This window comes from Nicotiana sylvestris, chromosome 5 (assembly GCF_000393655.2).
Source record: "Nicotiana sylvestris chromosome 5, ASM39365v2, whole genome shotgun sequence".
Lineage (NCBI taxonomy): Eukaryota > Viridiplantae > Streptophyta > Magnoliopsida > Solanales > Solanaceae > Nicotiana > Nicotiana sylvestris.
This window is the reverse complement of record NC_091061.1, coordinates 49,100,270-49,172,358: the sequence shown is the minus strand read 5'-3', so window position 1 is coordinate 49,172,358 and position 72,089 is coordinate 49,100,270. Positions and strand designations below refer to the sequence as shown.

Genomic DNA, 72,089 nt, shown 5'->3' with positions numbered 1-72,089 from the left:
GCACAAATTATCTTTTCCTTTTCCATTTCTGCAGCCCAGACAAACTAAAAAGGATAGACTCTCTTTCTTTTTGGAATAAAACAAACTGTATTAAAAGTAAAATATTTTTTTCAAAATTTTGTCAGAGTTTCGACGCTATTGGGACACCGTTATTTTCTTTTAAACAGAAGATTAGCCCTACACACTAAAAAATAATTCCCTTTTTTTTTAATTTTTTTTTTCAAATATTCAAAACCGGTCATCATGCAAGTCCAAAGCAAATCAATGCACAAGCAGTGAGTAGGATGCATCAGGATGGTCTTTTCTGTTTCAGGTTGCTATCCCTAAACGGACCCAACCCCTGTGTTGAGTCCCCTAAGTCAAAAATGCACATGATGCAGATAAGCGTTCCTACTAGGGATACGGCATGTGGCTTTATTATACTAGGTTCAGAACCTGGGTGCTTGTTCTAGACCTGGCTTACCCGAGCGGACAGCTCGAGCCGAGGGGGGCAGCGTACCGAGAATACAGAAGCTTCACCGGCTTAGCAACTTGTCTGAACCTCGTTCTAAATTGGGATTTGACACTATACAGAAAAGAAGTTGTACGAAGTACACCCTTCTTCATGATTCAGAAGACTCAGAGAGGAGATGGGTTTCGGCACAGTTTATATACAATTCACGTAATATCAAAGCGGTAAAAAGGCAACCAATTAGCACATTGAGCCAAAAACATGTACCAAAATCAGATAATACCAAATATAACAATTTATATAAGCTCGAATTTCTAACCCTGAACCAGTGGTTCTGGGCTATTTATCCCCAGTGGAGTCGCCAGAGCTGTCACACCTCCTTTTTCCGCCCCCGCGAGGGGGCGTAGGAGTTTTTCCAATTAAAGGACGATCGAAAGGGGATTTGTTTATTTATTTCAGAGTCGCCACTTGGGAGATTTTGGGTGTCCCAAGTCACCAATTTAATCCCGAATCGAGGAAAAGAATGACTCCATATTTCAGTCTGCGTATCAGAAAATCCGGATAAGGAATTCTGTTAACCCGGTAGAAGGTGTTAGGCATTCCCGAGTTCCGTGGTTCTAGCACGGTCGCTCAACTGTCATATTCGGCTTGATTATCTGATTTTATGCAAATATGAACTTATGTGCAAATTTTAACTTTTTACCGCTTTAATTATTATTATTATTTTTTTAAAAAGAATGTGAACATCGTTTAAAAACATGTCTTTGGATTGCATCACATGAAATGCACCCACAATCCGGAACACATTTTTATTCAATGTTTTGGGATTTGGATTTGGGTCGCATGAAATGCGCACCCGAGTCTAAGAAGGTAAGATTAATTAAATCGCGCCTAATGAGTCTAACGCGTTATTATTTTGGGAAGGCCGTGAAATTCGCTAAAACGGCTCATCCCGAAGACTAAGTAATTAAAGCAATACATTTTGTGAGGGCCCCGCAATCTGCGCGTTTTATCTGGCGAGGCTCGTCTCATTTTTATTTTTTACAAGGATATCCTAATCCGACTACATTTTTTCTATTAAATCCGTCTCTAGAATAAAACAATCGGGAAGTCCTTTTAATTACCTGCTCACAAAATGTGATAACCAGTTGGTTATATCGGAAAAAGTAGACATGCATACGGGCAATCTTGCTCGTCGATGGGCATACGTACGAGGTTCAGTTAATTATTCCACACATGCTTAACATTTAAAGGTGAAAAGACGGAAGCTGACCCTATCTAACTTAAGTGATACCGCTACATGTTTCAGGCGACGTTTATCCAATAACATGAACTACGCGATTTTTATCTTTTTGCGATAATCCAAACTGCCTAGTATGCCTTTGAAATATACATTATCTACTGATGAACTAGGGTGAAACAAACGTGATTACTGCATTGACATTTTTTAACCGACCCTATGTGAAACCATTGTTGGCCGAACATCACTACTACTCCGCTAGTTTCTTTCTGATTAACATACAACGACAAATTACCGGGACAAACTCTTATGGACTGAAAACTGTTTCATTACACAGTTTGAAAGCCAAACTTTACATGTCAAGCATACAAAAATGTTCTAAACCACAAACAGCAAAAAAAAATAATAAAAATAACTATGCTAAGTTCAGACTGCAACTCTTCTTATACTCTTATTCATGCTCCAAATTCATCATTACACCAGTGAAATTAGAATGTGTACCTGGATGTTGGACAATAAGAATGAGAAGAAGAATAATATCAGCAGCAGGCAACCAGACAGCAGTAATACATCAGTAACACGGCAGCAATAAACAGCAACAGCAGTTCCACAACAATGATAAACCCCCAGGTGGTCGAGCACCAACCAATAATCCCAGAACAGAGTAGTAAACCAGCAGAAGAAAACCAGAATATTCAATGCAACAGTAACAGAGATGAATCCTGATTTCAACAGTAAAGTAAAGCAAAGTTTTCTTCTTTCAATCTCTATCTGGTTTCTTAGGATTAGAAAACCCAGCCTATGTTCTCAAAAACTAAACTGACCTCTCAAAGTTGGAAGGTCAGCCCAATAATTTAACTTTCTACTTAAACCCTGATTTTTAACCTTAATTTTTGATTTCTTCTCATTGGTCTCTGAGGATCAGAAACTTCAGCCCTTCCCTTAGCCAAAATAGCTCTATTTATAACCTGAAAGAGACCACCTAAAGTCTGCCTAGAACTGCGCAGCCCCCAGGTCTGCCCATACCCTTCACTTCCCATGCCTAAATGCATTTTCTTGAAGTAAACTAATTTGCTCCCCATGCTTGTCCTATTGCTCTAATCAAGAGTTATGGGTTTATTAAAGTATTCATTTTGGACCCCCATGCTCTTATGTTTTGTCCCCCCTTATCATTAAAATAAGTTTATCAAAGTGACCCCTGGGCAGTCCCAACTCTACAGCCTGTTGACATGTTACCAAATTTACCCTTGAACCTTGCATATTACTGTATTACCCTGACTATTAAGAGTCAGTATAAAGCCCTTCTAAATTCAACTAATCATTGACTATTAGCTAATCAGCTCAAACCTATCACTGGTTCTTTGTTAGTTTTCTACAGCTACATCCAATTCCCTGCCTAAGTTCAACCAATGATTCAACTCCAATCAAACAAGGGTGTCAATCAGAATGGTATGAGTTGGTTGGTCATATTGGGAGCCAACCCTGACCAGCTCACAGCCAGACAACGCAAAAGACTGAGAACAGGAGGTCTAATGAACAGGTTATACAAACTAAACTTGAAATAGTGATGAATCAAACAGTTTTCCATAAAAATCCTGATTATGCTGCCTGAACGAGCAGCCTGATTTACAGACAAAACTGAACATATTTCAAAGTTTCATTATATGCTAACATACAGGTCAGATGAGCTATTTCTTAGCAAGCATACATGGAGGGTGTTAACAGACTACTGTCATGTTTTCATCTAATTTCAAACAGATTAATTGACGACACTTATTTAGACGACCATACAAGCTATGACATACAACAAACAATCAATAAAATACACCAAACACACTAAACGTTGTTTCAGGGTTCACAGAATTGAAGCAAAAAATCGGAAACAAACCAATCTAAACATGAAAGACAGATAGAATCTATAGTACTACAAAAGAAGAGGGGAAACTTTACCTCATGGATTCGAAAATCAGAACTGACTTAGGCTCGAACTCGAAATCGACCATTTTGGGGTCGAATGGACTTTAATCGAAGTGTTCTCAACTGAGAACACCTCGGTTAAAGTCCATTAGACCCCCATCTTTTGTTGATTTGGACAAACCCCCACAAATCCGAGTTCTAGGGTTCTTGGGGTCAAATTGGGGATTCGTTCAGTTCTGTTCAGATTCGGACGGAACCAATGGTGTTTAGGGTGTGAGGGAGGTTAGGAGGTGTTGTGATATGAATTTGGGGTGGACTGGGACAGGTTTCCATTTGGCTCGAATCTTTGAATGATTATTCGAGAAGATAGGAGATGATTCGAACCAAACGGTTACCAGATCCGGAAAAGGGGTGGTCAGATGGTCCTGTGGTGTTATTTTGGTTGTCATCAGGTGGTTGCAAGGTTTAAGGTGGGGGGAATCCTAAGGCGTCTAGGGTTTGTGAGAGGGGGGGTCTGGGACGAAGATGAACAGTGGGCGGGGGGGGGGTCTGGTTTGGGGCGTGGGGTGATGGACTGGGCTTATATACGGGGTGGGTGATTTAATCCTGGCCGCTGGATCACCCAAGATCGATAGCCAGGATTAGGGGAGTTTGATCAATTCGGCGTAGTTTGGTTTTAGTTAAGGGGTCGGTTCTAGTCCGGGCATTGGGTCGGGTTCATGGGACGGGTAAGGGGGACGAGATCCTGGCCGTTGGATTGAGTTGATCCATCGGCTCCGATTAAACGTAGCTAAATGATGTCGTTTGGAGCGTCAGGAAGCTTGAACAAATTGGACCGGGTATGGGGTTGCTTTGGGCCTGGATTTGGGTCCACCTAGGGTGGCCCAATCCCGATTTTCCTTCTATTTTCAACCATTTTCCATCTCTTCTTTTAATTATCAAAATTAAACAACATCCCAATAAAATTATATAAAATTACATATATATTATCTAACACATACATAAATCACACAATGAAGAAATACACATGCATATTTTTGTGGTTTTCTTTTAACCAAATTGTGGTTAATTAATTACTAATGTACCATTAATTCCTAAATGCAGACAACATATATTTTTTGTATTTTTCAATTAATTACAACAAAGTAAACATTTACGGGCAAAACACAAATATTTATCAAAAATGTCACGCAAATCCTAACAATTGTACACCAAGATAATTTTGCTTTATTATTATTTTTTGTTTTGGAGTAATTTCCGTGAAGCAAAAATCACGTGCTCACAGCAGGTTGTGAAACCAAATCATTGCTCCCTTTGATAAAGTTTTCCGAATTTTTTTCAAGAAAACAGACTCGATTTTATTGGCTCTAAGTCATTTCCCGTTATTCCGCATGTGTACGAAGTGATGTATTCATTAGGATTAGTGGTCCCATTGTATTTAGGTATATCCGGAATACAAAACTTCTTAGGAATGGGATTCGGAGCCGCACTCTGAGGAAAAGGCTTTTGCACGAACTTTTTCGAATCCAAACCCTTTAAGATCGGGGGTGCCCTGGTATCTGATCAACTCGGGAGTTGTATCTTTCAACTTTTTTATCATTGTCTTCGATTTTCTTCTCTCCTGGCTCAATTATTTTGGTGAGCTCCTCGAGCATTTTCATAATCGCAGGATCAGTCCTTGATCCGTTACCATTAGACCTCTCACGCACTAGCTTAGTACGGCAAGTGATTTCTAGCTCAACCACACTCAGTGTTCTATGTTGACTTTGAAGCTGAGCAATAGAGGCCTGCTGAGCTTGTAGCATCTCAAATATTACTTGGAGACTAAATCCCCCGTCTCCTACGCCCTGTGTTGCTTGGCTACCAGATCGGCCTTCCCTGCGCACACTCCCTTTGAGGTCCACGCCTAAGTCCGCATTCAAAGCAATGTGCAAACTGACATCGACTAGATCAGTAACTAGTACTCCCCCAAGGTTAACCGATAGCACCTCGACTCCTAGAGCAATTACAATATCATTTTTCGCGTGAAACGCGAGACCATCATCACCATGTACAAGTGCGTTTTATGAGTTTGACATATTTTAACCTGAAAGCAAAAATTCTTGACAAGAAAAAGCGTGAAATAATGTGTGTTATCAGAATCAGCACTGAACAATCACTATTATCCTTAGCCCCATGGTGGGCGCCAAACCATTTACCCTAAAATTCGAGTAGCAATTAAACTTATTTTGTGGTTTTAAGGATATGCGATTTTATCCAATACCAATTAATAAATAAGGAATTACATATATAAATTAGAGAATGAAATAAGTCAAACTAGTATGCAAGTCGAATCTCGACCTCAAACTATGACAGTCCCAAGGTGGGATAGTAAGAATATCAAATTATAAGGCAACTTTGATTAACAGTAAGCAAGAAAATGATGAACGTTTATTTTTTTATCAGTGAGTAGTGTGTCACAAATGAACGGGATCCCCCTTTATATAATAGGGGAGTCCTAAATAAGGTACACTTCTAATTACAATAGGAAATCATATTTTACAGCTGTCTAACCACTAAAGATCAATCCATTCCAAAATTTACGCCTTGATCTCCGGCCCGTTGCGGGTATCACGCTCTTTCCGTTACTGAATCATAACACTATTATCTCGAAGCATACCTTCTTCCGACCTCGGTAAATGATACCGACCTCGACATTGGAAAGGAGCTTTGACCCGAAGCTCAGCGTCCTGGCCTTCCGACGTGGTATCACTTTTTCCATCGAAGAATGAAATCGGGTAGCCCCAATTCTCATCGTATACAATATGATCTGGCTATTAATATTTTATTATATTTTCAATTGTCAACTTTAAAAGCTTCACCAAACTCTAAAAATAAACCAAAAAAAAAAAGAATTGCTAAGGGTGTTGGAAAAATTAGTGATATCTCAAAAGGTACCGTCCATCTTGATTTGGAAAACTTTTTATCTTTGAAATATTATTTACATCTATTTATTATTTAGTAAATTATTTTTTATTTAATAGAGTCAAACTAGTCGTTGGAGCAACGCCTATATGAATATGGTCCTTGAGAGCTAAAGACACTTTTTGACACAACTTTGTGAATCATCTTCTTCCACCTATATGTTGGGTTTCTTTCTTGAATTTTCTGTTAGTTTTGTTCCCTGTTTAATAACTGGATGAACTTCTTTAATCATGGAGTATACACCTAATTTTATTCATTATTGTGTGGGAAAAATATTCTTAAGAACAGTATCCTTGTCACGCCTCAAACTAACTCCTATTCTCTGTAACCAATTTTTACAACAATCTTAAGAATATTTTCATGTTGTTACGAAGAATCACATTGCTAGTATTATTGTTGATGCTACTACACCTGTTGTATCAATTGTTTCTGTTGTTGTTCCATTGGCGTAGGAAGAAGACTAGCATTCTTTATGCATGAGGAGTCCATAGCTATACACCATTAATGAATTGTCGAGGTCATCTTTTCAATTTGACCTGGCGCAATAAAAATCCTTCACCCATCTATTCTTTTTTCAGAGAAAGTAAAGGTACGATCCTCGATTATGCATTTGAAAATATTGAGAAACCTGAGATCACGTGTTTAAATTTATTTGGACAAAATGACGAAAAGATAATTTAAATAGAAAAATTTTCTGTCATGTTTGACATATTTTCATTGGAAGTATTTTCATTTTCTTTGAAATTACATAAGAATATTTAATTTTCTTAACCTTTATCAAGACTCACATGCTTTCAGAAAAAATTGGCGAACCTATTCCTGATACATTTCCTATATAAATTGAGTTTAAATTGATTCCTCAATTTAAAAAATATGAGTTTTGAATTTGAAGTATAAAGATCTTTGTGTCTGACTGGTAAAGATGATGTTTTAAGCGTCAATAGCACACAAGAAGGGTGGGGGGTGATTTGTGTGGTACCCAATTTTCGATCTAGAAGAACCAGGTTCTTCTAGATGTTCTAACTACTAATCTTTGCGGAATTAAAAGTACATAAAATAAAGAACACAGAGATTTTTATGTGGAAAACACCTGGCTCAAAAGGTGAAAAAACCATGACCTACTACTTAGTAGGATTTTCCCCAACACTTCACTAAATCACTGAGCCAAAACAGCATTTACAAAACTCTTTGTAAACCTAAGGATTACCTCTAATCCCGTTGTAGCAACCAGCCTCTAACTGTTGTGACAACTTCAAGTTAGCCTATAACTTGAACTCTCAAAGTACCTAATACAATTGCTTTTATGAAAGCTAAAAAGGTACAACTTTGAACCACCTACTACAATTGAACTAGAATAAGAAAAAAATACAAGGGAACTGGTTCTTCTATCTCGTTCAAGTAGCTTCAGGAGTGCACACTCAAATCTCACATAAATTGCTTGCAAAATCGCCTTTCTCTTTTGCTTTCAATTTTGTTTAACTTCTGCGTTTGTGCAATGCCTGTAAAAGAGAACAATCACTGTTATTTAATGAGTTAGTAATTAGAGTTTGATTGAGACTCAATTGCTGATCTTCCATTGAAGTTGAGTCCTTGAACAACACAAACTCCAACACTATCTTTTATCCGGATTGTGTTTTCTTCACATAAAGAGACTTTCTCCCCTTATCCAATATGCAACCGTTTCGATCAGATCAGGAGATATTGTTGCTTGATCAGTGGGACTTATCTCTTTCACGTACATCTCACATGTATAGGTTGATCATGAATGTGCTTCACATGATGGACCTGGTCCATGACTGAGTTCATTTGTCATTCTTCAAAACTTCACCTGTTCTTGGGCCAGCAAATTCCCCCTTTTTGATGATGACAAACTCTGTGCTTTTTACTGATTAAAAGACCTGTAAGAACTCAGTTTAACCATCAACACTAAATTTAGAAAATTTACTTCTCATCAAGGACCATGTTAATTAGATTATAAATATCACTTATTCAGAATAATGTATAAAGCACAATATCTCTTTCCCCTTTTGGCATCATTGAAAAGTTGCATGCACGATGTGAATTCCAGATTTTAATAAGTACTCATGGCCGCTGGGGCAACTGCAAGTGAAAACATGGTGCGCTTATAAATAATCAACAAACATACTTAAACTATTAAGGTCAGAATCATCATAGAACAAGAAAAAACAAGTTTTGTCATTGATCATGATATGTTGCCATTAACAGTCCACAAAAAGAAAGAAAAACTTTCAAAACATGAGCAAAAACAGAAATATCCCTAATCCGGGTTACCGGGGTTCACTAGGGGTATTAGACAGGTTCAAAAGACAAGTGCTAGGAGACCTAAGGCTTGGAGGAACTAGAGGATTGACTCTGGAGAAGGTTCAGCATATTCCGAAGGATTCCATCACTCTTCTCCTTTTCATTTGCTAGCTCAGTCCTAAGGTCATCCCTCTCAGTTTCCAATTCAGCCACAAGAGTCTTGAGCCTAGCAATTTCAGCATCCTTAGTTCCATATTCCTGAACCAAAGTCCTAACCTTGCTGTTGATGGGTGTCTTCAGAGATGAACCATGTTCAACTGGGATGTCATTGACTGGATAGTCACAAGCTAAAAGAGTCTTAATGCCAAAATGTTCCTTGCTTGATGCCATTTCCCATTTCTTCAAAGGCACGTTCAACCTATCCAGAACAATGGTCCGTATGAAGCCATATGGAGTAGCATGAGCCTTGGATCCATTGATGACCCTGTCTAGCAATTTTACAATAAGAGCAGGCCAATTGACCTGATTTCCTCTCTCAAGGCACTCCATAAGAACTAGGTCCATGTAATTTGCAGTATGTCTTCTCTCTTGTCTAGGCAGTAGGCACTTGTTGATAAACTCAAACACAACCTTGTGCTCAGCCCTCATCTCACTTTTCTGCACATCCCTGGCTTCATTCACATCCTCTGAATCACAGAACCTCTTGGTGATCTCAAGAGCAGTAGGTAGGGAGTCCAGGCATGACCACCTTTGCCTAGTGCAGTCATCAAACCCTTCAGAGGGTATATCCAGAATTTCTCCCAGTTTTGCAACATCAAATTGCACTAGGACTCCCTTCATCAAGCTACTGACAACCCCATCCTTAATATCAGCATTAGCCATGAACTCAATTAGTTCATTTCTGGCTAGTCTACTATCTATCTGAAGGACCATGTCCTTCCAACCTTGAGCAGTTAAAGAGTCAACCAACCTCATCATCCCTGCTTCCACCAGGTCCTTCAACAATCTACCTTTCAAAATGTTTCTCTTGCCAAAGATGACAAACTTGTCCTGTTCCTTCTCAGATTCCTCTTCTTCTTCTTCTTCTTCTCCACTCCACTCTTCATCATCAGAAACTTTTGCTTGTTTAGCTTTCACTACAGATCTTGTCCTCTTGGCTAGTGAGGGTTCAAGAGACACAAGTATAGAAGAAGACTTCTTGTAAGAAGTCTTGGACTTTTTAGGTTTTGGTTTAGGAACCTCCACTGTTGTACCCCTTTCTTGATGGACCAGTTCCATCTCCTCTTCCTCTACAACCTCAGAGGATTCTGCAACTTTTCCATTTCCTTTCTCCATTTTCTTTTTCTTGCTTTCTTCTAGAGCCTTTTGTAAGTCAGCTTCACTTTGTTTTACCCTGCTTCTTGTGGCTCTTCCCTTAGGCATTGAAGAGGCAGTAGGTTTGGGGGATGAAGTTTTTATTTTCTTGGATGGCTTGGGAATATTTGGGGCTTTTGGTGTGGTAGCTTTGCATTTTTTGGGTCATAACTTGTCCCAATCTTTCTCAGTAGATCAGCTAGGGTATCTTCAGTAGATGAAATGGGTTCATCTCTCCTTTTGCTCAGATTAACCAACCCCTCAGCAGCCTCCCCAGACCCACTTCCCCCTGATTTCATGCCACTCTCTTCTAACATCTCTTGTGCAACCCCACATATAGCAAGAACTGCTCCCTTCCCATTTCTCCTCTCTTCACCACATGCACCCTCTCTCTCTTTTTGTTTTTTAGACTTCTTTTTACCTCCACTCCTACTCATATCAGCCAACTTAACATCCCTAATGGGTCCAACTAGAACAAACCTAGTTTCAAAGTTTTCAACAATAGATGTGTAGACATGTGATTTTTGACCCTCCCCAAGATTTTTTATATTTTAGCATGTAAATATTTAATTTAGGCCTAATATAGCTATTTAAACTAATTTTTACTCTTTTACTTTGTTTTATTACAAGAAAAATAAAAATTACAAAAATTGTTCCATTAATGTGTTGTACTCATTTTTAATCTTGAAAAATACCAAAAATAGTTTATTTTAATGATCAGCCTTATTTTAATAGTTATTTTATTTAAGTAGGACTAATTAATAAGTGAGGTAGTATTTTAGTCCCGTTCGCGGAGAAAGAATAAAATTTGGGCTTGAGCAACTCATCTTTAGGCCTAATTTTTGGACCTAGTACATAATTACCAAGCCCATAATTCCTAGGCCCATACCCCTAACCTAATCCCTACCCCTATATAATAGTACATACACCTAAAAAACACAATTAGTCGTTTCTACAAAAAAAAGACCTATTCACAAAACAAAAATCTGAGCGTCGTATAACTCCAAACAAGACCCCCCCATACGATCTTCATCTTTTTCAGCAAACAATTCTGAAGCAGCGCCATCTTAAACCAAGACTCCCTCCAACGTTTCTCTTCTTCTTCTTCAACCAAACAACACTGATCTCCGCCCGAACTCACCTCTGAATTTCAGCCCAACCACCATCCAAATACTATTGTTTTAGTCCAAAATCTAGCTCAAAAATAGCTGAAAATAACTTCAAAAATAGGTCGAGTTCATCTTCGTCGTTTTGGTTTAGTTCAAGTTTTCCAGTGAGCTTTGATTCGTCGAAAGTTGCTGTCCGATTCTCCGTTCAGTTGCACGTCGAGGATGCCTTCGCCAGCTTTGGTGATGTCGTTGATTGTGAGTTCCGCGCTATCTTGAGCCTATTTTTAATTTCAATTTTCTATACAATAAAAAGCAAGTTGGATGAAGAATATGTTTGCCGTTTTGTGAAGGATAGTATATTATCCTATTTGTATCTGTTAATTTTTGTAAAGGATGCTGACATTTTCCTGTTTATGTGTTCCTCTTGCTAACTAGGCTATTGCTTATCAGTTGATTTCTACATTCCAATGTCAACTTTGTGGGATTTTGGTCTTTCATTTTTATCTCCCATTTATTGCGTATGCTTGATAATAAAATTCTAGCTTCTTGTTGTCATTCATGATTTCAATTTGTTTAAGTTTAAGTCTAAACATGTTGCACATGGGTAGAAAAATAGGTGGGTCATGTGTTTTCTTGGAAATATAGAAGGTTTAGGCTTTTATGACAAATTTGGCCGGGGTTGATTTTAGATATGGATTTTTAAGATTAATAAACCATCGTGACTATGGGTACGGTTCCCGTGGCAGTATTATAAAATCCAAATTCGGGGAGCATTTCATTTGACCCGATTATAACAACTTCGAATAATAAAACCTTTTGAAATAATTTGAGGCATGCCAAATAAAACCCCCTAAGCCCATGGCCTTCACAAAACTAGCTAGCTTCTATAGAAAATTTGAGGTGCGCCATTTTCAGTAGATAACCCGTGGCCCTCATTTAATTAATTTTAACTCTTTAAAAATCGAGGTGTGCCATTAGTTGAATTTTCCATGGCCCTCGCAAAGTTGAAAGCGCGTAGTTGCTTTAGGCGCGCTATTTAAATTAATTTCCTTAAACTCGGGTGTGTATTTCATGTGACCCAAATCCAAATTTCAACAACGTTAAATAAAATGTGTCGTGGACCGCGGGTGCATTTCATGTGGCGTGGTTCAAGACGTGTTTTAGATAACGTTGAATCTTCCTTAAAAAAAATAATTCAAAGCGGTTTAATAAGTTAAAATATACCATAGGATAAAACATGTATTAAAATCAGATAATAGGCCAATTGTAATTGTTTGAGCGACTGTGCTAGAACCATGGAACTCGGGAATGCCTAACACCTTCTCCCGGGTTAATACAATTCCTTACCCAGATTTCTGTGTTCACGGACTATAATATAGAGTCAATCTTTTCCTCGATTTGGGATTTGAACCGGTGACTTGGGACACCATAAATTATCCCAAGTGGCAACTCTGAATTTTTACATAAAAATAATCCCGTTTCGATTGTCACTTTAAGTTGGAAAAAAATTCTATTATACCCTTCCGGAGGTGTAGTAAAAAAGGAGGTGTGACAGCTCTGGCGACTCTGCTGGGGATAAGAACCCAGAATCTCTGGTTCAGGGTTCAGAATTCGAGCTTAGAATAGCTATTATGATTGGCTTTTATTTGTTATATGACTTTTACATGTTTGAGCCTAATGTACTAAATGCCGCTTTTTTGCCGCTTTGATATTATTTGGACTGTATATAAATTGTTACAAAATCCTCTTCTCTCTGAGTCTTCTAAATAATCTGGGAAGTGTGCACTTCGTGTGACTTCTCTTCTGTTAGAGTCATATCCCAAATTTTAGAACGAGGTTTGTACAAGTTGCAAAGCCGGTGAAGCTTTTGTATTCCCGGTACGCTGCCTCCCCCTCGGCTCGATCTGTCCGCTCGGGTAAGCTAGGTCTAGAACAATACACCCAGATTTTTAAACTTAGTATAACACAGCCCCATGCCGGATCCTTAGTAGGAACGCTTGCTTGCATCACGTGCATTTGACTTTGGGGACCCAACACAGGGGTTGGGTCCGTCTAGGACAGGTGTACCCAAATTAAAAAGACCATCCTGATGCATCTTACGTGCTACTCACGCATCTTTTTGTTTCGACTTGCATGTTGACCAGCTTCTAGAATATGGAAAGAAAATAAAAAAAAAAGAGAGAAAAAAGAAAATTGAAAAAAAAAAGAAAATAAAAAAAAGAGGAGAAATAAGAAAAGAAGAAACAAAAAAAAAAGAGGTAGGCATTTAGAAAATTCTGAAAATCTACCAAAATTCTGGGGGAAAAAAGTCATTTCAAAACGAGCCAAAATTTTCAAGTGTCATGTTTTCCTGTTCTATCAAAACTGGGCGAACTACGTGGGTCTGATTCTCACCGGATGTGAGATACGTAGGCAAACCTCATCGGTTCCGGCCCATAATTTTCAAAAAAATTCAAAAATATTTTCCTTTACTTCCTCTCTAGAAAAGTCTTTTTTTAAAAAAAAAAATCCAAAAAATATTTTTATTTACTGCTTTCTTTAGAAAGTCTTTCTTTTAGACCCCAATGTTTTTAAAAAAAAACAAATACAAAAATATTTTCTTCTAATCTCTCTCAAAATCCAAAAATATTTGTTTGCAAATTCAATAAAAAAATTCTCTTTTCTTTTGTAGTATTTCTTTCATAAATTCAAAGTAAAATTCCAAAAAATATTTTCTTTCTTCTTTAGAAGTTTTTCTTTCGAAATTTTCAGAAAAAAAAAGAAAAGAAAAAAAGTTAAAATTCAAAAAAGTATTTTTTTTCTTTTCTTTAGAAGTCTTTCTTTTCAAAAATCCCTAAAAAAAAATCGAAATTCAAAAATATTTTCTTTCTTCTTTGTAAGTATTTCTTTCGAAAAAAAAACGAATTTCAAAATAAAAAAAGAGTTAGTTTTGATCTTCCCGAACTACGCAAGATCTGATTTATGTTCCCACATGATACGTAGGCAACCCACATCAGGTTCGATCATCATTAAAAAGAAAAAAATGATGAAGAAATGAAAAAATATTGATAATAATAAGGACCGACTGAGTCCATTCTAACATGTTTTGTTTTGAATTGTGAAGAAATTTGAGGTGGTCGGTTTGTGGTAAGCTGGAAACACAAGATCCAAGGAAAAATGATAACTGATATCGAAGCTGTTACAAGTGCTCAAGAGACTCGGGATCAGAGGGTTCAACAAGAGTTTACCGTGTTTGAGAAAAATAGAATAATGAAATAGAAAATGACCGAAATGTGTCAAGCATGGGCCAGTGGTCAAGGATAGCCTCGTCATGAGTCACAATTTGCTACACATCAAGAGCAGTACCACTCTCCTGAGTACCACTCGTACTCATTTGATCTTCCTGCAAACACTGAGAAGCCTGCCCGAAAGATGGTACAGAAAGAAATGACCCAAAGAGTTAAAAGCTTAGAACAGCGGTTGAAAAATATACAAGGGTTGGCAGGTCAAAAGAGTGTTTCCTTCAAAGATCTATGCATGTTCCCCGATATCCACTTGCCACCTGGTTTCAAGACTCCCAAATTTGAAAAATATGATGGACATGGAGACCCCATAGCCCACCTAAAAAGATATTGTAATCAACTTAGAGGTGCGGGAAGAAACGAAGAATTGCTGATGGCTTATTTTGGGGAAAGCCTTACGGGAGTAGCCTCTGAATGGTTTACAGATCAAGACACATCTCGCTGGTACGTCTGGAATGACATAGCACAGGCCTTTGTCAATCAGTTCCAATACAACATCAACATTGCCCCAGACCGCATTTCCCTTTCAAACCTGAAGAAGAAACCAAGTGAAAGTTTCAGGGAATATGCCATTAAATGGAGAGAGCAAGCAGCTCGAGTTAAGCTACCCATGGATGACCACGAGCTAATCACTGTATTGCTTCAAGCGCAAGAGCCAGATTACTTTCAAAACATTATGTCCGCAGTTGGCAAATCCTTCGCGGAAGCAATCAAAATGGGAGAAATGGTAGAGAGTGGACTTAAGACAGGCAAAATTATAAGTCAAGCAGTTTTTAAAACCGCAACTCAGGCTATCCGGGTTGAGTCTGATAATTTTAGCGACACAAATGAGAAGGTTGAAGAAATCATGATGACCTCAGGGTCGAGAAGAGGTCCTAGGAGAACATCTCGAAGGTATGATCAGCCTCCTCAAGTTTTCCATGACTCCCCTGAGCAGTATTATCCACCTCAGAACCCTCAATACCCTGTCGCTCCACCTCAGTATGTTGTCCAGCCACCAAAACACCCCAAAAGGCGAGCACGAGCATCACGAAATCTCCAACAGCCTCCACAAAATTTTCAGGTGCCCTATAACCCACATCCAAGCTAGAGGTATAAAAGGGAACAAAGGTTGAAAGATAATTTTACACCAATACAAGAGTCCTATGCAAGCTTATTTGAGAAGTTAAAGCATTATGACATGATTGCACCTATTCCTCCAAATCATGTGGACCCAAGTGCGAGAAGCTTTGACCCTTCTAAAAGGTGTGAATACCATTCCAATGCCCAGGGGCACAATGTTGAAAGCTATCGGGATTTGAAAAGAGAAATAGAAAGGATGATCTAGGAAAACCTGATTGTGATCCAAGGTAGTGACATCCAGAATATCGCGCAGAATCCTTTACCTGCACATCATGATACACACTTTGTGGGGATGATGCCTGGTGACATGGAGTATGAGAATCCTCTCGGGAACTTGCTAACTGAAGTTAATGATGTTGAAATTGGAGAAGGCTCTGCTGATTCTAATGAGCAAATTTGTGGCTAAATGTCGAGCCTAGCAATTGAAAAGTCATTCCCTCCTCACTAGGAAGGAATCTTGGTAGCTTGATTTGATGTTTTTTCTACTATCTGGGTTATTTCAGGGTTGTGATCCAGATTTTATTTGTTTTATTGAGTCAAACCCTTCTATCCCTCCATTCTATTTGTGTGAGTCTTATCTGTCTGTTCTGTTTCTATTTTCATTATTCGGGTTATTTCAGGGTTGTAACTCGTATTTTAGGTTGTTTGTTTAGTTGTAAAACCCTCTCATCCTTTACTCAATAAAATACAGTTTGCCCTTTTGTGTCATTCTGTTCCTAGTTCTTTTCTCACTAGTTCTAATGACATGACATGCATGCGGAAATTTTGGCCATATCTTAGGAAATGATTTAATATGGAATTCGATAACTAAAAAAAATACTTTTGGGGATGAATAAAGAGTTGGAATACTTTGGAACTAAGGTCGAGTAAAATTCACCTTCAAATCATTGTGAAGATCGGGTTTAAGGATATTTAATCAATTGAAGTTTGTTGAAAAGTTTGACATTAAGGGATGGAAAATGTCTTGTGACCACAACACACCAAGAAGACAGACATGTTCGTCAATACTGTGATTCCGAAAAGATACTATGCTTGGCGTTCTCGAGGTTGGGAGACCCTTTTTCTGCTATACAAACACTTTATACCCTTTGTTTCCCCTTTTGAACTTGTGTTATTTTCTTTGACCACCCTCTTTTGGAATCAAGTTTAGAGTCAAGAGTCAAAAAAAATGAAAAAAAGAAAAGAAAAGAAAAGTCCATGCCCCAAGAGTACAAACTGAGGCAGCTCTTTGAAAGTTCAAGTGAAAAAAAAGAGAAGAAAAGAACTGTCGAAGGTCCATGACCTAAAAAATAGAAGCTGGCGCAAACAAAAAAAAAGAAAGAAAAAAGAAAAGAAAAAAAAAGAGAAAAAAGAAAAAAAAAAAAAGAGAAACAGAAAGAAAGATGAAAATAAGTTTAGGTCAGAAGTTTGAACTACGTTCGACCTGATTCCTTAAAAAAGGATACGTAGGCAGCCTCATGGTTCGATCCAACCAAATAAGAATTTAAAAGGAAAAAAATTCAGAAAAATCCCCAATAGCTAAAACTGGGGCAAAGATTTTATTTCATTTTTAAAAGAGTCGATTCCAAAAGTTGTAAGTATACAACCCTTTTTACTTTGAGTCTATTTTGAGCCTTCATGTTGATACTTCTTTCCAACCCTATCCAAAACCTTCCAAATAAAGACCTCTCGATATGCCTTTAAGAATGCCAAGAGAAGCATGCAATGAACAACGGTTGTCACGTGACATAGAACGCTATCAAGTTGCTCACACAAGAAGGAAAAATAAAATAAAAAAAGAAAAATGAGAGAGTCTTACTAGTGAAAACCCTAACAGGCACTGTAAGGCGGCGGTAAGCAGAGATAAATAAATGAGAGGGACTTGTTGGTGAAAACCCCTCGGGGCACCACTAGTCGAAAGTAAGGGTGTTTAACGGGCTAACCGGGCCGGGCTGGGCCTCCATTTTTTGGACCCGTACGGGTTACGATCCGGGCTGGTTCCGGGTTGGTTCTTAACGGGTTTAACGAGTTTGGGTTCATCCGGGTAAAAACTGAACCGTACGGGTTACGGGTTGAGAGGGCCGGGCCGGGTTTAGTGTAATTTTTTTTTTTTTTGGAATTTTGTATAAATATTGTAATAAGTGCATTACAAAGTACTAACATAAAGAATACAAGGAGATGAGAAAAAATGCACTTATTGCAAGTGCTACTTTTATTTCTTAATTCAAATTTTAAAGTTTCAAACTTACAAATTTAAAGGTTTACATTTTTTTCAACAAGTAAAATAGTAAATTCAAAGGTTTTGCATTGCCTTAGTAAGTTCATCATAATCAATATGAACCGATTGACCTTCTTCTGGAGTGTTTAATTCGGATGGGTTACCATGTGTTAATATACCTCCAATTCCTCGTCTTCTGGGCTATCAACATCTTCACGTCCTTGATTTCTTTGTTCCGATCTAATCCAATCTCTGAAACATACTAAAACTTCCAAAGCATTGCTTCCCAATGAGTGGCGGGTGTCTCCAAGTTATTGTCTTGCTTGGCTAAATGCACTCTCCGATGCAACAGTAGAAATTTACATTCAGCACGTCCCGAGCCATAGCGAAAAGAACAGGAAATTGCTTTCCATTCTCATGCCACCATCCCAATGGTGAAAATTCCTTTGTGCGAGGCTCTTTTTGCTTCTGCAAGTAGAATTGAAGTTCATCAATATTCCTGCTACTGGTTGAGTGTTAGAAAATGTAGAAAAAATATTAAAACTATCAAGGCCTTCTTCATCATCCACAGTAGCAGAAGTGGTACAATGCATAGTTGGATTAACATTGCCTACATTAAGAGCAGCATCATCAATTACATTTGCATAATAATTATATAATTGTTGTAAATATTCATTTAGCTTGTTCATACAAGTATATAAATCTGGGGTTTCAGTTGGTCCAATCTCCATATAAGTATATAAAGCATTCATTAATTGGTGACAATCAGACATCTTAATAGAAGGATTTAAAACAGCACCAATTAAGTAAATCGGAGGAATTGGAAAGAAATATTTTTTGAATTTTTGCTTGCATTTTTTCAACAACATCCCTATATTTTTCTTTCTTCTTAAATTCAAAGAGTAGAAAAGAAATTTCAGCTATATGTACTAAAGCCATAGTAACAGTAGGGTAATATGCTCCAGAAAACTCAACAGTAGCTGTATAAAATTTATGTAAAAATTTAACAACATCATTAATGACCTCCCAAGTACCACTTGTTAGCATAAAGTTTGGATCAGTACAATGCGCATTAGCAACTTCAGTTATTGGGAATCTATATTTGTAGCAACATTTTAAAAATATATATGTATAATTCCATCTAGTAACAATTTCGTCTGGCATGAATCTGGGTTTAAGGTTATACTGGACACACTTATTCTTAAATTCCTTTATTCTAGATTGTCTATTATTTCCTTGAATAACACCAACTGCTCTTCTAACATGAGTAATCTCAGTCGAAAATAAATCAAGGCCACTTTTAACAATTAAATTATAAACATGACATGCACACCTAACATGAAAAATTTCCTCAAGAGGTGATTGCAAATGCAGTTTTAATATTGAAATTGCAGCATTATTGTTAGAAGCATTATCAAAAGACATACACAATACTTTTTGATTTAGATTATAAAATTCAACAACTTCACAAATAGTACTACTTATAAACGCAGCAGTATGACTCTGATCTTCATCATATCTAAAAGCGATAATACATTTTTGCATACAAGTAGTATCATCTATCCAATGACATGTATTGTCAAATAATCATTTCCATTAACAACATGGCCAATATCAGAAGTTAGAGAAACTCTACAAGGAAGGTGGCTAAACAAATAACGTATGTATGTTTGATATTGTCCATGAAGTCTAAAGATATCAGCTCTACAAGTACATCTAGGGATACCTTTAAATAAAGGATTGTAAATCCTTTGAATATACATAATAAGATATGATGAAGAAGCAAAAGAAAAAGGTAGACAACCCAAAGCAATTATTTTTGCTAACTCCTCACGATCCTTCATTTTATCATATTTCACTAGACCTCCAGTAGTAGGATTAAGAGTTGTTTGATTTCCATCACCATCAGCGCCCCGTTCTATGGGATGCTCAGTTCTCATATGTCTACTAAGCGTCCCAGTCCCCCTAAATTTCCTCCAGTCAAATGTTTAAAATTACCTTTACAAAGTTTGCATTTAACTATATCAGTACCTTCTATTATTTCAAAAAAATTCCAAACTTTACTTCTTTTTCTACGATTAGTAGTCGGAGCCACAGGTGGTCTACTTCTAGTGCCACGACCACCACCCCTTGTAGCAACCCCAACACTACCAACTCTAACACTAGTAGGTGTAGCTGGTATCTCATCTTCCATTCCTATTTCATTATCTTCTATTCCAAAATCTTCTTGTAATTGTTCATAATCTATATCTAAATTATCATTATGCGATGATTCGGAAACATGTGTAAATGATAATGGGTTATTACTATTACCACCAGATGCTGAAGGACTATCTCTTTTTTTATTTTCCCTACTAGTAACTCTTTTACACGCTCTTTTAGCAGCATTAAACATATTTTAAAAATTAAAGTATAAGCTAAAATTAAATATGCAATTAAAATAGTAAATAAGAGAAAGAGTTGGAGGGAGTGCATCGAATTCGCCAATAAATTGAGCACTTGAATAGGCAATTCCGATGTTACCACGAACAAACGTCAAGCAAGTATTTTAAATTTGAACTTCAATTGTTCAAAGTTCAAACTTCAAATTCCGAATGACAAAACACGATAAATTAAATTCAAGAAAAGAGAGCCAAATAAAATTAGATTGGAGACTTGAAGTCTTGAAAATTGGAGAATGAGAGAAATTGAGATTGAGAAATGAGAGTTGAGTGAAGAAATAAAGAAGAGGGGGGGGGGGGTATTTATAGTTTTAGAGAAAGTTAATTTTGTAAATTGAAAAAGGGTTAAATTTTTAAAAATAAAAGGCTATTTTTGCAAACCTGTCGTTGGCCAACGGACCAATTTCCAGGTCTGACCATTGCCAACGGTCAATGGGCCCCACATAATTTGAAAAATATTAAAACAAACAAAAAAAAAATTGGTCGTTGTATCGGGCCGGTCCAGGCCGGTTAACCCGTCAAGGGTTACTGTTCACTGGACCGGGTTCAACTGGTCCGGTTACCCATTTTAAAAAATCTACACGGACCAACCCCCTCTACCCCACCTACCCAGCCCAGCCCAGCCTCCTCTAACCGGTCTGGGCCGGTTCCGGGTTAAACCGGTCTGGGCCGGTCCAGAACCGGGATGACCCGGCCCGTTTAACACCTTTAGTCGAAAGTGAGTCATGAAGCTAATGCAAAGAATTGTCACGGATAGGCCCGACTTCAAAGATCATAAGAATGGTAAAAGGGAAGATTGGATTAGTTGGATAGATCAGGCCGTTGAGTCCAAAATGCATGTCATGATCATTAATTCTAGTTATTGAAAAAAAAATTGTTCCTTCTATCCTTTCGACAGGGGCATTTCTTGTTAATATTTATTTCTTTGCGTCATTGTGTCCTTTACCCTAAGTTAGTCCTTCTCAAAACAAGCAAGAAAAGATTTCAAAATCTACTACAAGCTTTTCAGTTGTACAAAGTAAATTTGGCCAGCGAACTCAGTTGTTAATGTCAACATGCCTCGAGGATTCATACAAAGGCTCCCCCAAAAGGTTCTTGTCATCCTTCTTGGCACAAACAAAGATAACTTGTGATTCTCTCTGACAGACAAATTGCTCAAAGCAGGAAGTCATTCAAGATATCAGAAAAGGTCATCTAAGAAAAGATCTCCAGTCGAGATAATGCTGATTGAGCCAGAAATACAAATGGTACTGGTGTGAAACAATCAGAGTTGGTGCAGAACAAAAGTCTTTTGAGATCGACTCAAGCTGACTGAGTAGAAGCCAAGCTGTCCAAGACTCAAGGCCACAAACCGACCACCATTTTCAAAACTGACTAATTTTTCTTTGTGTGAAACAGGGACAAAGCTGTGCAAAGAAATTGGTTCAAAAAAAAGAAGAAAAACAAAGAAAAAAAATAGAAGGGAAAATAAAAAAGAAAAAGAAAAAAAAAGAAAGGAAGAGAAGAGCCGACAAAGGGAAGTTTCTCAAATCTTTGCCTTTATTTGTCTTGCTATTGTGCATAAAATCTTGCCATTGATCTTCACATTTTTTCCTCCTAGGATAAAAAGTCCTAGTCTGATGGATCTTCTACCAATAAAATCTAAGTCTGGTGAATTTTTCTCCTAAGATAGAAGACCTAGTCAGATGAACTTTCTCCTAGGATAGAAATCTTAGTCTGATAATTTTTTTCTCCTAAGATAGAAGACCTAGTCCGATGAACTTTCTCCTAGGATCAAAATCTTAGTCTGATGAATTTTTCTCCTAAGATAAAGGACCTAGTCTGATAAATTTTCTCCTAGGATCAAAATCTTAGTCTGATGAATCTTTCTCTTAAGATAGAGGACCTAGTCTGATGAATTTTCTCCTAGGATCAAAATCTTAGTCTGATAAATCTTTCTCCTAAGATAGAGGACCTAGTCTGATGAACTTTCTCCTAGGAAAGAAATCTTAATCTGATGAATCTTTCTCCTAAGATACCAAAAAAAAACAAAGAAAAAAAAAGAGAAAAAAGGATATAGTCTGATGAACTTTCTTCTAGGATCAAAAGCTTAGTCTGATGAATTTTTCTCCTAAGATAGAAAACCTAGTCTAATGAATTTTCTCCTAGGATAAACGTTTTAGTCGGATGAATCTTTCTCCTAAGATACCAAAAACAAAAGAAAAAAAAAAGAGAAAAAGGACCTAGTCTAATGAATTTTCTCATAGGATTAACGTCTTAGTCTGATGAATCTTTCTCCTGAGATAGAAAACCTAGTCTGATGATTTTTCTCCTAGGATATTTTGAAAAAAAGAAGAAGTCCGAATTTGAAAAAAAAGGCCTTTTTTTTAGTTTTCTTAAGATTATCAATGTTAGTTTTCCTGAAATCAGGGGGGGCCGCCTAGAAAATAGGGTAAATTTTTACTTTAGTCAAGCTTTGTTTATAGTTTTTCTAGTCTATGCTTTAATTTACTCTCATCATTGCATCAATAGTACAAGTGGTTTACAATTTTGCTAACAACTCACAAATCTTCCTAGTGCAAACTGGGGCAGAAAAAATTTCTTTTGTTTTGTCTGTTTTGTTGTAATCAGGCGCCCGCCTGGAGAACAAGGGAAGACAACTCAAGTTTCAAGGGAAAGCAGTTTCGAAGGAAGACAACTCAAGTTTCAAGGGAAAGCAGTTTCGAAGGAAGACAACTCGAGTTTCAAGGGAAAGCAGTTTCGAAGGAAGACAGTTCAAGTTTCAAGGGAAAATGGTTCAAGGTGCAAGGGAGACAGTGTCAAGTAACAAGAGAAGACGGTTCAAGTTCAGCAATCAGGCACCCGCCTGGAAAATAAGAGAATTCAATTCAGAATGCAATTCAGGTCAGCAACAAAAGAAGCTCGCGTCAAGAATGCGAGTCAGTAGTCCAAGATGATCAACATAAGTTAGTCACAATCCAGAATAAAGAGAAAAAAACAAAAAGAAAGACAAGAAGTGAATCCAAATGCAGAAGTTAATGAAAGATGTGAGCTACTCAAGACAGGTCTGAGGTCACAAGCTCTGCATGTCCCATCTTGGTTTGAAAAGCTGAAGAAGATTGAACCAACATATGCGGCTAACAAGCATCAAGATTCAGATCAGAGTCCGTATGAAGAACCAACCAAAACTCAAAATCAAGCTTCAGAAGACTCATAGATAGGAATCTTGTAACTCGTAGCTGATAGGCTTAGTTAGTCTTTTTCATTTTTCATTTTTGATATAATAACGGGACCACGGACCGGAGCCTCAGACGGAACCTCGATCGGCTCTCCACCTCGGTATACTCCATCATCTCACTCACCTCTGAACTGCACGTGGCCTAATTCCTTTATAGCCAAGGATATGTAGGCAGCTCAGATACCAGGGCTCGGTCACATTCCCCTTTTCTCAGTTTTAGTCTCTCCCAAATAAGGGTTGGGTCAAAAACCTGTATAGTCAGTATTTGTCTGAAAACTCTTCGTGTTTCCAGTCAAAGAGGGGCAGCTGTAGACATGTGATTTTTTACCCTCCCCAAGATATTTTATATTTTAGCACGTAAATATTTAATTTAGGCCTAATATAGCTATTTCAACTAATTTTTACTCTTTTACTTTATTTTATTACAAGAAAAATAAAAATTACAAAAATTATTCCATTAATGTGTTGTAGTCATTTTTAATCTTGAAAAATACCAAAAATAGTTTATTTAATGGTCAGTCTTATTTTAGCAGTTATTTTATTTAAGTATGACTAATTAATAAGTGATGTAGTATTTTAGTCCCGTTCGCGGAGAAAGAATAAAACTTGGGCTCGAGCAACTCATCTTTAGGCCTAATTTTTAGACCTAGTCCATAATTACCAAGCTCATAATTCCTAGGACCATACCCCTAATCTAATCTCTACCCCTATATAATAGTACCTACACTTAAAAAACAAAATCAATCGTTTCTACACAAAAAAAAAGACCTATACACAAAACAAAAATCTGAGCGCCGTATAACTCCAAACAAGACCCTTCCATACGATCTTCAACTTCTTCAGCAAACAATTCTGAAGCAGCGCCGTCTTCAACCAAGCCTCCCTCCAACGTTTCTCTTCTTCTTCTTTAACCAAACAACACTGATCTCCGCCCGAACTCACCTCTGAATTTCAGCCCAACCACCATCCAAATACTACTGTTTCAGTCCAAAATCTAGCTTAAAAATAGCTGAAAATAACTTCAAAATCAGGTGGAGTTCATCTTCGTCGTTTTGGTTTAGTTCAAGTTTTCCAGTGAGCTTCGAGTCGTCGAAAGTTGTTGTCCGATTCTCCGTTCAGTTGCACGTCGAGGATGCCTTCGCCAGCTTTGGTGATGTCGTTGATTGTGAGTTCCGCGCTATCTTGAGCCTATTTTTAATTTCAATTTTTTATACAATAAAAAGCAAGTTGAATGAAGAATATGTTTGTTATTTTGTGAAGGATAGTATATTATCCTATTTGTATCTGTTAATTTTCGTAAAGGATGCTGACATTTTCCTGTTTATGTGTTCCTCTTTTTAACTAGGATATTGCTTATCAGTTGATTTCTACATTCGAATGTCAACTTTGTGGGATTTCAGTCTTTCATTTTTATCTCCCATTTATTGCGTATGCTTGATAATAAAATTCTAGCTTCTTGTTGTCATTCATGATTTCAATTTGTTTAAGTTTGAGTCTAAACATGCTGCACATGGGTAGAAAAATAGGTAGGTCATGTGTTTGTTGGGAAATATAGAAGGTTTGGGCTTTTATGACAAATTTGGCCGGGGTCGATTTTAGATATGGATTTTTACGATTAATAAACCATCGTGACTATGGGTACGGTTCCCGTGACATAGCTATAATACATAAATCCAAATTCGGGGGTGCATTTCATTTGACCCGATTATAACAACTTCGAATAATAAAACCTTTTGAAATAATTTGAGGCAAGCCAAATAAAACCCCCTAAGCCCATGGCCCTCACAAAACTAGCTAGCTTCTATAGAAAATTTGAGGTGCGCCATTTTCAGTAGATAACCCATGTCCCTCATTTAATTAATTTTAACTCTTTAGAAATCGAGGTGTGCCATTAGTTGAATTTTCCATGGCCCTCGCAAAGTTGAAAGCGCGTAGTTGCTTTAGATGCGCTATTTAAATTAATTTCCTTAAACTCGGGTGTGCATTTCATGTGGCATGGTTCAAGACGTGTTTTAGATAACGTTGAATCTTTCTTAAAAAAAATAATTCAAAGCGGTTTAATAAGTTAAAATATACCATAGGATAAAACATGTATTAAAATCAGATAATAGGCCAATTGTAATAGTTTGAGCGACTGTGCTAGAACCACGGAACTCGGGAATGCCTAACACCTTCTCCCGGGTTAACAGAATTTCTTACCCGGATTTCTGTGTTCGCGGACTGTAATAAAGAGTCAATCTTTTCCTTGATTCGGGATTTTAACGGATGACTTGGGACACCATAAATTATCCCAAGTGGCGACTCTGAATTTTTACATAAAAATAATCCCGTTTCGATTGTCACTTTAAGTTGGAAAAGAACTCCCTTATACCCTTCCGGGGGTATAGTAAAAAAGGAGGTGTGACAAGATGAACTTACCTCAGTAGGGAATTCTTGAGTCTTTTTAGAGTCAGAAGACCCATGTCTTTCCCCCTCAGTCGCAGATTGAAAGGATTCAGACTCAGAACTGGAATCAGAATTTGGAGCTGGACTTTCTTTCACTTGGCTAGATTTCAACCTTTCATTTAAAACCTTTCTCAAAGCCACAGATGCTACAGTTTTTCTACCTTCAAAACCTAGGTTTTGGGGATTCACTAGGAGGAGTAGATGAGGATGAATTTGAAGGCGATGGTGGTGGAGGAGAACCAGGATGATCTTGTGGGTTAGACAATTTTGTTTGTTAATTTGGAATTTTGGAGAAGAGAGCAATTAGAGTTGAAGAAGAGAATTTTTGACGGTTTTAGAATAATGAAGAAGATTAGAGATGTGGTGTGTATTTAAAGAGAATTAGACATTAATTCAGTAACGATAGCTTTTCATGGGTCAAATAGAAGTCTAATCAAACTGTAATTCCAGACTTTTAATGATTATTTGGCTTCCCTAGATATTAGGCAAAATTCACGGTTTTAAAGTTGTAAATGGACGAAACTGGTTCAATGCTTCAACGGATAGAATTTTCTAGGAATTTGGCAAGTATAGGACTTCTGCTCATGATTGAATTGTTAATCTTTCTAATTGTGCAAAGTATTGAAACCATACCTAAGCTTTCATATGAACTCATATTGATGAACTAGGTTCTTCATTTAGAATTCTCTTGAACATACCTCAAATGCCATAATAGAAAAAACTTTGTAAGAGATCAATGAGTCATATATACACATGTCACAGGAGTATACTAATTAAAGTATGATATTGAGTAAGAATTAATCTAGATATTTACACAAAGTTAGAATTCCTAGACAATTTTTTTTTTGTATTCTGAGCTGAACTTATTACGTGATCTTAATCATCCCTAATTCCAACTTGTTCCTCTCAAAGTTTTCTCTATTTAGTGCTTTAGTGAAGATGTCAGCAATTTGCTTATCAGTAGCACAGAATTCTATGGAGATCAGACCTTTCTCATAGTTGTCTCTTAAGAAATGATGCCTAACATCTATGTGCTTAGTCCTTTTATGATGAACAGGGTTCTTTGTCATACTTATAGCACTAGTGTTATCACAGAATATAGGAATGCAACCTACTTCTATACCAAAATCTACCAGCTGTTGTTTGATCCATAACAATTGAGCACAACAAGAAGCAGCAATAACATATTCAGCTTCAGCAGTTGACAAGGCCATGGAATTTTGCTTTTTAGTAGCCCATGACACAAGACATAAACCAAGGAAGTGTGCCATACCTAAGGTGCTCTTCCTATCCACTAGAAAACCTGCATAAGTAGCATTAGCATATCCTACTAAATTGAAATTGCTACCTTTGGGATACCAAAGACACAGGTTAGTGGTGCCTTTCAAGTATCTTAGTATCCTTTTGATAGCAGTCAGGTGAGACTCTTTAGGATTTGCTTGAAAGCGAGCACAATACACTGAAAACAATGTCAGGTCTGCTAGCAGTAAGATACAAGAGTGAACCAATCATACCCCTATACAACTTTTGATCAACCAATGAACCAGGTTCATCACCATCTAATTTAGTGGCAGTTGCAATGGTTGTGTCTATTTCTTTAGATTCTTCCATTTAAACGTTTTGATTAGCTCTTTTGCATACTTTTGCTGATGGATCATGGTTCCATTTGGACTTTGTTTGATCTGTAAGCCTAAGAAGAAGTTAAGCTCACCCATCATGCTCATTTCAAACTCACTCCCCATTAATTTTGCAAAGTCCTTACTTAGCTTATCAGTAGTGGCCCCAAAGATTATGTCATCAACATATATTTGTACAACAAGGAGATCCTTACCTTTTTCCCTTAAGAATAAGGTACTATCAATTTTACCTCTTTTGTAACCATGCTCCAGCAGGAATTTGGACAATCGTTCATATCATGCTCTTGGGGCCTGCTTGAGTCCATAGAGAGCCTTGTCTAACTTGTACACATGCTCAGGACATTCCTTGCTCTCAAACCCTGGAAGTTGTTTCACAAACACTTCTTCTTTCAGGTAGCCATTCAAGAAGGCACTTTTGACATCCATTTGATGAAGAGTGAATTCCATGTGTGCTGCAAAGGCTATGAGGAGTCTGATTGCCTCTAGTCTTGTAACTGGAGCAAAGGTCTCATCATAGTCTATGCCCTTCTCTTGGCTGTAACCTTGGACCACCAGTCTTGCCTTGTTTCTTGTAACTGTTCCATCTTCATCGAGTTTGTTTCTGAAGACCCACTTTGTACCAATGACTAATCTGTCCTTAGGTCTTGGAACTAGATGCCAAACTTGACTTCTCTCAAACTGATTGAGTTCATCTTGCATTGAAATCACCCAATCTGCATCCTGCAAAGCCTCAACAATATTTTTAGGCTCAATAAGAGATAAAAAGGCATCAAAAGCAACAGATTCTTTAATTGTGATCTAGTTTTGACTCCAAATGTTGGATCAGCGATAATTTTCTAAATAGGATGAGAACTTTGATATTTGTGAGGTTTCACAACCAACTGGTTTCTGCTAGATGTTTCTCCCATGTTTTGTTGCTGAGGAACAGGGTCATGAACATGTTCTTTTAGGGGATTTATTTCAATTCCTCCTTGATTAGTTCCCCCTGTCAGGTTGCCCTGGATGGAAGAACATGTTCCATCACCTGTTCCATCTTTTGGTGCCACTTTGACTTGTGTTGAGGCTTCAGTCAGATCCTTTACCAATCCAATGGCTTCATCTTCATGTTCTTATCTCTCAGAAAGAATGTTAGTTTCATAAAATACTACATATATACTTTCTTCTACACACAAAATTCTTTTATTGAACACTTTATATTCTTTGTTATGTGAAGAATACTCCCTCATTACTTCTGGGATCAAACTTACCTAGGGAGTCTTTTCCATTATTGTGCATAAAGCACTTGCAACCAAATGCCCTAAGATGGGATATATTTGGTTTTCTCCCTTTAAGTAATTCATAGGGAGTCTTCTCTACAAGAGGTCTAGTCATGCATCTATTGATAATATAACATGCAGTGTTTACAGCCTCTGCCCAGATGCTATGGGGCAATTTACTAGAAAGAAGCATAGTCCTAGACATGTCTTCAAAAATCCTATTCTTTCTTTCAACTACTCCATTTTGTTGAGGTGTCTTAGGGGCAGAGAAGTTATGATCTATACCATTTTCATCACAAAATTCAGCAAACTTAGCATTCTCAAATTCAGTTCTGTGATCAGACCTAATTGATGCAAGTTGATTTCCTAATTGTTTCTAAGTTTTTCGAACAAAGGCAGTAAACATGTCAAATGCTTCATCTTTATATGTGAGAAACAGTACCCAGGTAAATCTAGAATAGTCATCAACAAGTACCATTACATACTTCTTTCCACCTCTACTCATGGTTCTCATTGGACCACATAGATTCATATGGACTAGTTCCAACAACTTGGTTGTGCTTACCATTTTCTTGCTTTTAAAGGATGATCTTACCTGCTTCCCCCTTGCACAAGCCTCACAAACTTTGTCTTCCTTGAACTTGATGTTAGGTAACCCTATCACCAAGTCCTTAAAGACTAATTTGTTTAGCTGATTCAGACTGGCATGACCAAGTCTTTTGTGCCAAGGAGGGGATCATTATCCAGCACACTTAGGCAGGTTAGTTCATTTTCTGAGAGAGTGGACAAATCTACAATGTAAATATTATTAACTCTTTTTCCCTGCAAATCTTGTCAGTGGTAAGATTAATCACAAAGCATTTAGTAGAGGTGAATGCTACAAGGTTATCTCTGTCACACAGTTGTGACATACTGATAAGGCTATATTTCAAGCCATCTATCAAGTAGACATTTTCAATGGTGTGAGAGTCTGTCTTACCTACCTTTCTAACCCCAATGATCTCACTTTTCTTCCTATTTCCAAAGGAGACATTGCCTCCCTTTAAGTCCTTAAGTGAAAGGAACTGGTTCTTGCTTCCAGTCATATGTTTTGAGCAGCCACTATCCATGTACCATATTTGGTTGCTTCCCTTCGCTTGAACTTGCAAAAAGAAATCAGGGGTTAGTCTTAGGAACCCAAACTAGTTTGGGTCCTTTTTTATGGGCAAAGGGATAAATCAAATTCCTTCTAGCCCACCCAAGTAGCCTATTTTTTTCTTGAACAAAAGTTTTGTTCTTTTGACTGGCCTTTTCTTTTACATTACATTCATTTTTGTAATGACCAGTCTTGCCGCAATGTGTGTAAATTTTGTTTTCAGGAAGAGTGAGGTACTTGCTTTTAGGATCCCACTTAGGTGCTTGAGTTCCATAACCAAGTCCTCTTTTGTTTCCACGGTGATGTTCGTGTATCCAGGAGAGTGCATCAGAAGCCTTGTTCCATTTGCAAGTTCCGTCTAGTTCATGTTTTACCTTCCCTAGATCTTCTTTTAGTACTATTATCTGCTCATCTTTCTTATATAGTTCATCCTTCATTTTTCATAGGTTTTCTTCTAGGGTGAGATGAGTGTGATCAGCTTTCTTCTTTCCTGTTCCTAGTTTCAGTTTTAAGTTCTCAGACCTAAGTTCTAGGACACTAGTGTCAAGTTCAAGAACCTGGTTCTTCAACTCAGTATTTTCACTTTCACTCTCATTAGCCCTAGACTCTAGATTTTTGCACTTGGCTTTTAGGATCATACATTCCCTAGACAGCTCTTCCTTTTCATTGTTAATTATCTCAAACTCATCAATGAAATCCTGCAATAGCTCAGACAATTTTTCTTTAGACAGGAATTTAATCTTGTCTTTGAGGTGAAGAATACTTACCTCTTGTTCATCATTTGATTCTCCTATGACCATAAGAGCTTGTTCATCTCCAGCTTCATCTTCTGATTCCTCATATGATGTTTCTCCCCAGGCAACAACCATAGCCTTTGTTGATCCGTTGTTCCTTTTGGTTGAACCTGTTCCTTCTTCTTGCTCCTTCATTCATCCCTTTCCTTCTTCCACTCAATTTCCCATTAAGGGTAGTTCTTGATCATGTGATCAGTCTTACCACACTTGTAGCAGCCCTCATTGGTCTGTTTCTCATGAGCCCTTGGTTTGTTGAAGGTTGTACCTCTTGAAGAACCCTTTCCTCTCATCAAATAATTTTTGAAATTTCTAGTGATCATAGCCATTTCATCATCCTCCAGATCTGAACCTTCAGTAATTTTAAGAGCCAGACTTCTTTCCTTCTTGGGTGCATCCATTTTCATGGTCTGCCTTCTCAGTTCATAGGCAGTAAGGTTTCCTATTAGTTCATCCAGCTTGAGGGTAGCAATGTTCTTTGATTCCTGAATAGCAGTGATTTTGCTTTCCCAAGATACTAGCAGAACCCTGGTCAAAATCTTCTCAACTTTGTCTTCTTCGACAATAATCCTTCCAAGAGATTTAAGTTCATTTGTCAGTGTGGTGAACCTTGTATACATCTCTTAGATGGTTTCTTCTTCCTTCATGGTGAAGTTCTCATATTAGGAGTACATCAGTGTTCCTCTAGACCTCTTCACTTGAGGTGTTCCTTCATGAGCCACTTGCAGAGTGTCCCAGATTTCCTTAGCAGTAGTACAACTTTGAATTCTACTGTACTCATCTGGACCTAGTCCACACACAAGCCATTTCTTGGCCTTGGCATTTTTCTCCCACTTCTTCAGGTCTTTAGCAGTGCAGTCAGCCCTCGTCTTAGGCACATCCACTCCTTCAGCATTCTTCTTTATAGTTGCTAGAGGACCATCAGTGACTATGTCCTAGAGCTCATAGTCTTCTCATATATGTGATCCCTCATCCTGTTCTTCCACCAAGAATAATAGTGACCATTGAAAAGTGGAGGCCTAGCAGTGGATTTCCCTTCCCAATTCCCAGGTGGTGCACTCATGTTGATCTTTTCCTAAGGTGTTAGCCTCTTCAAGGATAACCTGCTCTAATACCAATTGATGTTTTAAGCGTCAATACCACACAAGAAAGGGACAACCTACTACTCAGTAGGATTTTCCCCAACACTTCACTAAATCACTAAGCCAAAACAGCATTTACAAAACTCTTTGTAAACCTAAGGATTACCTCAAATCCCATTGTAGCAACCAGCCTCTAACTGTTGCGATAACTTCAAGTTAGCCTATAACTTGAACTCTCAAAGTACCTAATACAATTGCTTCTATGAAAGCTAAAAAGGTACAACTTTGAACCACTTACTACAATTGAACTAGAATAAGAAAAAAATACAATGGAACTGGTTCTTCTATCTCATTCAAGTAGCTTCAGGAGTGCACACTCAAATCTCACATAAATTGCTTGCAAAATCGCCTTGCTCTTTTTCTTTCAATTTAGTTTAACTTCTGTGTTTGTGCAATGCCTGTAAAAGAGAACAATTACTATTATTTAATGAGTTAGTAATTAGAGTTTGATTGAGACTCAATTGTTGATCTTCCATCGAAGTTGAGTCCTTGAACAACACAAACTCCAACACTATCATTTATCCGGATTGTGTTCTCTTCACATAAGGAGACTTTCTCCCCTTATCCAATATGCAACCTTTTTGATCAGATCAGAAGATATTGTTGCTTGATCAGTGAGACTTATCTCCTTCACGTGCATCTCACATGTATAGGTTGATCATGACTGTGCTTCACATGATGGACCTGGTCCATGACTGAGTTCATTTGTCATTCTTCAAAATTTCACCTGTTCTTGGGCCAACAAAAGACTAGGCATAAAATGGATAAACCAAAAATAAAAGCACGCTTAATTTCTATACCTAAGTCATATAAATTCTTTGTCAATTCTTTGAGAATGAAAGAGTAAATAATTTAATACAGATGATATCATTCATGTCAAATAGATTTTGATAGATCCTTTTGATGGCAGGATAGATGATGATAATTAGTGTGTTGATATTATAAATCTCCTCTCATCATATTTGAATGTTTTACATATATTTACTAAAGCAATTTAAAATATATTTTACAGCTTTTTGAGCTCTTAAATTTTGATGAATCTGCATTTATCTTTACAAATATTTGTATATACCGAATTATCTTAATTAGTGAGCTATGATTTTTGGGTCTTTAGCTTGAGTGTATGTGTTCCTAGATCATTACAGGTCTCCTTGGTATAATTTGATAGAAATAATAGATCGGAAAAGACCTTCATGTTTTTGTGAGTTTTTGCGAGTGAAGATATATTATTAGCTAATTATTCATAAATTAAAACTCCTTATGAGTTGTGAAAAGATTATCTCCTTAATATAAAATTTTAAAAATGTGGGGGCCTAGGTGGCCAGAGTTATATATCATGATCCTTAGAAGAAAAAAGGTAGGAAAATTATTTATCAAAATTGCAATGAAGCTTTTGAGATTTTTGTGGCAAAATTTTTTATTGGAAGATTATTATTTTTTTAAATTACTTCTGGCTATGGAAAATTATCTTTCTTATTTATGGCTCGTTTCATACTAATTTGAGATAGTTCTATAGAAGTTATAGTTGCTTCTATGTTTAGAAAATTTTATTTTGGTATTTGGATATGGAAGATACCAAAAGAAAAGAAAATTTTAATATGTGTTGAAAGATATTTCTAAAGAAAATTGTATGGAAGTCAAATTTTATTTCATTTGAGATGATTTTATGACTTACTTGAGACGTACTATGAGTTAGTATTATATATGTGAAGTTTTCACTATATTAGGAGGATACAATGCTGATATTGAATCTTTAATTCAGATGAGGAAAAAAAACTACTTTGTGATTGTGTCATTACCTTTTTGATGGGGTGTTATGGTATTGGAATTGCCTAGCAATGAGGCTGTTAAGCAATCTCTCGGTGAATATTTAACTAGAAATTAAGCTGACAACATTTGTCGATGAATTGTGATTGACAAGGCGCAATAGCTATTTTAAAATGAATCTTTCAATGAAAAGAGTAGACACATTCTCTAGACACATAAGCAATTGCTTGGGGTTAGAGAATTTTTTATACATATTATGTATAGTCACAAGAGGATTTGGTCGATCCTTTGACTTCTAAGTGAAACATCGAGGGGTTGAGACTTTTGCCAATTTGAGATATATTAACAATTATGGTAACCCTACCTATGTGATTAAAGATCACATGAAGTAGGTTCATATAGATAATAACTAGTCATTAGTTGATCAAATATGCACTATCAAATTATGTCTCTTTCTATGGGGTGTGTGTGTGTGTATATAGTGCAAGACTGCAAGGAATGTGAGGCTAAGTTATTAAACTCTTAATCCAATAATCCATAGCCTTTTATAGGTGGTGTATTGCATTGTAAAATACACTTGATGGATGAATCTGTATGAGTGTGGAGTGTGGCGGTTTCTATGAAATTTGTGGTAAAATTTCTAGAGCATTAATGAAAACCATGCGCGCGCATGGCCTCTTGGCGCAAAACCGCAATGAAAGCGGAAATTGTGGGGGTATAATATGATGAATAGGATCTCTAGCTTACAACAAAATTTTTTGGTTCATATAAGTTATCGGCTGCACCAAATATTCTGTAAGTTAAATTTTATTTTATCTATATTTGGTTCATAGTCCATAAGACACCAGAAGGATTTTATTATACCCGAAACCCAGCAAAATATTTCTCTTTATTTATTATTATTATAATATTTATTGTTATATCCCTTTTGAGATATGTGGGGGATTATTGAAAAAATTAGTGGTATCTAAAAGGTATTGTCTATCTTGGTTTGGAATATCTTTTCTCTTTGAAATATTATTTATATCTACTTATTATTTAGTAAGTTATTTTTTATTCAATGGAGTCAAACTAGGTGTTATCTAGCCGGTGGAGCAACACCTATATAAACATGGTCGTTGAGAGCTAAAGACACTTTTTGACATAAATTTCTTAGTCATCTTCTTCCTCTTATATGCTGGATTTCTTTCTTGAATTTTCTGCTATTTCTGTTCCCAGTTTAATAACTGGATGAGCTTGTTCATTCCCGGGGATATGCCTATTTTTATTCATTATGGTGTTGGCAAAATATCCTTAAGGACAATGTCTTGATACTCCTCAAACTAACTCCTATTCTCCGTAACCAAATTTTACAATAAACGGAAGATTAATTTTATAAAAAATAAGGATGCCAACAACATCGTAGAGAAAGTTTTGACCGTTGAAGTGAGGTTGGGAATATGTTTTATTGATTCTCACTGTAATTTTTTTGTCACTAATTTATTTATGGGGAGGAAGAAGGAAGAAAGAGAGTACAGATAGACTCTAACCACTCTCTACATTAACCACTAACCAACCAAATCCCTATAGCTATGGTAACATCACCACTCCCAACTAAGGATCCAACTCACTCCCTCAATACTAGCGGAACTATCAGATTCATTTTCCTTAAACCCAAAAATAGAATGGATGAAGATCTCTCACTCAAAAACTGTTTCAAAGAGATACGGATAGAAAAGAACATATGCTCTATCAATTCATATGAACTGGAATACATTTTGATCTCTCAACCACAATTTGAGTTGAATGCAGGGAAAATACCAATCCACTCTCCAATGAAGATAAAATAAGGCTATATCATCCATGGAGATTCTCACTGATCATAAAATTATTTGGGAAAGAAAATACCCCCATCAACTTCTCAGAGCAAAGCTTACAGAACTATGAAAACCAACTGAGCCCCTTATACTCATCGATCCTGGTTGGGATTTTTTTCATTACAAAATTCAGCCTGGAGGAAAGTATGAATAAGATCCTACATGAAGGGCCATCGTTTATATCCGGGCACTACCTATCTGTTAGATAATAAGAAGCAAATTTTAGCGCCGCTGAATTTAAGGTGTTAATCAAAGTGGTATGGATCGGACTGCCCAGCTACCAACAAAATTTTATGATAAAGCCATCTTGGAACAAGTGGGAGGAAGAGTAGAAAAACTACTAACAATTGACACGTGCACTTCATCAACATTGCGGAATTGTTATGTCCTAATCTGTATTCAACTACCACTACAAATACCAGTGAGCATATATATCATCATACCCACACACACCCAACCCATTATCTACGAATTATGAGGAAGAATTGGTCATACCATGAGGAATTATGAATACCTAGTTAAACACCCCCCTCTGAGGAACATGTCCAGCACACTACATCTCCAGAGGAAGATTCAGAATGACGCACAGTCTCATTACCAAGAAGCAGGCGAAACCAGCATAAATGTGGTCGCAATCGAGAAAATTCTCCGGCTAAAATGGTAGACGACAATATTGTGCAAGTAAAAATGTACGATGACTCTACAAGTAAGTTTCTTAATACCCAAAATTTTAAATACAAGGGAAAATCCCACAATTCCCAGAATAGGCTTGAATGAAGGGGTTAATTGGGCTCCCGGAAAAGACTATATGAAATTTGGAACGCAGTGGACCCCCAAATGGGCTAATCTTCTATAGGTCCAATTACTTATGCGGACACTCTCCCACCATGATTGGAACTACGCGCTTCAAATCCAAAGGCCAAAAGGCATCTTCAAACAGATCCCCCCACTAAAGATGATGAATTGGCTAATTCACATTATTATTAAAGCCCACAAAAAGATCCCACTTTTAGAAAAAGAGAGAAGGGGTCTTTACCAAAAATTACTCCGCTCCTCCCCTAGTATCTTCCTACAAAATGAAGGTCTCCTAATTTTAGAGAAAGGGACTCTGACAGTTTAAGTTCAATCACAAGTGGACAATTCTCTCATAAGGAACACCAATACAGATACACCCCACCTTCCAACCCCCTATCCTGTGGTGATTTCTCTGATGACAAGACCCATATCAGAGGTAATCAAGTAGTTGTATCAAATTTTTTCCCTCACACAACAATGAAGTGATACTGCTTTTCAATCCTCTAAGATCGAGCTTTAGAACCAAAGGATTATAACTCTAGAAGAGAGGGTCTTTTGCCAAAACCAACCATAATAGGAGATGGAGTTTTAGATAACTCTCCAAATTATAGATCAAAACCCAAACAACCAACAACACAACATACTCTTTCTGTCGATAATCTCAATGCTACTTACACCGAAGCATGTTTTGGTATCATGGCTGGAAATGACACTACAAGGCCACTCTCAAACCATTTAACTCATGTTAGGGACAATCCCAGTCTCCATCTAAGTGCAAAATCTCCTCTACCTGGCCTAGCTAGCAACTCAGCTATTGAACCAAAAATTGACCAATCTCAAACACTAACTATGGGTATCAACTCTGCTACGTGCCCAATACTTTGGCACTTAACAACTTCTCTCAATAGAGGAGATAAACAAGCTCATGGGGCAATTGTGCCTGATCATGCCGTTCTTTCCCATGATGAACCTAGAGTCAGTCAACCCATCCCTTTCATTCACCCTGTGGCCACCAGTAGAGCAGAAACAAGTCTCACCATCAATTCCAATTCTAAGCTTAATTTCAATCCCCTGCCCAAGATCAGTCTGGTGGTATCATTGTCATGTGGAATGATGATCTAGTGAAGCCAGAGAAGGTTTCTACCATACCTAAGGGTATGCATGTCATAGTTGAAGTAACCCCATTCCCCTCCAAATGGCTTTTTCTGCTATTTATGCTAGTAACAACTATGAAGATATGATTAAACCGTGAGATTACTTAGTTAATATTGCTTCTATTTTCAAGAGTAGTTGGCTGATAGGTGGTGATTTCAATGAGGTTCTAAAAGCTAGAGATAATTCGGGGGTGACAGAATTAATTGTAATAGGAGTAACAATTTTTGGAATTGCCTTAATCATTATAAGCTTGTAGAGTTAGGATTCAAAGGCTCCAAATATACTTGGACCAATAAGACGTACTCTAGAAGGCAAGATTTGATTCTAGAAAGGCTAGACAGATGTTTTGCTACTGATAATTGGAGTGAGTTGTTCCCTGAGACATTTTTCAGTCATCTCCCACGCACTCACTTTGATCACTGCCCCCTCTTTGTTAATATAGTGAGGCACCACCACACTAATCCTAATAAACTCTTTAGATTTGAATCTATGTGGTGTAATCTTCCGGAGTTTACTACCATAGTCCAAAATTATTTTCCCCCACCTAATGATCTTATGAGAGCCACTAATACATTTAAGGATAAAGCCTTAGTGTGGAATAAGAATATTTTTAGGAACATTTCCACTGGAAAAGCACATCCTTGCTAGACTCACAGACATTTAGAAGTTTCTCAGTTACCCCTTTAGTAGGTTCCTCCAAGGCCTAGAAGTTACTCTACAGGGAGATTTATCTTCCATCCTCAAGAGTGAGGAGGATTTCTGAAAATTAAAATCTAGGATCAATTGGCTATGTGAGGGGATGCCAATACTAAATTTTTTCACACATCTACCTTAAATAGAAGAAGGAGGAATAGAACCCTAAGCCTGAAAGATAAGGTAAAAAATCTGATCCAAGAACCACTGGATATCAAGAACACTCTCTAAATATTTTAGTAACATCTTCACCACAGATCAAAAGTCCTCCCCACTCCATATCACTCATCCTGATAATAGGGATCATGTCCTATCACACAGTGACCAAGCCACCATTGATTGCCCCTTAAGGACTACTGAGATCCTTTGTGCTTTTAAATCTTTCAAACCTCTAAAAGCTCCAGAGCCTAATGGGCTTCATCCCTATTGTTTTTTATATTATAAGTACTGGTATTTGGTGTCTAGGTAGGTTAATGATTTCTGTCAAATGGTCTTCTCCTCAAGGAGAATTCCCCCTAAAATGAACTCACCAACCGTTGCTTGATTACTATAAGTGCTAACGCTAATATGCTCAAGAATTATAGACACATTGGCATGTACAACACTATGTATAAGCTGATAACTAAGACCATTGTTAATAGGATTAAGTTGTTCCTTAGTGTTATTATTGGTTCCATACATACTAGTTTTCTAGCCAATAGAATGGCTACTAATAATGCTACAGTTGTTTAGGAATATATAACTCATTTTCATAAGATGAGAGGAAAAAATGCTAACATGATCCCTAAAATAGACCTAAAGAACGATTTTGACATAATAGAATGGTCCTTCATAAGAGACTCTCTCCTATTTTACAACTTCCCTAGCAGGATTATTGATCTGATTCTCTCTTGCATATCCTCTAGCTCCATATTTGTCCTTGTCAATGGGGTCAGACCACTGCCTTCAAACCATCTAGAGGTATTAGGTAGGAAGACTCTTTGTCCCCCTACCTGTTCATTTTATGTATGAAAAGACTCTCCAGATAGATTAATAGAGTTGTCAAACCAATAAGTGGTTTCCTATTAGCATCAGCAGGAATAGGGCTAGGACTTCTCATCTATTTTTTGCTGAGACCTTACTTTGTTTGCTAGGGCTAACAAGAATGAGACCATTATGAGAACCCTAAATGCTTTTAATTCAGAGTCTGGTTAAAAATTCAATTTTCAAACATCCAAGGTCATAATTTTTGTCAATTGCAACACTGACTGGGCCAACTCATGCTTTGCATCCTTGGGTAGTAAAGCTAGTCTCTCTCTTGGTAAGTACTTGGAATTCTTTATTTTCCACAAAAGGACTACCAATAGCGATTTTTTAGTTTATTATTGATAACATGAACACCAAATTAGCAGGATGGAATACCAAGCTCTTAAACATGACTGGTCGTACAACTCTGGCAAATCAAGCTTGGGAAGCATCCCCAATCATGTTATGCAATACATCAAGTTCCTTACCCATACAAATAATAAGATAGATAGAATCCAAATTTTTTTTGTATTGGGTACTACTATAGAGAAAAGGAAACTACACCTTCTTAAGTAGGACACGGCCACAAAGCCAAAATTTAAGGGGGGCCTAGGTCTACAAAAAGCTGAAATGAAGAACAAGGCTAGCCACACAGCTTAGCTTGGAGATTGTTCCATCAGACTAACTCTTTTTGGGCTAGGGTTTTTATAGGAAAATATTGCACTGGCCATAACGCTAGGGGAAGACCTGAGACTAGAACTTGGCAGTGTATTATTGATGGCTGGTAAACTTTCACCAAAGCTTCTAGGTGGGTGGTATAGAAGGGTAATATGGTCAACTTCCTTTGTGATACCTCGACTCCTAACATACAATCTCTCAATTCCATTCTCCAAGGACCTTGGCAAGAGTCTGAGGAATCCCTCAAAATCAACATTATGTTCAACAATTGAGTCTAGGATTTCAGTGGTATCTCTTACCCCCTTCTTGAGTCCATAATTAAAGTCACTGAAAACACATTCATCCCTCTTCACACTTCTACCGAAGAAAAACTCATTTAGAACCTCACCAGTAATGACCTCTTCACTGCAAAATCAGCCGACACCTTCATGGACTCCAATTAGGAGCCAACTAGGATAGAGGAGGAACATTTTGGTTTGGTATGGAAGCTCAAAATTCTCAACTAAATTAAATTGTTTACATGGCTCCTCCACCACAATAGGCTTCCTACTAGTCAGTACCTCTATCACATTAGTCTGAATATTAATCCTAATTGCTCCTTCTATGAAGTGGCTGAAGAGGATATTCCACACATTTTTTTGAATGCCCTAGTGCTAAACTTTTCTGGCAGAATCTGTTAAATGCTTGTACTAACCAAGTATGCATCCTTTTCTTTCTCCTTCTCTCAGTCCTCATGGCACTAAACTTGGAATAAGTTAAAGAACATAGAGTTTAATAACAACGCTCATGGAAGAATCTCCTCCCCTTCTAATTTTAGAATATTTGGCTAACTAGAAATAATAATTTGTTTGATAAGAAAAAAAATCCAATTTCTGTTAACCACGCCATAAACAAAGCTGTTCAATACTACCATGTGGCAGGGAACTAAGAGATAAGTACTGAATCAACCATCATTCATCTGAAGTGGGAACCACCTGTCACAGAGGTGTTTAAACTCAACACAGATGGTGTTTCAACAACAAATCTAGGAATTATGAGGGCTACATGGAGTGTTTAGAAATCATAGAGGGGACAGGGCAGTGAATTACATGAAAGGCATCCTCTACACTACCAATACAGTGACAGAACTTCTTGCACTAATACACGGCCTGAGAATTGCCCTTCAACAAAAAATGCTTCCTTTAGAAATTACTACTGACTCTATAGAAGTAATAAGGATGATCACAGAGGGCCACCTTCTTTATAACTCTATTGTTTGTGAATGCAAGTCACTGATGGAGCAATCGAGGAACCTGAATAAATCATCGTTATAGGAAGCAGAATCAAGTAGTGGACCTCCTCGCCAAGGAAGGAGCTAAAAATAACTTTTTGACAGGCTTGAAAATTTGGTAGTTCCCTGGTATTTGCAAATGATGTACTTTGGGCAGACACATAGGAACTGTATTTACTAGGAAAACCAAAGCCTGTAATAGTAAGTCTTTTGAACAATGACCCCATGTTAATATAGAGTGCAATCTCTCATGCGACATTGTAATTATAAACTGCCGTTATATTGTTTTTATATATAATTATCCAATTTGAAAGAAAAAAGGATGGAAGAGAGTGAGCAACCCAACAGAGCAATGTTTATTTTGACTAATACATATTATGTTATTCTAGGGCTAAGCGGCTGATAAAAGTTTGGTCCGAGCTACCAACTTTTTATAAATCTCAAACTTTTTTGGTTTGTTGATTATCTCTTTTATAATATGTTTAATTATCAAAATTAAAAAAATTATTATAATGATTATATCAAACAAATCAAATAAAAAAAGAGTTACTTTTTTTGTTTTTTATTTTTGTTTTTGTTTTTATATGTTTGTAATGTCTCAATTTGGATGACACATGCCACACAAATTGATGCAATCAGTTAAACAGACCAACTTGGGTGTTATTTATTTTTTTAAAGATTAAGACGTCGGAATCTGAACGCATATCTGGATTTTAAAATATGTATAAAGTTAAAAATATTTGAATGCACATCTGAATATCAATATATGCATTAAGATCTGAATACTAAATGATTGAGACGGGTTTTTTCAATATCTGAATGTATAAAATTTATCCTTACTTATAAGTTCATAAATATAAAATTCAAATAAAAATAAAATACGCATTAATCTAATGTTTTATCAATAAATGTTTTAAAAAAATATAGTTGGTGGCAGTTATCCCTATAGAGCGAAAGAGCTACCAGGGGCTAACAATGGCGTTTGTGGATGCCGATTGGAGGCAGTGATTAGTCATTGTTTTGTGGTGGTTCTAAATAGTGGCTAGTGGTGATTGGTAGTGTCACGACCCAAAATTCATTAAAGGTCGTGATGGCGCCAGACACTACTGTCAGGCTAGCCAACACTAAATAGTTAATTAAATTCTCTTTTTATATTTTTAAAATGATAAAGTTTTCTTTAATTCCACTAGCAATAGATGAACTTTATAAAATAAATAATAATATTTTTTTAATTCAGCACTGGATATCCCATAATCACCCTAGAATCTAGTGTCACAAGTGCATGAGGAATCACTAGGAAATAAAATGTAGTACAATAATTGTCTGGAATACAAATTTGTATAGAAAAGAAAATACAATACTCTGAAGGAGACTCTGTTGGCTGCGGGTCGTCTCGAGAATTGCAGCTCAGTTAAGTCTCCGTATTAACCATGCCGATGCGCCCACTAGGCCATTTGACATACATGTGCCTGTGCAACAAAAATGCACAGCAAATGTAGTATGAGTACGAAAATAACGCGTACCTAGTAAGTATCCGGTCTAACCTCGAAGAAGTAGTGACGAGAGGTTGATTCCGACACTTACTAATGGTCCAACAATATGATAATATGAAATTCTAATTAAGTACGATTTATTGAGATAACAATCAAGCTCAAAACAAGAAATATCTGCACAATTTTTTCATCATATTTAAGAACCCCAAACACTTCCTTCTTTTATAGCATTTAATCTTTCAAACAACGAATTTATACAATTTATAAAATGGGTTTCCAAAGCTATTATCACATAGGAATTCCACCGAGGACGTTCGGCCCGATACAACATAAATATAAATTGTAAATTCCATCGAGGATGTTCGGTCCGATCCAACATAAATGTAAATTGTTCACTACCGAGGGTCGAACGGCACGAACCATAAATGCATTTATTACTCAGCTCGCGAATCATACATGCGGCGCAATCAAATGTGAATTTAAGAAATTACTCGCGAATTATACCTGCGACGCGGTCAAATATAAATTTAACATTTAAATCATATCTCTTTGTTGATTCTTTTCAAAATAAGGGAAATTCATCTTGAAGCTTTTTAAGAAATTACCCCGCTCGCGGAACATACATGTGACGTGGTTACACATAAATTTCTTAAACTATTAATAATATTCCTCAATTCTTTTCGAAATTTCAAAGTTCAAATGAAACCTTTTAAATCTTAAATTCTTTCAAGACAATTATTGCTCAACCTAAATCTTGCTTCTTCTCAAGGCAAACAATAAACATAAATCGACGATAGTATCAATAAGACATGATGTAAACCTAGACTACCCGGGCATAGGTGTAGTTAGTAGCTACGTACGAACCCTCATCACCTCATGCCTATGTATCCCCCATAATTAAAAGCACATATTAATTTATTTTACCTATGGGGTTAATTCCCTTTTACAAGGTTAGAAAGGAGACTTACCTCGCTCCGAAGTTTTATAACCAGCTCCAACACCACTCTAACACTTCAAACCGATGCCCAACACTCTAAAACTAACCAAACAATGTGCAAACCAATGAGAATATACTCTAATACTCATAACAATTTAATTCACAATAAATTTCCAACTCCGTTCGGAAAGTCGATAAAGTCACCCTCGGGCCCACGTGACCGGATTCCAAAATTTTAAGAAGATAAAAATTATCCATAACCTTACGAACTCAAATATATAATTTATTCTCAATTCAATATCCAATTTTGGGGTCAAAATCTAAGAATACCAATTTCTAGGTTTTTCTTCAAAACCCCAAATTTTCACTAATTTTCATGTTAAAATCTATACATAATCAATGTATTTAACTCATAATAGGTGGAGATAGCTTACCTTGCCATTGATGATGAAAATCCCGTTTTGAAACCCTCCAAGAATTGCCCAAACCAAGAGAAAATAAAAAGAAAATGGGCCAAATTTTGTCTTTTAAATAAACATACTGCCCAGCGATTCCTCGCACTGCGGTCACTTGACCGCTTCTGCGGTTCCATAGGTGCGGACCAAATACCATTTTTGTGTTCCTCCATCAGACCTCTTGATTGCGCATCTGCAATCGCCATCCGTTTCTGCGCCTTCGCTTTTGCGGCTCCCCGCGTATAGGTGCGGTCCCGCTTCTGCGCAACTCGGCCGCATCTGCGGCCCCAGTCTTCTCCAGCCTAAGCCGCTTCTGTGGCCCTCATGACCTCTTCTGCGACCCTCATGACCGCTTCTGTGGCTCTGCACTTGCGGCCCTATCCTCGCAGGTGCGGTTACATGAGAAGACAGCAGCCTCAACACCTCCACAAGGCCAAACTCAATCTATTGACCATCCCAAATCCACCCGAGGCCCCCCGGGACCCGTGGAATCATACCAACCAGTTCCAAAATATAATGCGAACCTGCTCGAGGCCTCAAATCATATCAAACAACACAAAAATCATGAATTGCACTCCAATTCAAGCTTAATGAACTTTAGAACTTCAAAGAAACCTATCAAATCACGTTCGATCGACCTCAAATTTTGCACACAAGTCACATTCAACATTACGGACCTACTCGAACTTTCGAAAACAAAATCCGATCCCGATATCAAAAAGTCCACTTCCGGTCAAATTTCTTAAAAACCTTCAAATTTCTAACTTTCGCCAAACGATTCCAAAATGACCTACAGATCTTCAAATCCACTTTTGGATGCGCTCCCAATACCAGAATGACCGTACAGAGCTATTCCCGGATTTAGAATCCGAAATGGACATCGATAACATTGAAATACACCTCAACCCAAATATATGAAATTCTTCCAAAATGCCAACTTCCACAATAGGTGCTGAAACGCTCCCGGGTCATCCAAAACCTGATCCGTACATACGCCAAAATCCAAAATCATCATAAGAACCTGTTGGAACCTTCAAATCCCGAATTTGATCGTTTACTCAAAGTCCAACCTTAGTCAGAATCTTCCAACTTAAAGCTTCCGAAATAAGAATTCTCTTTCCCAATAAACTCCGAACTTCCGAAATTTTAATTTCGACCACGCGTGCAAGTCATAATACCTGAAGTGAAGCTACTCATGGTCTCAAACTGCCAAATGATGCAGTAGAGCTCGAAACGACTGGTCGGGTCGTTACAGGTAGCGGTGGCTATTTATGATTGAGGATAGTGGATAGTAAGCGGTGATAATGGTGGAGTGATGGTGATGGTTGTGATTGAGAAATTTGGTAGTGGATGGTGATAGTTTATAATGGCGGATAATGGGCTATGATTGATGATCGAGGTGGTGGTGGTTGATGGTGGTAATTGAGGTATATTGGCGGGTGTTGAGGATGATAGTAGTGGAGTTGTTGGTAGTTCATAATGGTGGGGGTGGTTGGTGGTGGTAGTCGATAATGGTGGGGATGGTGGTAGTTAATAATAGTGGTTGGTGGCGGCAATGGTTGCAGATGGTGCGGTGGGTAGTGGTGTTTATGGTTAAATATGATGGTGGCGAGTGGTGCATGGTGGTAATTGATAATAGTGGACGGTGGCGGCAGTGACATATTCAGACCCATTAAGTGGTAAAATAAAAAAATAAAATACACTTAATGATTAAGATTCAGACTTAAAAATAAATGGACTTAATGTCTGAGATCTGAATAATTAAGATTCCGATCTCCATTAAATGCAAACAAATGAGGCTTTAATCTATGCCAAATTGATCTGCCAAATGAATATATATACTTATAGCTTGTTTCGTCAAACTCTTAAAATCTATTTATTTTAAAAAGTATTTTTTAAATAAGAGTGCTATCCAAAAGAGTTCCTTTGAATACTAATAAATTTGTGTTTGGCTAATTTGAAAAGTACTTTTGTCAATATCAGAGCAACAATTTGTGTTTTGCTAAGGTTCTAAAAATATTTTGAGAAAAACTATTTTTTTAGCGTCTAAAAGAGAGCTTTAGTTACTACTCAAAATCACTTATTTTTTCCAAAAATTTGGCCGAACTCTCTATAATAAGCATTTTTAAAATCTAAAATAAACACTTTTAACTTTCGAGAAACTTGGGCAAACAAACTACTCTACCCCATCTAAATCTGAACAAGTTATGTGTTCGTGGGTTAAACTTGATAGCCAAGTTACATACATTTTCCTTCTGCACTTCTCTTCTAGTTATTTTTTCCTTTTCTAGGCCACCTAAAGAAGGGAAAAAGAACAAGTGTAATAAAATTAATCATCTTTGCTTGTCTCCTCGGTTTCAGGACGGATTCAAAGATAATGCAACTTTTCCATTTTAAAACGTCAAATACTCTGAATCTAAACTATATATAATATTATGTTTATGTTTGTTTCTTTTTCATTTTATTTTTTGGGCTGGAAGTATTCTATGAATAGTGGTGGAGAAAGAGGAAATAGAATAAGGATAGACCTCTGGTAAGATTGAATTAATTAACTCAATGTAATATAGGATAGGTTGAAAAAAGATGCAACTTCTTCTAACGAGAGACGTCTATCTATATCTTTTCCATGTCCAAATCATGAGATAAGAGGATAAAATATAAATTATTATTGGAGAAGATGCTTAATTTTTTAAAGCATAATAGAAAGATGAAAATGATTTTCACTTCTATTTTTTCTCATCTGACATGTTCAATATGTTATTTATTGTAAAGATATCCTATAATTAAATGACAACGAAATGAGTATTCTTTTGCACTAGAATGACTAACAGCATGAATTTTTGAATCCACAATTAAATTATTGAAGATCTTCTTCCTCGAAGCAAAGAATTCTAGCCAGCTTTTATTTTAATTTTTAACCAAACTTCATATATGGTCAAGCTACAAATTGAGACCATTTATTGCTTTGTCAATAACAATATATTAATAAATGCGTAATTATCTACATATGCATGTATATCCGTAGAAAAGTAGAAACTAAGCAGTATACTTTAGCAACTCAATAAACGAAATAGAAAAATTAACCCAAATAAACGTTTACCTAATTTTTTAAATAATAAACTGTCGGTGTATATATAATATATGTAAAATTTATGCATAATATGTATATAACTATGTATAATTATTGTATAATTTATATATACCGTCTAGCAAAAGGTAAACATTGAATCTGGATGGCTATTTGTATAACAAGGAAATACTGTATGTCTTTAACTATGTAATAGGCCCCTCTCTAAATTGTAATAATTAATTAACATATATACTAACTTGTTTGACTTGGTCACTTGATCATAGTAAAATAATATAGTTTAATATAAATATCGGGTGCTCATAAAGAGCTCGTTTGGATGAGCTTATTGTAAGTGACTTTTAAGCCCAAAGATATAAGTTAGGAATTCTACCTTTTGGTTTTTGACTTATTTTTGTCATTTTAGCTTAAAAACAAGTGTTTAAAAGTATTTTTTTACTTTGACTTGTTTTGACTTAAAAGCACTTAAAATAAGCAAATTCAAACAGGCTCAAGTTTGTTACCCTCTAGCCACACCATCGTTGGAATCATGAGCGAAGCCCCACTTTGCTTAGGGCATGGTCAATTGACCATCCTTTATCGGAAAAATTATATTGCGTATATCGATAAAATTTTAGATTTTATAGGTATATAATATATATTGAACACCTTTTGCCGGAATATTTTTTAATGTATTTCAAATTTGAACATCCTTGAGAAATTCCAAATTTCGCTACTAGTTGGAATCACATTGTATTTTCCTAAAATACAAAACCTAGGGCGTCATGCTACACGCTATCAACATCTTCTTGCTAGCTGTATTAGCTATTTTGTCAACGTCGTTTATTTAAAGAGAAAATTCCTTGTTCTGAACAATAGTTAATATCTATTTCATCGTGCCGACTTCTAGGCCATTCTCAAATAAAACATTGTATACAAACCATCTCCTGAAAACCTTCCCTCTTTGTGAAAAAAGCCATGGAAGAGAAATTAGAACAAGTCTCTCTAAGTTCATTATTCCAAGAGTTTCATATATCGGAGAACGACGAAACTGCCCATCTCCTTCAGTCATGGGAGAGATATGTGGAAGAAGTAGAAGAGATCATAGGATACAAATTCAAGAATCCTAATTTGCTATATCAAGCTTTTACTCATTCTTCTATCCAAGAAAACTGCTGTGAGTCATACGAAAGGCTTGAATACGTGGGTGACTCTGTGCTAAATTTGCTAATAGCAAAAGAGCATTACTTTCTTCACCCTGATTTGCCTCCGGGAAAGTTGACGCGGCTGCGAGCCGCCAACGTAGATACAGAAAAACTCGCAAGGGTAGCCGTCAAATACGACTTTCATAAGTATTTACGCCACAAGAAACCTCTACTTAAGGGACAAGTAAGTGCTGTTTTTTATTATTACTAGTTTCTGAACAGGAATCCCATATTAATTCCTAAAAAAAAAATCTAAAAAGAACTACATGTTTAAAAACGTGTTTCAAGTTATAAAATAAAGCATTAAAAGAAAATAATTAATAATTTAAATCATAATCTGAATAAATTTTAAGATTGCTATGAAAGGTAGCAAAAACAGTGAATACAAAAACAAATCTCAATTAAATGGTCTAAAATGTCAATCATATGTTAACTTAATTTTCACTATAATATAGTCATAATTTTTCCTCTTATTTTATGTTTAAAATAATCTCAAATCATGAAAAGATAATAAAGACCAATCATTCATTAATCTAGTACGTGAAAGTAAATAAAATCAAGTAATTAGTGTTTCCTAACATGAATGACGATCAAAAAGTATATTACTCTCTCCATATGAAAGTGCTCTAAAGAAAAGAAAAAACGCAAAGAAATTGAAGTTACTCTGATAGAATTAAGTCAAGCTTTTAAAATTATAAAAGTGACATATATGTAATAAGTTAATGCTTGGGCGTTCTCCAAAAAAGATAAAAAAATAAAACTTGTGAGTCTTATATTTGTTATGTCACTTTCGGTGACTGAATGCATCTCCACAAGTCCCGCATGGAAGTCTCATTCTTATTCAAAATATTCAAGACCTAAAAAACAAAGAAGATAAAAAGTTCGGAGAAGAGAATACTATTGATGAGAATAATATTATTCTATAAATAAGCACATATAAAATAAATTTTGTTGACATTAATTAGGAGACGGGAAAAAATTAGTATTCGTGATTATTATTTATTAGTATATGATATTTTTTTATTTTGTACATGGATAGTAAAAATATTTTGAATTATGATTGCATTTATAAGTGAAGGATTGCATTTATAAGAAAATAATTGTATTAATAAATCATAAAAAATCTAAAATTCAAGCTAAGAGAAATAGAAAGAGAAGATAAATTATCATATGTAAATGCTAACTTTAAAAAATTATTATACATGCATGAGACATTTAACAAATTAAATTTATTAGTAATATTTATTACCGTGGCTGCTAATTTCGTAACATTCACTATATTGTTTTTTTTGTTTATCTAATATAGTATTTATTATAATGAGTTTTTATTTTTTCTGTCCAAAAATTTGTTTGCAGAAAGTATTTTTACCAACAGCTTTGATTTTAAATACAAAGTTGGGGGGGGGGGGGGACTAATTTTTATCGTACTCACAAATCTAACTACGTTCTACAACTATTAATATTTTTATTTGTAAATTTTCTCAAAAGAATCTCTCAAAGTTTCTGATTGCATGGTTAGAATAAATTAGAAGTAAGAACTATTAAGTCCTTGAAAATATTGGGCTGACCGTATTGAAAAAGAAAATTCAATGTAATTGGCTATTTTAAATAGCCAATGAAGGAGGAAAGTTTATCTACCTATATTTTATTTTTGGAGTAGGACAAAAATTTGACCGTACTAAAATAGTACACATATATCATATGCAATTCTAAAGGTTACAAAGATCATATTAATTTTGATGTGTTAATTAAAATATTTCTTTTCTTTGTATAATATAAGTACATAATTTGCATAGCCTATCATGGTCATGAATATCACCAAATGAATGATTGCTAAATTAGCAACAACACGGCAGTCAATGAAATGAGTTTCCAACTCACTGGAAAGAAATAATAAATTAAGTGTAAGTTAAACAAAATTGCAGCTATTTTGATGTAATAAGCAAAAAAAAAATAAAAAAAATTCAAGAAATTGTTAGAATCCCAAGTAACAAATTAAAATTAACTGCATAAACCAATTAACAAAATACTCAATTTATATTAACCATGACAACCTCCCATTCGTAAAATTCTATTATTACCAACCACAAAAGACCCACTAGGAATTCACACGCACATATAAAGAGCTAGAGAGGAAGGGCAAAGAGCACCTAAAGCATGCTGAATAAACAAAAGGAAAACATCATCGGACCACAAAATAGGGAAAGCTCAAATTAGTGGAATATGATATATAATATTCTGAAGAATTTGAACCGTTGTTTGTAATAAGTATTGGAAGATGAAAGCAACAGATATTGAATATACTGCATTAAGTTCTTGGGTAATACACGAAACTCCACGCCAAGTCTCTTCCCATTCACCTGATTTATTGTAGTACAACCTTATTATTTATTGAAAAGTAATTTTACTTTTTGGTACAAATTATATATTATAGATGTGGTGTTTAAAGGACAAAATGGTCATCTAGCTATTATTAGGCATTTTGGTAATCTAACCTTAATCTTTGGGCTTCATACTTATAATATAGTATATGACAATGTTTTATCTCTGTGTGAGTCCATGCTTTATTCTTCTTCTTTTTTTGTTGTTGTTTCAAAATTTTGAAAAATAAGAAGAAAAAAGTATTCCCTCTGTCCTAATTTAGTGATACATTTCGTTTTTCGAATTGTATTTAAATATTCAAAATTTAAGTTTTTAGAAATAAAACTTATATATTTAAAAATTACATAAAAAATACTATAAATCACAATATTCAAAATATTTTAAAGGTATATAAATAAATTACGGTCAATGAACAACTTATTTGATTCTCTAAATCCTAACACCTCCAGATAATTAAATTGGGACATGGAAATAACATTTTCTATTCATCACACCCCATCCCATCAAGGATCATAGAGTTTTCACTTACTCTTCGGTGTGACTTGGAGTCTCAATTTATTACTTAGTGATGAAAATATTTGATCTGCTTTGTTTTTTTTTTTATTTGTTGTTTCAAAATTTTGAAATAAAAAAGAGAGAGATATTGAAAACTAAGGTTGTGTATGTGAGTAGTAAACATATTACTTAGTGATAAATCTTTAAGAAATTGCCTCTCCAATATTTGTTATTTAAAAAAAAAATGTTTTGAATTGCATTTATTATTTGTGACTGATCAAAAGGTAACTCTTTTTCATGGTGGAGAGAAGAGAAGATTGGGTAAGGAAGTAAAGTATAGCTGCACATTGTTCAGTAGTATCATTTTTAACGTGTTACCTATTCAACGTGATATTTGGTGTTAATCTTATAAATTGATTTTAGGTTGTGAATAAACTTTGCTATAGACGTTTCGATTCCAAGGGTTTCTTTTTGGTATTAGTTTCCATAAAGTCTTTAATACTAAATGCCATAAGTAACAAAAAAACTTGGTTTATTTGGTCCATAGGCCGAAAATGGTGGAAATCTTTTATATTCTAATTCTTGATGCGGTCTAAACTTTAATGACCTTCTAGAGAAACCGGACAAAAGTCCATGAGGAAAATATGTATTATCTCAAAGTCTCAAGAATCATAAAGACAAAGTATTTGTCAGATCTAATAGAAAAAACTAGGTAGCTACGAATGAATCCATTGTTTCACTTTCAGCAGTAGTGGTGTACAAATGAAACCGACAAACCACACCAACCCAATAATTCGAGTTAAACCGAGAAAAAAATTCGATTATGGGTTGGTTTGATTTGGTTTGGTGTTGAAAAAAAAAACTGACCATTATTGGTTTGGTTTGGTTTTAACTAAAGAAAGTCAAACCGAAACCAAACCAACCCGACATTACATATATAGAAATTTTAGGTATATTTAATATATAATTATACTTATTGTGATGTAATTCATAAATTTTTTTAAAAGATCTCATAATTTTGTTTTTTTGAGGTATTATTTCAATGTTGGACTTAGAACTTTTGAATGTTCCAATAAATTTTATAGCCATTAACATTAGTAAATTAAATAGTGCTAACAAAAGCCCAAACCAAAATCAAATCAATACTAATGTTAACAAAAGACATTTAATTCAATACTACGAACCGGAATGTATTGAATATCTATTTTTTGTTTTGCAATAATTTAGATAAAATGCATAACCTATTTTTCTTTTTTCTTTTGCGTGTAGTCATGTATTTAATACTCCCTTATTAGTCTACTTATTTAGCATGTCTTAGTACTCTTAGATTATGTTTATTTTTATTATGACTTTTTAATTAGCAATATTTATATTACATAATTTTATTGTTGAATATTTAGGATAATGCCATGACATATCTCATATTTTGTATTATTTTCTTGGAAAATACTTTATATAGTTGTATCTTACTAGGACTAAAGAAATATTTAGAGCATAATTGATATGTTTTGTTTTACGAAGATTTTACCGGAAAAAAATTCGAAAAAAATCCGAATAACCCGAAAACCCGAGAAAAACTGAGAGTGAAAAACCCGAGTTTTATTGGTTTGGTTTGGTCTTTAAATTTAATAATCCGACACAATTGGTTTGGTTTCATAATTATAAAATCCGAACCAACCTAACATATGTAAACCCCTATTCAGAAGCTGGTTGGATTAAATTTTAATGACCTCAAGCGTGTTTAATTCCAATGGCGCATGCATTTTCCCCATCCATTTTTAGTAAACTAAGTACGTGCTTTTAATCTTGAACTGCTATAGAGCGAAAAACTTTCTGGATGACTTTATGACTGGTGAGAAACATAATAATACTTCTGCCATCTGTAGTAATGTCTTGATGACTGAAATACTTGCTCTGTCTCTATCATTTGTACCATTACACTACCTACTGTTTTACGCTTTTTCTCTCTCTCTATATAGCTGAAAAAGTAGTAAACATATTGCTGCTGAACCCGTACATCCACCACTGGTTGATATAAGTTTGCTTACAAGTTTACTATTTCCATAGGTGGAAGAATTCAGAGATGCAACTTTAGAGTATCCTTTGCATTCAACAGGCCTTATTGATCCCCCAAAGGTGCTGGCTGATATAGTTGAATCCCTCATTGGTGCCGTTTATATTGATTGCAATTTCTCCATGGATACAACTTGGCAGGTGCTTTGTTGCTTCACTTTGAATGTTTACATTTATTTGTGGATTAACAGTATAGCTAGGGTGGTGTAGTATTACGAAAGCGGATGTACATGTCCGTACTTACTCAACTTTATACTACTTGCATACATACATACATACTGTTATGTGCGCCTTTCTGAAATGTCTCGGAAGGGTAACATAAGGCAAAGCAACCTACTTCTGTGTCATTACTTTGCGCCAACCGAAGGCCCCCTTTATGCGCTAGACTAGATTGTCAGTGCGGTGCGAAAAAGCCAATGTCAAGATCATAATTTGTAACGAGAGAATTGAATGAAAGCTTGCTTGTATTTATAGAGAACAATGATTACAAGAAAGCCAATGTGGTGCAGGGAGGAGGAAACATCAGTAAAGAGACTTGATTTCTTGTAAACGACTATACCTCCCTTATATATGTCTTAAAAATAAAAACCTAATTTACGGGAGTAGACATAAAAAAGCTAGAAAATTAAAATAAAAACACAAGTAAAACTAGTCTATATTTACATGAAAAGGAACCTAACCTTATACAAAGGGAAAACTGGTCCAATATGCGACACTTGTAGGGGTGGTGGCCTTGTGTGTTGCGCGAGGGGCATGGGCGTATGGGCATTGGTAGCGGGGCATATACTTGTAGGCGCTAGCTGCGGGCAGACATTGAGGGTGTTCTCTACTCACAGGCACTTGTGGGCATTGCATGCCGCTGGGCACGTGCGCGGGGGCGGGCACGGGCGCGAGCGCGGGCTACATGTGGGCAACATAGGCACAAACATACTTCTGATTTGCCGCAGCCAAGACCATGGGGTCGTCCATGACACTCGATGCTAGGAGGTTTACCAGAGCCAAGGGGTCATGGGGCAAGGATGGAAAGCAGCCTATGACATTCTCCCCCATCTTATTTAGCGACATCCTCGACGCCTTCCTCGCAAGATAGTCATCGATAAAGTCCTTGAAGTCTTTGAGGTTTTTCAACCTCTCGCATGTGTTCTCCTTGGCATCACATCCTCTCCATTCACGAGGAACTCCTGATGATTTTTCCGTGAGGCATGAATCATCTGGTCATCAAGTATAGCTTCGACAATTTCTTCTCAGTTGATTTGTTTTCTCGGATACCAGGTATAGTGAGCTGGTTTCTTGAGAGAGCATCCTTGTCTTCCTGATAAGGTTTTAGCAAACTAACATGGAAAACATGATGGATCTTCCACCAAGTTGGGATATCAATATGGTATTCCACCTTCTCATTGCGCTTCACAATGAAGAGATGTCCAATGGATTTTTGCAATAGGCGAGATCCCCACAAATAGGTATCGCTTTGGCATTTTCACTATTACTTTGTCCCAACTTGATATTCCACGAAGCGGCAGTTCTGATTAACATGCTTTTTTATCCGCTTCTGGGCCTTCTCAAGATAGCTCCACTCTATCTCTAGGTTCTACTTCCAATCCTTCTAGAACCTGACAGCTCTAGGAGATTTTGACATATTTGGGGCATCTGCTACGGGAGGAGTGGTTGTTGACTGGTAACAATTTCAAATGCTCTCTTGTTGTTACTCAAGCTCTTTTGGTAATTGAAACACAATTGAGAAACATCCAACAGGTTCACCCAATTCTTCTGCGAGCTAGTAACAAAGTGTCGATGGTACTCCTCCAGCATGCCATTGAACCGTTCTGTCTGGCCATCAAATTGGGGATGAAAACTCAAATTGTGGCTCAACTTGGACCCGAGACAGTTGAAGAGCTTGGTCCAAAAGTTGCTACTAAAGCGAGAATCGTGATCACTAACAATATCTCTAGGCAGCCGCTAATATTTGACAATATGAGTAAAGAAGAGTCGAGATGTCTCTTCAGAAGATACATACTTTGGGGCCACAATAAAAGTAGCATATTTAGAAAATCGATTGACCATGACAAGAATAGTGGTGAAATCTCTGACCTTGGGCAAGTCGGTATTGAAATCTTACGAGACACTCTTCCTAAGGCCTCTTCGGGATAGGCAAGGGCTCCAGAAGCTCGCTTTGGTCAGGCGGTCAATCTTGTCTTAATGACACACCAAGCAAGTCCTCACATATTGAGCAACATCATTTTCCATATGGGGCCAATAATAAGCACGACACAGCAGCGCCATGGTCCATTCTTCTCTAAGATCCCCCCTCCCCAAAAGAGTATCGTGACACTCTTTCAGGAGGGTTTTCCGCAGATCACCTCCCTTAGGAACATATAGGCGGTTCCCTTTTGCTCTAAGAAACCCATCCTCCATGTAGAACTATCGAGTCTTGCCATGATTCGCAAAGCTGATCAAATACTAGGTAGTAAGGTCTTTGCTAAGCAGTTCACGTATCTGATCCTTTATAATGGTAGACAGTTCGCTTCCTTGAGAATGGCGAGTAGGCACACCGATGCTAAGTTTGCTCTCCAACTTAGTGCATCAGCAACTTGGTTGGTCTTCCCACTTTGTACTCCAAATTAAAGTTAAACTCGATGAGAAGTTCCTGCCATCTAGTATGTCGTTGTTCAGCTTTGGCTAGGTCCTAAACTAACTGATAGCCATGTTGTCCATCTTCACAATGAACAAGGTCCCCAACAAGTATTGCCTCTAAAGGCAGAGATAATCGATGGCAACCATTAACTCTTTCTCGTGTGCGTTATAGCATCGCTCAACATCCTTCAGATTTCAACTTTCGTAAGCAACGAGATAGCCATTGTGCAGCAGAACTCCGCCTAGGGCGTAAATATGAAGCATTAGTCTGTACTTCAAAAAGACTGATTAAATCAAGAAGGGGCAATACCAGATTGCTGGACGTAGCCATTTTCAAAGCATCCTAGGCCTGCAGCTGCTTGAGAGACCAATTCCAAGACGTGGCCTTCTTTAAGAGCTCTGTGAACGACACATCAATATATGAGGGAGTAGTTCCTCACGAACCGGTGATAGAAGTTGCATAGGCCAAGGAACACCTTTAAGGCATGGATATCCTTGGGTGGCAGCTAGTCCATCATAGCCTATACCTTCTACTGGTCCATCTTATTGATCTGCCCCTCCTCAATGACATGACGAAGAAAATCAATCTACTTTTGGACAAAGGTGAATTTAGAAAGCTTCACATATAACTTATTCTCCCTTAGCCGAGCTAGGACCATCATCAAATAATCAAGGTGCTCCAACAATGCCTTGATATATACCACAATATCATCCAGGTAGACTACTACAAACTCGTCTATATATTCCCGGAAGACTTGGTTCATCAAGATGCAAAACATTGCGAGAACATTCATCAAGCCAAACGGCATGATCAAGAAGTCAAATTACACATACTGTATCACATAAATTATTTGTGTTCATCAGCCTCGAAAATCACTTGCCAATATTCTATCTTCAGATCAATCTTGGTAAACATAGTTGCGCCTCCCAATTGTTGCGGAATCCAAATGTATATAGTGTGAATGTGTCACAACTACTATACCAAAAATTATGACAGCCACCAAATAATAAATAATAAATAAGAAAACAATAAAAGAACACCAGAATTTACGAGGTTCGGCCAATATTGCCTACTTCCTCGGACACAACCAATATTTTATTTCACTCCAAAAATACAAGTGAAATAATACTAAAGAGAGAAGATACAAATGCCTTAAGAAGATAAGAAGACAAATGAGAGGTGTATTTAAATCCTAAACATTAGGTCTCCTTTTATAAGGGAAAAATCCCAACAATTTTTCTCCCCAACCGATGTGGGAGTTTGACAACTTCAACAAATCTCCACCTTGGCAAAATTCCACATCTTCAATTTTCTCTTAATAACAAATTTTGGTTGTGCCTTCATCTTCAATTTTCAGTGTTCAACAATGTTGATCAAATCCAAACAATGTTGAAACTTGACCGCAGTCACCATTTTTGTCAGCATATCAACAGGATTCTCTGTAGTATGAATTTTCTTCACTGTGACTCCACATTCTTCTATGATTTCTCGTACGAACTGATACCGAACATCAATGTGCTTCATCCTTGCATGATAAACTTGGTTCTTCGCTAATTGAATAGCACTTTGACTATCACAAAAAATTGTGATACCTTTTTGTTCAACATCAAGCTCCTTTAGCAATCCTTGAAGCCAAATTGCTTCCTTCACAGCCTCTATAATAGCCATATACTCTGCCTCTATTGTAGACAAAGCAACTGTTGACTTCAAAATAGACTTCTAACTAACTGGTGCCTTTGCAAAAGTAAACACATAACCAGTAGTTGATCTTCGTTTGTCCAGATCACCCGCAAAATCTGAGTCACAGTATCCAACTACAGACTGATTGTCTTCCTGCTCAAAAACTAACCCAACATCTACAGTATTATGAATATACCGTAGAATCCACTTCACAGCTTGCCAATGCTCCTTTCCTGGATTATGCATATATCTGCTAATAACTCCAACAACTTGTGAAATATCAGGTCTTGTGCAGACCATTGCATACATCAAGCTACCAACAACATTTGCGTATGGTACCTTTGACATATACTCTCGTTCAACTTCATCTTTTGGCAACATAGTAGTACTTAGCTTAAAATGGGGAGCAAGTGGAGTACTAACTGGCTTATTCTTTTTATCTATGCCAAAACGTTGTAGTACTCTTTTCAAATATTCTTTCTGAGATAAACAAAGTTTCTTTGAACATCTATCTCTTATTATCTCCATGCCAAGAATTTTCTTTGCCTCACCCAGATCCTTCATCTCGAACTCCTTCTTCAGTTGAATCTTCAACTTATCAATTTCTTCCGAATTCTTGGAAGCTATCAACATATCATCAACATATAGGAGAAGATATACAAAGGAACCATCTTTAAGCTTGTGCAAATACACACAATGATCGTATTTGCTTCTCTTGTACCCTTGCCGCAACATAAACTCGTCAAATCGCTTGTACCATTGTCTAGAAGATTGTTTCAATCCGTACAACGATTTTTCAAGTTTGCACACCATATTTTCTTTTCCAGCAACTTTGAATCCTTCTGGCTGAGTCATGTAGATTTCCTCCTCCAAGTTTCCATGTAAAAACGCAGTTTTTACATCCATCTGAACTAGTTCCAAATCCAATTGTGCTACCAAAGCCAACATAATTCTAATGGAGGAATGTTTTACAACTGGAGAAAACACTTCATTGTAATCAATTCCCTCCTTTTGAGCATATCCTTTGGCCACCAATCTTGCTTTGTAGCGAACATCTACTTGGTTAGGAAATCCTTCTTTCTTTGCAAATACCCATTTGCACCCAATTGCTTTCTTTCCCTTCGGGAGACTGGCCAATCTTCATGTATGATTCTGATGAAAAGACTGTATTTCATCATTCATGGCAATCCTCCACTTATCTTCTTCTGAACTTTGGACTGCATCTTTATAAGTGGTAGGAACATCATCAACTACAATTGAGGTTGCACAAGCAACCGTCTCTATGAGACGAACAAGTTTCGTTATTGTCCTTTTTGGCCTGCTGGTTGCTATTGATTCAAGTTGTTGTTGAGGTTCCTGAGTTGGAATCTCCTCTACTAGCTCTCCTTCCATAGGATAATCTTCATTTGTTTCCTCCTCTGCTTCTTGTGTAGAAAAAATAAATTTTCCCTCAAACTCCACCTACTTAGAAGCACCTTCATTTTGTTTGGTATCTTCTGTTACCTTATTTACCATAGCAGATTCATCAAAGGTAACATCCCTGCTGAATATTACTTTCTTTGTCATAGGACACCATAAGCGATATCCTTTGACTCCAGAAGTAATTCCCATAAAAATAGCCTTCTTTGCCCTTGGATCCAATTTTGACTCCGTCACATGATAATATGCAGTTGAGCCAAACACGTGCAAAGAGTTATAATCTACAGCAGGTTTTCCGTACCATTTTTCAAATGGTGTTTTGCCATCAATAGCAGCAGATGGTAGACGATTAATGAGGTGACATGCATATGTAATTGCCTCAGCCCAAAATTCTTTGCCCAAGCCAGCATTGGACAACATACACCGTACCTTCTCCAGCAAGGTCCGGTTCATACGTTCTGCCACTCCATTCTGTTGTGGTGTATGTCTAACAGTGAAGTGTCGGACGATGCCATCATTTTCACAGACCTTATTGAAATGATCATTTTTGTATTCACCTCCATTGTCTGTGCGAATACACTTGATCCTCCTGCCTGTTTGATTCTCCACCATCGTCTTCCATTTGAGAAAAATTCCCAGCACTTCATCTTTGTTTTTCATTGTATACACCCACACTCTTCGAGAAAAATCATCAACAAAGGTTACAAAATAGTGCTTCCCACCCAATGAAGGTGTTTTGGAAGGACCCCAAACATCAGAGTGTACATAATCCAAAATGCCTTTAGTATTATGGATCGCTGTACCAAATTTAACCCTTGTCTGTTTCCCTTTAACACAATGCTCACAAAACTCCAAGTTGCAAGCCTTTACTCCTTTTAACAATCCTTGATCTGATAGAGTTTTCAAGGATTTTCCTCCAGCATGTCCCAAGCGCATGTGCCATAGCTTGGTTGCTTCTGCCTCTTTGTCGTCACTGGATGTCACTGTCGCTGTCCCAATAACTGTACTGCCACGATAGCGGTACATATTATTATTCTTCCGATTAGCCTTCATTACCACTAGTGCACCGGAGCATACTCTCATCACTCCATTTTCTGCAATGATTTTGAACCCTTTTGATTCTAGGGCTCCCACAGAGATGAGATTCTTCTTCAAATCCGGTACATATCGAACATCTATCAATGTTCTGATCATTCCATCATGGTTCCTTAATCGTATTGAACCAATGCCATATGAGGTAAGAGGGCTGTTATCCGCTGTGTGGATGACTCCATATTCTCCTTCTTGAAATTCCACGAACCAGTCCCTGTTGGGACACATATGATAGCTACAAGCCGAGTCCATCAACCATATGTCTGATGATGTTGATGACTCTGTTGTAACTAATGAGAAGTCTGAATCATCACAATCAGCTACATTTGAATCCATAATGGCCTTTCCATTGTTATGTTTGGCCTTATTCTTCAACTTCGGACAGTCTTTCTTCCAGTGCCCCTTTTCTCGACAAAAGGCACATTCATCTTTGCTGGGTCTGGATCTTGACTTGGATCTTCCCTTCTTTGTCCTCGTTTGATTTTGAGGACGACCCCTCACAAATAGTGCTTCTCCTTCTCCGCCCTTCTATTTTTCTCGCTTTCTTTGTTCATAGCTGTACAAAGCCGAACAAACTTCTCTAAGAGAAACTTCGTCATTTCCATGGAGTAGAGTAGTTTCAAGGTGCTCGTACTCATCAGGAAGTGACGCCAACAACATCAAGGCCAAGTCACCATCATCATAAGTTGTATCCATATTTTGCAAATCTGTGACCAACTTATTGAAACTGGTGATATGTTCATTCATCGTGGTACCAGGAACATAGGTGAAGTGAAACAGTCTCTTCTTCATGTACAATTTATTTTGACTGTTTTTCTTCAAAAATTTATCCTCCAGTGCTTTCCATAATTTACTTGCAGAAGTTTCCTTTGTGTATGGATATTTCTGCTCTCTAGCAAGGTAGGATCGAATGGTACCGCAAGCAACACGGTTGATAATTCTCCAATCTTCTTCTCCAATAACATCTGGTTTCTTTTCTTCAATGGCCAGATCTAGCCCTTGTTGAAAAAGGACATCTAGAACCTCGCCTTGCCACATCCCAAAATGTCCGGACCCGTCAAAAATTTCTACCGCAAATTTCGCATTTGACACAATTCTTGTCATAAGCGAAGATGCCAATGATGACGTATTGTTGACACTTGATGTATATTCTTCTTGTTTATTATCTTCCATCTATGACACGAATATTATTTAATAGCTGACGACACAAATCAAGATTATTTCCTTTGTGGTGTGGAAGATCAGACTAAGCTGCAACCACAGAGCATACTAAGACAGAACCTTGACACAGTACCAAGATAAATCTTTTCTGATGTGGAAGATCAGACTATGCTGTAACCACAAAGCATACTTAGACAGTACCTTGGCTCTGATACCAATTGTTGCGGAAGCCAAATGTATATAGTGTGAATGAGTCACAACTACTATACCAAAAATTATGACAGCCACCAAATAATAAATAAGACAATAAAGCAACAATAAAAGGAACACCAGAATTTACGAGGTTCGGCCAATATTGCCTACTTCCTCGGACACAACCAATATTTTATTTCACTCCAAAAATACAAGTGAAATAATACTAAAGAGAGAAGATACAAATGCCTTAAGAAGATAAGAAGGCAAATGAGAGGTGTATTTAAATCCTAAACATTAGGTCTCCTTTTATAAAGGAAAAATTCCAATAATTTTTCTCCCCAACCGATGTGGGAGTTTGACAACTTCAACACCAATCTGTCAATCATGTCCTCCATCAGCGGGGTAGGGTACTTATTCTTCACCGTAATCTTGTTCAGGACCCAATACTCAACGTAAATCCTTAGGGTACTATCATGTTTCTTCTGGAACAACACTGGCGAACCATAAGGAGACTTTGATGGTACAATAATTCCTAAATCAAGCATTTAGGCCAACTTCCCTGAAGCTCAGTGAGCTCGGGGTGTGACATTCTATATGCGCATGGGCAGGTGGCTTCGCACCTGACACTGATTCAATCTTGTGATTCATAGTCCTCCTTGGCGACACGCGCTTTGGCAGTTCCTACGGTATCAGATTTGCATATTCCACAAGTGCTTCTTCACGGTCGCACGGATCGGACCGGAAGAGCGCTTGACATTCTCAACACAAAGGGAGGCCAGAAATGTGGGCTCCTGGTTTTTGACTCCTTTCAGCTGCAAGACAGAAATGTTCCCCTCGGGCATCTTTCCCGATATTATTGGGATAATGCAAGGCTTGGCCCCATTTTCTAAAACACATGTACACACATATTCAGGCATTATTAAAGTCATCGCTTAATGCGACAAAGTGATGTGAAGCAAGAGGTTACTACTTATTGCCTAAAGTCATACACTGTACGGGAATCATACACTTTTTTAAGAAAAACAACAACAATAACAAACTATGTATAATTCCACGTGTGGGGTCTGGGAGGGTAGTGTGTACCTAGGTCTTACCCCTACCTGGAGAGGTAGAGATGTTGTTTCCGATAGACCCTCGGAAAACATCAATTCTTCGAGCTCAACATTATTTTATATTAAGATACTTGAACTAGTTATCTTAATTGCTATTTAATTATTAAAAGTACTGAATTCATATATGTTTGGCATTTTTAAGTTTCTAGTAAATCGTCCGTTCACTTCAAAGAAGCATGTTGCCCTTTACTTCTCACATTTGCCTTCAATCCATATGGATTTCGTCACTCTTTTGCACCAATACTAGTACACTATATATACGAAGTTCAAATCTACGGTCACAAAACTAGTAGTAGATGTTGTGACTACACAATTTATATTAACTTTAAATATTAGATATGCCTATGTGTATAGAAGAAAGCCCTATTAACAAGCTATAGTTTGGACAGGTTACAGAAGGTTTGTTGCAGCCACTGATCACTCCAGCAAATCTGGAAACTCATCCAGTTACAAAATTCTATGAGGTTTGTCAGAAAAATGGATGGAGAGTTGAACTTGTTGATAAATGGGAAGAAACAGGAGAAATTGATGTTTTTGTTGATGGAAAATTTGTGGGAAAGGGAAAATTTAGTGGCAAAAAATTAATTGCCTTAAATAGGGCTGCACATAATGCTTATTGCCAAATTGTCAAAAACTTTAGCGTGGAAGCTACTTGTGATAATAGTGCTTGTAATGAAACACAAAACTGATGTATGCTAATTCGTATCGATCTCGTGTCATTAAGAAACTGTGCACTGTCACTATGTCATAAATCCATAATGCTTATTTATATACTTATTATTTGTGTACTTATTTTTTTCTCTGTTACAACTAAAATTTAACTATCATCGCAAACTAATAAATTTCTCATGTGGAAAGGACCAACATAATGACACTCTGGCAGATGCATTTTCTTTTGAAAAAAATGTATAAAATTTGATTACAATTCTGAAGAGAAAATATTTGGTTTGGAAATTCTATGAAACTAATTAATGCCGATAGATTCCGTGAGCTGGCTGATATATTCAGATGCATATAATTACACACTAATTTCAAATGAGATTAAAATTGCAGTCCATATTGCAATTTCATATATGATTGCTCAAGTTTAGCAACGTTGCATCAATAATTAAGTAATTATATAATTGATTATGTATCCAATTTAATAACTAAAGGCCACTTCTATGCTATGGCAAGACTAGCCTGGAGTTGGATTACATGTATGCGGCGAAATCAGATGGCCTAATTTCTTGCTATCAAGTCACTTCAGAAGAATATCTCGAGACACCGAGGACGTGGAGTTGCGATCGAGTCCCCTCCCTCGGGGCTCGTCGAGGCCCGACTCCAAGAAGACGAAGATCGAGGCTAGAGCAAAAAGGAGAATTCCCAAGGCATGCAGCTAAGTCTGACAGAGCTGGCCTACCCGGAGCCTGTGTCGAGGCGTCACATCTAGCCGTCCTATCTTCATGCTTTTATAATTAATGTATGTCATACAATAACCGGATTCCCCTCCTATATAAAGGGAATCCACACCACTTTGTAAGGGGCTATTGTTGCTTCAACCATTCTACACAAGATCAATAATATCTCTCTCTCTTTTCTCTCTAACTTACTTGCCCGAGGCTACTCTTTTCATTTTTTGGTTTCATACTTGTTCTTCATTTATTGTTCGATATTGGTCATTAAGAGCCTTTTTTAATTATTTCTTAGCTGTTATCCCCTTTCCGGCTACCCTCGATAGCTCGAGCTCGAGCCGGATATAGACCCTGAGGCCTTTCATCGACTAGTCCGAAGCCCGGGTAGCAAGCCCCTCGGTTTGATCACTGCCCGGTTTTAGCTTATACTTCATCGTTAAATCCCATCCGCCTAGCATCAACTGCTCTAACAACTAGCATAAAAATAGATCACGTATTTTTAGAGTCCTATTTACATATTTAATTGTTGTTACCATTTTCACGGTAAACAGTTTGGCGCCCGTCATGAGGCTAAAAATAATAGTGATTATTTTCTTGCTGGTTTTGTTACAGAAACGCCAGTTATCTTTCATACTTTTTCTTGTCTAAGATCTTCTGATTTCAGGTCGGAATGTCTGGCTCGGTAAATAGAGTTGAGAACGATTACCTCGAAAATCATGGCGAGAATGGTGCGGCTATTCCAGTCGTTGGTGCGCCACCGCAGAACCTCGATAACGCACCTGGACCTATTCCAGTGGACACGGGTTCGCAAGACGCCCATCAGGTAGACGGAACCTCACACATCGACGGAAGCATACATCATGGCGACCAACAGGAAGCCCAAAATACCCCGGCTCGGGAAGTACAGGAATTTAGTCTTCATAATATTTTTGAAATGTTGCAGGCATAAAAGTTGGCTATCGCTCAGTTGCAAAGCCACCCGAAGACTCCCAACACAGTAGCGCCGGAAACTATTTCCCTAGCCGAACAGGTACCGGAGAGGTCAAGCAACAACAGATCAGTAGTCGATCCTTCCATCGTGAAAATGCTAGAGGACCTCACCAAAAGGATCGAGTCGGGCGAGAAAATGATAGCAGCCAACGATAAGAAGGTCGAAACTTATAACTTCAGAGTCGACAAAATCCCGGGCGCGCCCCTAGTCCTGAAGGGTGTAGATTCGAGGAAGTTCGTGCAACGGCCGTTCCCAGAGGAAGCGGCTCCGAAACCCATTCCAAAGAAGTTCAGAATTCCAGAACTCCCAAAATACAACGGGACCTCAGATCCCAATGAACACGTCACTGCCTATACGTGCGCGGTGAAAGGCAACGACATAAAAGACGATGAGATCGAGTCCGTCTTACTGAAGAAGTTTGGAGAAACACTCTCGAAGGGGGCCATGATATGGTACCACAACCTAGCTCCCAACTCCATAAATTCGTTCGCCATGCTAGCAGACTCCTTCGTAAGGGCGCACGCCGGTGCCATCAAGGTAGCAACAAGGATGTCCGACATATTCAGGATTAAGCAGAGGGAAAACAAAATACTGCGAGAATTCGTGTCTTGATTCTAGACAGAACGAATGGAACTACCCCCGATCTCCGATGACTGGGCAGCGCAGGCCTTCACTCAAGGCCTGAATGAACGAAGCTCGGTGGCCTCAAGGTAGCTGAAAGAGAATCTGATCGAGTATCCCGCCGTAACCTGGTCGGACGTCCACAATTGATACCAGTCAAAGGTCAGGGTCGAGGACGACCAGCTAGGAGCCCGTTCGGGCTTAATATACCCGAGCAGACTCTTAGCGAAGGAGTCAAGATCGAATAAAGAGAGGTACCAGCCGTACCCCAATGATAGGAGGAATGCCCCGAAATGCAATCCGCCTCGCAACGACCGATCGGTAAATCAAGGACAGAACCCTCGGGGACCCCTCAACAAAGGTGGCTTCGACGAGGACACGGGGTCAACAGGGGCACCTCGCCAATCGGAATACAATTTCAACATCGTTATACCAAACATCGTGTTCACCGTCAGCGAAACCAGGGATGTCAAATGGCCCAGACCAATTCAGTCGAATCCCTCTCAGAGGAATCACAGCCTGGTGTGGGAACTATATAACAAGTAAGGTCGCGGGGCCAAAGATGGCCACCAGCTCCGAAGGAAAAAGGCCAAGCCACTCAACAAAAATCACCGCCGAGAACTGCCAAGCAACCAGGCTCAAGCTCAGTCCCGAGTAGGGAAGGCAGCCAAGAAGAATGAAGAAAATAAGCCGCGATGTATTATCACGATAGTGGAGGAGCGACGACACTCTCCAAGAACTCATAAAAAGGAGAGTAAATATGCTCGTCACTAGAGAAAAGCGGGTCCGGGGGATATATTCCCAAGGACACCCTCACATTCGGTGAAGAGGACAACGAGACCCTGTCTCAACCCCACAACGACGTACTGGTAATCTCCTTCCTTGTAAATTCTTTTCATATAAAACGTGTACTCGTGGATCCAGGTAGCTCGGCTAATATTGTCGGATCGATGGTGATAGAGCAGATCGGATTGCTCAACCAAATCGTGCCCGCCACTCAGGTCCTCAATGGATTCAATATGGCGAGCGAAACAATGAACGAAGAAATCATCCTCCCAGTTACCGTGGCCGGCCTGACTCAAGACACCAAATTCCATGTCATCGAAGGGGACATGAGGTATAACGCCTTATTCAGGCAGTCGTGGATACACTGCATGAGAGCAGTGCTATCTACCCTTCACCAGATGATAAATTTTCCAACAAAGGATGGAATTAAAACCGTCTACGGGAAGCAACACGCGGCAAGGGGAAAGTTCGCATCACATAACGTATCGCCAGTACCAATATCTCCACTCTCGAAAGAGTCAAAGGGTAAGCAAACCATATCTTCGGCTGAGCCCGATTTAACACAGCGGAGGGCTGTACTAGAGCCCTCGCTCTAAAACAGCAGGGACATATCGGACCTCAGAACATCACCCCGCGCATCCCGCGGTAAGGTAAAACTACCTCCTTCCTTTGTTATTTTATGCTAAACTGTATGCAGATACCCGCCAGGGCGTTCAGAAGTGTTAACTCTACCCGAAGATCCCAAGGCCTTAGCGGCACCCATCGCACTCTTTTCCCTCGGCCGGACTTTCGCCCCAAAGAAGGTCTCGCTAGCAAAGTTCTTGGTGGAATGACGTGCCTCCTAAGTATGATCCGACAAGCTAGCAGGGCTTCTTTTGCATCAACCCCGAATGATGGAGGGCACCCCCTTGAAGGCACCGTCCGCTCGGAAGGGCCGGGGAACGACAGACTAAGTTCCAATAGGAAATCATGTACCGGGACAAATGGTAAAAGGAGCCGTGCCCGCACAGGCCGAGATCACGACAACGAAACAATGTGTATTTACGCTAAGCAATCAAAGAATATCTTTCAGCATCTCGTACTCCAAAAAAGAAAAATTCGGCATGCTCATGGCAAGGATTCCCCCCATCGAGTACGTCCCTAAATACTCGGAGACTTAGCATCACTAATTTGGAACCCACCCGACCTCAGGGTCGGAACTCCGTGCTTATAAGGCCCCAGCAAGGCAATTCTGAGCTCACAAGTAACGACCTTCGAGCCTAAGCAAACTCGATAACTCGGAGACTGTCGCCAATCACCATTCACTGGAAACCCAAGGTCATAAGACCCCGAGCGGGCAGACTCGGTCTAGCCAGATCTAGTTTACGCAGCAACAAAAACTGTAAGACCTCAACATGCATGAAAAAAAATTGTAAGACCTCAACAGGCATGAAAAAACTGCAGGACCTCAACATGCATGAAATTTTTTGTAAGACCTTACTACAGGCATAAAACTTAATCCCGAAGTTTAGGGTATACGTCGCATTTGTAAGACTCCCAAAAGGGCATACCCTCGATGTAGACACCTCAACTATCACTCGGGATGAAAAATGGCTCCGGCCAAACACATATGACTACTGTCAAAATGGCTGCACCAGCCAAATTAACGCGACTCAGGGATGCCTGACCGTCGCTAACAAAATCATAGTCCATTACTTCGAATCTACTTCGAAAAGAACCGGTTAAACAGGCTACCCTCAACAGGAAAATGAGCTTCGACCATGTCAACTCCAAATCACTAGGCTTCGAGCTACTCAGCCTATGAGCTAAACCTTTCGAGGTGCTCGAACATCGCCGCTAACGACTTGAAATCGAGGTTCTTCCCGAACCGACGACGGGTTAGGCAAATTTATTTCAAAAAGTCCTTAATGAGAGGAAAACAAAGCCTACATATTTCCACGGGCAAAAACGTAAGAGCCATTGTTGCCAGCCAAACGAGCCTCAGGGCCACACACTAAAAACTCGCAACAACCAACAGCGTAAGAGCCACTGTCGCCAGCTTGAAAATTGAAAACTTGTGGATTAAAATGAGCTCGAGTAGTAACCCGATTCGGAGACCGGATCCAAAATAGTTAACTGCACATGCCTAAGGGCAAAAGCGTAAGAGCCATTGTCGCCAGCCAAATAGCCTCAGGGCCACACACTTAAAAGGTCGCTTCGACCCAAGGTATAAGAGCCATCATCGTCCGCCCATGCAGGCACAAAATTGTTTTTGAGGGTCAATTAAGCTCGAATCACAACCCTACTCGGAGACTGAACCCAAAGTAGTTGAAATACAAATTCCCAAGGGCAAAGTGTAAGAGCTATTGTCGTCCGCCCATGCAGGGACATGAGATTAAAGGTCAAATAAGCTCGAGTCAAAAACCTGACTCGGAGACTCAACCCAAAACAGCTGAGCAAAGCATAAGAGCTATAATGCCAGTTGCACTAAAGGCCGTAACTACCACGCGTATAAGAGCCTCCAAGCCTGCCTGATAAGCTTCGGAAGCCGTAATACGAATCTAAGGGTTCCCGCCAAACTCCGAAACCAGCCCGCCTGGTTAAAAGCAATGCAAAAAGGGATACAAAAGAGATAAAGCTTCAAGATTTCTTTTATTTACATATGCAAAAGATGCGTTCTCCATCTACAAATGTGTTTTACGAATATCTAGTACAAAATGGCAAAATCTACGCTCCGCTCCAGAAGGCTACGGCCTGCCAGCCCCGTCTTCACTCTCCGTGGCATCGGCAAGAAGTGACCGAGCATCACGCTCGTCCACCCTCGCTCGAGCCAACTCTTCCAGGAGAACGAAACCCCTGGCGCCGATCTCTTCAAGCACCTCTCTTCGGGATTTACAATCAACATATTCCTCAATCCTCTTTTCATGATCGAGAGCTCGCTACAACTCGGCTTGGGCATCAGTAGCGTCCTTCAAATGAATCACCATCTCTTGATCAGCCTTGGTCCGACTCAATGCTGCTTCAGCCCGAACATCGATTATTTCGACCCTGACTTTCGAGAGATCGAACTCGAGCTTCGTGATCATATCCGCTTAAACTTAAGCATTGTCACGAGCCAAGCGGAGTTATGCCTCGAAGGCGGGAGTTTTAGCCAAGGCACCCTCGTCCTCTGAAGCTTGATCCTGCACCTGAGCTCTTAGTCCATCACAATCATTCCTAACTCGGACGGCTTCACCCCTAAGGTACTCCTGAGCCTTCATCTTTTTCTGCAACTGAGATAGGCAAAAAAGTTTAACCTTAAGGGTTAAAAAGGCGAAATGCATACTACAAGAGGTTACATGCTCCATCAAATAGCTCTCGTAATTCGAGCTCCAGAGCACCTCATATCGCCAGTGCATCAACTCAACCTCCTTCTCCTCATAGAGGAGCCTAAGGGACCTACCCTCATCTAGGGATTTCCGAAGCCTAGCCCCATGATGGAGCAACTCCGATCTGAGCCTATCAAAGGCCTGCAGAAGAAAAACTCGATAAGGAAGGGAAGACACAAGACGCGGAAAGACTGTGCCAAAACTCACCGCAAAGTGAAGCCGGCGGACTTCCTCGAAGTCCGAGCACACTCCTATTGCTCCAGCCTTTTGACCCTATAAGAACCGACCCCGGTCGAAGCATGATCACTCAGAGGAACCACCGCTCCGGAACCGGAGACTTCAAGAACAACAGGCTCGGGCAATGTTTTCTCCTCGGACACATGAACCCGTTTAGCCTTGCTAAAAGCTCCATTGCACTGCGAGGGCAAATCCCGTTTATCGCCATCGTCCCTTGGTTCAGAGGCCGACGACTCCTCCCTCTCTCCGGAGGAACACAACCTCACCCTAAGGAACTGCCTTATACCTACGACGGCAAATCCAGTACAAAAGAAAGAGGAAAATGTCATCTCAAACCTATGAAGACCAAGGTAAAAGTAGCGTATGCGCATACCTTGGTGTTTCACTTCCCATTTGACCCGGGCATAGCTCGCCACCTACGCTCGTCAAAGTCGAATGGGTCGCCAACCTCCGAACCCAGCCGGGCAAATCGGGAACTTTGCTCGACGTCCATGAAGTTGGTGCAGAAAAAGGAGGAAACACAGTTACTCAACTAGTTTTTGCTATAAGCGAGTCTAATAAATCATGAGACATTCCACTCACGCACGTAATTCCATCCCTCGGGAAATGGCATGAGCTCCACGGGGATAATGTCAGCCGTCCGAAACCGAACGAATCGACTGACCCAATCTTGATCCCCATCTTCCTCATCATCAATGACAAATGGCGTGGGCGAATGACACCATAGAGTTAGCAGGCCTCGATGGTGAAAGTGCCGGTACAACCTGACGAAGTGACTAAGCGTGAATTCAAGACCGGCCTTCTCCTTAAAGAATCTTATCATCATCACCACTCATGAAAACGACAGATGTATCTATGCCAAAGTAACCCGATACTTCAGGCAGAAATCAAGCACGACCCTATCAAGAGGTCCTAGTACGAAAGGGTATAAGTATACATTCAAGAATCCATCAGCAAAGTCCATAATACTCTCATTCGAGGAAAGCGCCTGCTACGTTACCCCCTCGCTCCATCCGCAGTCTCTCCTCACCATCTCCAGATGTTCCTCTCTTATCGAAGACATAGTCTTCAGAGTAAGCTCCCGCGGATCCTGAGCGTTGTCTGCCAAGTAGACCCTGAAGTAGCAGTCATAACTATGGTGGAATTGACAAACTAAAGCAGGGACGTATGCCAACACTTTTGCGCTTGAGGTAACAAAAAACTCGATGCCGAGGCGGAAAGGTAGATATCTAAAATAATGGGATCTTCAAAATATGCAAAAACCTCCCCATGTATATGCGGGATACAATGATAATTTGCCTACCCAGGATAAGCCCAGGGAGGCCAACGACCTCGGAACGGATCCCGAGGTGGTGCTCGACCCCGGAGATCTCTGTCAAGAAGAAGTTAGGCCATAGAGGGTCAACAACATCGTCTCCAATTCCGACGTGTTACCCGACCTTGAAATTTTCCCTCAAGAAGAAAAGATAAGCACTTCGAGCCCCGATCACGAGGGCTCAACCACATAAAATCGCCTAAATATGAATAGCCCCTTCCTCAGAAACCTGCCTACAATACCTTAAAAGGTTATCTACGCCAAGCTCAAAGTAAAAGCTCCAAACGCCTGAAGTCGACTTTCGCTTCGGTGCTCTATCTCCATGGGACTCGAGGGCCCCGATGATCCAGATTCACCGGACCACTTCGGCCTTGATTCCGGGAACAACGATGAGCTTGGAAAGGAGCCATTTCTGTCAACCAAAGGCCGGAAAAAATATTGACGATCGACAACAGGGGCATACATTCAAAATCTCTACAAACACAAAAGAGTATACAAGAACACGACAAAAATCAAAAGCAGAAGTAAATGAAACATCTTCATATTTGGTAAATATCGGCTACAAGGGCCCTCGAGGGGTCCTTACAAACAAATTACAAATGCCCGCAAAGGGTCCTTATGTAGAAACAAAGAAGCTCGAGGAGTCAGGTGTTAGAATCATTTCCCATCGCTTCGTTCTGGGAAACACGAAGACTATCTGTATGCGGAAAAATCAGTGGGCCTAATTTCTTAGTATCAAGTCACTTCAGAAGAATATCTCGAGACCTCGAGGATGTGGAGTTGCGATCGAGTCCCCTCCCTCAGGGCTCGTCGAGGCCCGA

The 72,089-nt window shown here is 38.1% G+C and overlaps 1 protein-coding gene across 1 annotated transcript; it reads left to right on the top strand.

Moving 5' to 3' along the window:
• Positions 1-48,015: 48,015 nt before the first annotated feature.
• Positions 48,016-63,350, top strand: LOC104212851 (ribonuclease 3-like protein 3). Its single transcript, XM_070174045.1, has 3 exons — positions 48,016-48,520; positions 53,281-53,427; positions 62,967-63,350. The coding sequence occupies exons 1-3, from the start codon at positions 48,110-48,112 to the stop codon at positions 63,264-63,266; spliced, it is 858 nt and encodes a 285-aa protein (XP_070030146.1). The 5' UTR covers positions 48,016-48,109; the 3' UTR covers positions 63,267-63,350.
• Positions 63,351-72,089: the final 8,739 nt, after the last annotated feature.

Coding starts and splice junctions, on each gene's coding strand:
- LOC104212851 (XM_070174045.1), top strand. CDS start 48,110: ATGGAAGAGAAATTAGAACAAGTCTCTCTAAGTTCATTATTCCAAGAG. Junction 48,521..53,280: donor AACCTCTACTTAAGGGACAA/GTAAGTGCTGTT, acceptor CTATTTCCATAG/GTGGAAGAATTCAGAGATGC. Junction 53,428..62,966: donor CCATGGATACAACTTGGCAG/GTGCTTTGTTGC, acceptor TAGTTTGGACAG/GTTACAGAAGGTTTGTTGCA.